Here is a 72,089-nt window from a genome sequence, read left to right on the forward strand (position 1 = left end):
GATGCTCTTGGAGGTGGCCGCGGCACAGTCCGCCCTGGACAAGGAGGAGATCCTGGCCCTGAAAGCCCGAGTCTGTGAACTGGGCGACTCCCTGCTTCAGGAGAAGGTGGCGCATGAGATGACCTGTCAGGAGAAGGAGGAGGTCGATAACTTACTGGATCTCACCTTTGACGAGGCCATCTATATGGCCTGGTGCAAGGATAAGAACATGAACCTCCTTGTCTTCCCTGATCCTGAATCAAAGCGTGTCGAGTATGAGGCCAAGGAGAGGGAGGATGCGGACCTCCGGGCGGATGCGCTGTAGGCCCGAGCCCCGGCCTTGTACTTTTGTTAGTGTTTTTGGCTTGTAATTAAATTTAGAACCTTGCTACTTTCTTTGGTTTTTAAGAAGGCTTCCTTCCATTGTTCAGTAGAAATTTCGATTTGTTGCCGCGACTAACCGATTGCAGGGGTTTAGTTCTGGTTCCAACGGCCGGGACTAGACCCAGCGACTTAATTATCCAAGTCTCTAGCCCTGGCGCTCGGTCCAGGGCTCTCCGGGCTGGGCTCAACTTGGTGTTTTGTCCTCCCTTTCAGTTTTAGGCCCCGACTTTACCCTGGGGCGAACCAGATATTTTTATATCCCCGGACAACGTCCGGGCGGGACCAAGCTTAGGCGTGGCCCCTTTTTATACCCCCGGACGTCGCTCGTCCGGGGTGGGGACCGGCCTTGGGCTCGGTCCTCTTCATAATATCCCCGGACGTCGTTTCGTCCGGGGTGGGGCCGGCCTTGGGCTCGGTCCCTTTTTATATACCCCCAGACATTGTTCGTCCGGGCGAGACCGGCCTTGGGCTCGGTCCTCTTTTTTTTTAATAACCCCGGACGTCATTTGTTCGGGGTGGGACCTGCCTTGGGCTTGGTCCCTTTATTTATACCCCCGGACATCGTTCGTCCGGGTGGGACCGGCCTTGGGCGCGGGCCCTTTTTATATACCCCCGGACATCGTTCGTCCAGGCGGGACCGACCTTGGGCTCGATCCTCTTTTTTAATAACCCCGGACGTCATTTGTTCGGGGTGGGACCTACCTTGGGCTTGGTCCCTTTAGTTATATTCCCGGACATCGTTCGTCCGGGCGGGACCGGCCTTGGGCGCGGTCCTCTTAATAATATCCCTGGACGTCGTTTGTTCGGGGTGGGACCTGCCTTGGGCTTGGTCCCTTTAATTATACCCCCGGACATCGTTCGTCCGGGCGGGACCGGCCTTGGGTGCGGTCCTCTTAATAATATCCCCGGACGTCGTTTCGTCCGGGGCGGGACCGGCCTCGGGCTCGGGCCCTTTTTATATACCCCCGGACATCGTTCGTCCGGGAGGGACCGGCCTTGGGCTCGGTCCTCTTTTTTTAATAACTCCGGACGTCATTTGTTCGGGGTGGGACCCGCCTTGGGCTTGGTCCCTTTAATTATACCCCCGGACATCGTTCGTCCGGGCAGGACCGGCCTTGGGCGCGGTCCTCTTAATAATATCCCCGGACGTCGTTTCGTCCGGGGCGGGACCGGCCTCGGGCTTGGGCCCTTTTTATATACCCCCGGACATCGTTCGTCCGGGCGGGACCGACCTTGGGCTCGGTCCTCTTTTTTTTAATAACCCCGGACGTCATTTGTTTGGGGTGGGACCTGCCTTGGGCTTGGTCCCTTTAATTATACCCCCGGACATCGTTCGTCCAGGCGGGACCGGCCTTGGGCGCGGTCCTCTTAATAATATCCCTGGACGTCGTTTCGTCCGGGGCAGGACCGGCCTTGGGCTCTTTCTATATACCCCCGGACATCGTTCGTCCGGGCGGGACCGGCCTTGGGCTTGGTCCTCTTTTTTAATAACCCCAGACGTCATTTGTTCGGGGTGGGACCTGCCTTGGGCTTGGTCCCTTTAATTATACCCCCGGACATCATTCGTCCGGGCGGGACTGGCCTTGGGCGCGGTCCTCTTAATAATATCCCCGGACGTCGTTTCGTCCGAGGCGGGACCGGCCTCGGGCTCGGGCCCTTTTTATATACCCCCGGACATCGTTCGTCTGGGCGGGACCGACCTTGGGCGCAGTCCGCCGGGTATTTCGTTTGTACCTGGGATGATACCCCCCGCAAGTGAGCGGAGACGGGTCTGGGGTCACTTGAGAAAGAAATCCGAAAGGAATTCGCCCTGAGGCATACATTTCCATGACGTTTTGCACACGTCATTTTCATTGTTAAAAAGGGAATTCGCCCTGAGGCGTACATTGCTTACAACGAAAACATTAAACTGGGACTAGTTCTAGGACTACTGGTAGTATTTACGGAGATGCTCCGCATTCCAGGCTCGCGGAACTTCCGAACCATCGAGCCGCTTCAAGCGGTACGTTCCGGGGCAGACCTCGTGCTGGATCTCATATGGCCCTTCCCAATTAGGGCCCAGAACCCCTATTCCTGGATCCTGAGTGGCAGAGAAGACTCTCCGCAGGACTAGATCGCCGGTTCCAAACTTACGGCTCTTGACTCTGGAGTTGAAATGCCGCGCGATCTTGCCCTGGTACATCTTCAACTGCACTTGCGACTCTTCCCAGATCTCTTCGATGAGATCCAGTGATTCCTGGAGTAAGGCGTGGTTCAAGGTGGGATCATATGTGTCGCGTCGATGGGACGGGATGGCCGTTTCAATTGAGATGACGGCTTCGCATCCATAAACCATCGAGTAGGGGGTGTGCCCGGTTGACGTCCTCTCGGTCGTTCGGTAGGCCCACAGTACGCGGGGGAGTTCCTTGGGCCATTTGCTCTTGCAGGCCTGGAGCTTTTTCTTCAGTGTCCCTTTTAGGATTTTGTTCACGGCTTCTACCTGCCCGTTCGCCTGAGGTCTGGCAACCGCTGAGAAACTCTTTACTATACCGTGTCTTTCGCAAAAATCCGTGAAGTGGAGGCTGTCAAACTGTTTCCCGTTGTCAGATACGATTTTGTAGGGGAGGCCATACCGACACACTATACTGTTGATGACGAAATCCAAGGCCTTTTTGGAAGTGATCGTGTTCATGGGTTCTGCCTCAACCCATTTCGTGTAATAGTCCACAGCCACAATGGCATACTTCACCCCTCCCTTCCTGGTCAGGAGAGATCCCACAAGATCGATCCCCCACACTGCGAAGGGCCAGGGACTGTTCATCAAGGTTATCTCTGTCGGGGGGGCCCGAGGGATCTTCGCGTATCTCTGGCACTGTTCGCACTTGCGGACGTAGTCTGTACAGTCTTTCTTCATGGTGGGCCAGAAGTATCCTTGGCGCAGGATCTTCTTGGACAGACTGGGCCCGGCCGTGTGATCTCCGCAAAAGCCCTCATGGACCTCATGCATGATGGCACTCAGCTCAGTTCCGGACATGCACCTGAGGTAAGGCATAGACAGTCCCCGGCGGTAGAGTTTCCCGTCCATCATGATGTACCGGTGGGCTTGGTATAGGAGCTTCCTGGCCACGGCCCAGTCGTTTGGAACCTCCCCTGTGGATATGAATCGGATCAGCGGTCCCATCCAGGAGGCAGAGTGGTCGACGGTGTGGACGGCGGGTACCCTGATGTTCGGGACGGGGAGATGGTTGACGGGAACCAATCCGGCCAGCTCGGGCTCTGCGTCGGTCGCCAGCTTCGCTAAGGTATCTGCGAAGACATTTTGCTCTCGGGGGATCTGGCGGATGGAATGCGCTGTGAACGCTTGGAGCATTTCCCTCGCTTGAGTCACGTATGCCGCCATTCTCTCTCCCTTGGTCTGATACTCCCCTGAAATTTGCCTGACGACCAGCTGGGAATCGCTGTAAATTTCCAGGCTAGCAGCCCCTACCTCCCGGGCCAGGCATAAGCCGGCGAGGACAGCCTCATGCTCGGCCTCGTTGTTTGACGCTTTGAACCGGAAACGGAGGGCATTTTGCAGTTGGTGCCCCTGTGGTGACACCAGGATGATCCCGGCCCCGGCTCCATTCTCGTTCGAGGCTCCGTCCACGAAGAATTTCCATACGAGCGTCACGGGATTCTTGGGGACATGTTCTTCCGGGGAAATCCCGGAACATTCGACGATGAAGTCGGCCAGGGCCTGTCCCTTGATGGACACTCGGGGCACGTAGGATATATCGAATTGGCTCAGCTCCATTGCCCACTTCAGGAGTCTTCCCGACGATTCGGGTTTCTGCAACACCTGCCGCAGGGGTGGTTGGTGAAGACCTTTATAGCGTGAGCCTGGAAGTAAGGTCGAAGCTTCCGGGACGCAATCAACAGGCAGAAAGTCAGCTTTTCGATCAATGGGTATCGAGACTCGGCGTCTAGTAGCCGCTTGCTCACATAGTATACCGGGAGTTGCGTCTTTTCTTCTTCTCGCACCAGCGCGGCGCTAATCGCTTGCTCGGTCACGGCCAGGTATAGATACAGTGGTTCTCCTTCTACGGGTTTCGCCAGGATTGGGGCTTTGGCCATGTGTTCTTTCAGCTTCCGGAAAGCCTCTTCGCACTCGGGCGACCACTCGAAACGCTGGCCCCCCTGAAGGATGTTGAAAAAAGGGACGCACTTGTCCGTGGCTTTAGAAACGAAACGGCTCAGGGCGGCCACCCGCCCCGTCAGGCTTTGCACATCCTTGTGCTTCCGGGGAGAGGCCATGTCGATTAGTGCCTTGATTTTGTCTGGGTTGGCTTCTATTCCTCAGAAGCTCACAATGAAGCCCAGGAACTTCTCGGAAGCCACACCGAAAGTGCACTTCTTAGGGTTTAGCTTTATCCCGTATTTCCGGATAACTGCGAAAGCCTCCGCCAAGTCGTCCGAATGGTCCCGGGACGTCTTGGACTTGACCAGCCTATCGTCGATGTACACCTCCATGTTTCGCCCTAGCTGGGCCCGGAACATTCGATTGACGAGCCGTTGGTATGTTGCTCCGGCATTCTTGAGTCCGAAAGGCATGACTATGTAGCAGTAGATGCCCTTGTCGGTTTGGAAACTGGTATGCTCCTGATCCGCCACATGCATGGAGATCTGGTTGTAGCCGGAGTAAGCATCCATGAAGCTCAGGATCTCGTAGCTGGACGTGGCATCCACCATCTGGTCGATTCGGGGGAGCGGGAAACAGTCCTTCGGACACGCTTTATTGAGGTCCGTGAAGTCAATGCAAGTCCTCCAGGTCCCGTTAGGTTTCGGCACCAAGACCGGATTGGCCAGCCACACGGGATATACAGCTTCGCGTATGAAGTTGATGGAAGACAACTTCTCCACCTCCAGCCTGAGGGCCTCGGCCCTCTTCGTCCCCAAAGGCCTGCGCTTCTGGCGGACCGGAGTCGCGTTTGGGGTCGATACTTAAGGCGTGGCAGATGATATTGCGGTCGATCCCGGTCATGTCGGAGTGGGACCAGGCCAGGAGGTCCTGGTTTTCCTGTACTTGAACGAGAATGGCGGCCCGAACGTCTGCCGGCAGGCTCTTTCCTACTTGGATGATCCTGGTCGGGTCAGTTTCACTGATGCACACTTCTTCTATTTTGTCCATTGGCTCCAGAACGCGATCGTCTCCTATTCGCGGGTCCAGATCATCCTCTTCTGGGACTACTTGCTCGACAGGAAGGAGAGCCGGCTCGATGGGCTCCTCCCGGACCATGTATATGGGACGGGAAGAGACGTGGTAACACTTTCGGGCGCTCTTTTGGTCTCCCCGGACAGTCCCTACCCCTCCGCTGTCGCATGGGAACTTTATGCAAAAATGGCGGATGGAGGTGATGGCCCCGAATTCGACCAGTGCGGGCCGGCCAAAGATAACGTTGTAAGCGGTGGGGCAATCCACCACAACAAAGGTGCAGAACTTGAACGAGTGCTGAAATTCACCCCTCAACGTCACCGGCAGCTGGATCTTTCCCATGGGGAGAAGCGCATCTCCGTTAAAGCTGTAAATTTGGGTCGGGTAGGACGCCAGATCTGCTTCCGTCAGGCCAATGGCGGAGAAGGCGGGTTTGAACAACAAGTTGACAGAGCTCCCGTCATCCACTAACACGCGGGACACCAATTTGTTGGCGATTTGGGCATCTATGACCAGCAGATCATGGTGCGGAAAATGGACGTTGCGGGCATGACGATCCTCGCGTTGAGACCGTTCCCGACGGTTCTTGTTGACCGAGGCACTTGGGTGCAAAGATCTTTCCCACCCGTTTGGCCCTGGGGCGTGCCGGGGCTGCTCGTTCTGTGGCCGCGCTCCCTGCGGATCGATTGGGCGGCCTCGTCCTGGGACGGGGCGCACCTTCTCTTTCCTAGGCAACGACCATGAACGTGCCCCGGCTTTCTCGACGGGGGCGGTCTTCTCCCGGGTCTTCCATCGCTCCTTGTTCGGGACTCTCAGAGCCGGATCGGGAAAAGGCTCTGGGGGACGGACCGGGCTAGCACCCTCGGGGCCCTCGGCTTGCTCTGGGGGAGCGGGTTGTTGCGTTTCTGGAAGAGGGCCAGCTGTGGGGTCGGCTGCTGGGCCCTGTGCGGCCATTAGCGCCTGTAGGGCTCGTAGAGACTCTTGCACCCGGCGGTGCGCCTCCGCCTGCTCAGCCATCCTGGCTTCCTGATCCAGGATTTGCTGCCTTAGTCTAATCACCTCCGAGTCCTGCTGATCATCGCGGGGGATCTTGGGATCCGCGGCTTCGTCGTGATACTCCCCCTCGTTTTCCTCCTCATAGTAATCTTCTTCATTTTCTACTTCGTACTCTGTCCCACCCTCGTAGTCTTGCGACTCGTCTTGGTGAGACGTCTGAGGAGGCATGTCCTCGGGCGGGTCCTGAGGAATATTCTGAGAAGGCAGCGGGTCCCCGTTGCCCTGCTCTGGATTGGCAGGGTCGAAGGTGGTGTGTCGTGTGTTCACCATCGTAATAGAGGCCTGACGTTGGCGCTAGCTTCCCTCAGCTCTCAATGAAAGCACCAAACTGTTAACCGAGATTTTCGGCAACTCTATTAATGAATAATTTTTGCTGGTAATAATAATGAAAGTAGAAGATCGACACGGGGTTTTTACGTGGTTGGGGCATTAACTAGCCTTAGTCCACGAGTCTATATATTAGAGCTAGAAGAAGCTTTTACAATGGAGTTTTCTATCAATATCTGAACAGAGTTTTTTTTTTGCCTTTTTTCCCTCAGAAGCCCCCTTTACATTGCTCTACAGCTTATATTTATAAGCTGAGGGGAATACTGGGTCTAGGCCGGATCCGATCCGGGCCCATCGAAGAAATGGGTACAAGGGGCCCTTCTAGTGGAGGCCCAATACAAAAAGGTACAAAGTTCGTAAATCCAGAACTAGTTAAGGCCCAACAGGCTGACCTCGGAGTTGTATCTCGCCCGACAAAATGACACTTTTGGCCTGATCGCTTCGAGTCACGAGGCAGATTCAGGAGACAAGACCAGTCAGAGTACTTGGCTGCGCAGTCCTGACACATTGGCGTGCAATCCCGAGATGACCTTTTCTGCAGGTGAAAAGTGGGGGACAACGCCCACGTGGAGTGAGGCGGTGTCAGCATCTTGGACGCCTGGCCCTTCAACCACGGGTGAGACGATCCGGGTCCATCTACCTTCGTCCTGCTTCGTTTACCATCGGCCCGGACCTTGTCAGTTGTCTGGGAAGGGGATCCGTGGGACCCTACGGTTGGAATGCTCTGCTCGCCTCCTGGACGATCCTTGCCGAGTATGGACTCGGAGGGACACCCTGGACACCACCCATGGGCCCAGTCAAGAGTTCCTGGCTCGCGCCCTTCCCCTTGGGCCTTCTCCATATCAAGGTACCTTGGGCCGGGCCCTCGTGCAGAACTGGCCCCCGGAAATGGGCCAAGACGAAGGTCTTGAGCCCATGCAAGAAATGGGGATAACAGGCAGAAATGCCCAAAAGAGATACGTTAACGAGCTAAAAACTGGGGATGGGTCTCCCTATGAACCCGAACCTAGAGCTCCAAAGAGTCAGAGGATTGAATCCCAACCAATAACCTTCACTGAGGAAGACGCGTCCCATGTCCAGTTCCCTCACCATGATCCGCTGGTCATCACTCTCCAGCTGGCAAATAAAAGGGTCCACCGAGTTCTCATAGAAAATGGGAGCTCAGTTAACATTCTCTATAAAGCAACCCTCGAGAAGATGGGACTCTCCCTTCACGACCTGAAAGCGTGTGCAACTACTTTATACGACTTTTTAGGAGAAGGGACCGCCTGTATGGGATCCATCGAGCTCCCCGTAACCTTGGGAGGCTACCCAGTCTCGGCAACCAAGATGATGGAGTTCGTGGTAGTAGATCTACCTTCAGCCTACAATGTGCTGCTCGGGAGACCCGCCCTGGTTGGGCTGGGGGCAGTCTCATCAGTAAGGCATCTGGCCCTTAAGTTCTCGACCCCTAGCGGCGTCAGAACTTTAAAGGGAGATCAATTGGCTGGGAGGGAATGCTACAGCATTTCCCTGAGAGGAAAGAAACAGACGAGCGCACAAGCACTCATCATTATTCGAAGTAAAGACGGGACGGTCTTAGAAATTGATGAAGAGATTGATCCAAGGGTTGAGGAGAAAGCTGACCTCGAACCCTTAGAAGAGCTCGAAGAAATTCAGCTCGAGGAAACCGATCCCTCGAAAAAGGTGAAGGTTGGGAAACACCTCCAAGATGAAACAAGATAGCAACTAATTTGCTTTTCAAAGAAGAACCAGGATGTCTTCGCATGGTCACATTCAGACATGGTGGGAATAAGTCCGAATATAGCGAGCCACGCGCTAAATATAGACAAAACCTTCCCTCCGAAGCAACAAAAGCGAAGACAGCTGGATGATAACAGAAAGAAGGCGCTGAAGGAGGAGGTTGACAGGTTAAAGGCAAACCGATTCATTAGGGATGCCTTTTACCCTGACTGGGTAGCCAATCCGGTGTTGGTCCCAAAACCCAATGGGACGTGGCGAACCTGTATTGACTACTCAGACCTCAACAAGGCTTGCCTGAAAGACTGTTTCCCATTACCAAGGATTGACCAGCTCGTGGATGCCACGGCGGGGCATGGCCTGATGTCGTTCATGGATGCCTATTCTGGATATAACCAGATCCCCATGCATGCCCCCGACCAGGAACATACGAGATTCATAACAGATAAGGGGCTATACTGCTATAATTTCATGCCATTCGGGCTAAAAAATGCTAGGGCCACATACCAGCGGCTCATGAACATGATGTTTTTAGAACAGATAGGCAATAACATGGAAGTTTATGTTGACGACATGCTTGTCAAGTCTCAACTTAACAATAACCATGTTGATAACCTCGAAGAGTGCTTTGGCGTGCTCCGCAAGTATAACATGAAACTGAATCCTCAGAAGTGCACTTTCGGAGTATCTTCAGGAAAATTCTTGGGCTTTATCGTGAACGCTCGTGGAATAGAAGCTAACCCCGACAAGATCCAGGCCCTGATTGACATGCCCTCACCTCGAAGACACAAGGATGTCCAAAGTTTGACCGACAGAATGGCGGCCCTAAGTAGGTTCATTTCAAAATCTACGGACCATTGTCTCCCGTTTTTCAACCTTTTAAGGGGAGGTAAGAAATTCGAATGGACAGAGGAGTGCGAGCTGGCATTCCAAGAGCTTAAAAAGCACCGCGCCGAACCCCCCATCTTATCAAAACCTGAAACGGGAGAAGTACTGTACCTATACCTTTCCACCACCGAACACGCAATAAGCACAGTACTCGTTCGAGAAGAAGAGTAGGTACAGAGACCCGTTTACTACATCAGTAAAAGATTACTGGGGGCAGAGTCAAGATACCCCCTGATGGAGAAGCTGGCGCTTAGTCTAATTCATTCATCTCGTAAACTCCGCCCGTACTTTCAAGCGCATCCCATCCATGTGTTGACTAATCAACCACTCAGGCAAGTCTTGTCTAAACCAGAAGCTTCAGGTCGACTCCTTAAATGGGCGGTTGAGCTCGGACAGTTCGAGATCACCTACCACCCGAGGACGACCATTAGGGCACAGGCATTATCGGACTTTATAGTAGAATGTACTGGCATGACCAACGACGAAGTCATAACCCCGGCCCACGAGCTGTGGAAACTATACGTCGATGGCTTATCCAATGAAAATGGATCGGGGGCATGAATCATTTTGATTACCCCTGCAGGGAGCAGATTTCATTCTGCCTTAAGATTTAACTTCAAAGCGTCGAACAATGAGGCCGAATACGAGGCTTTACTGGCGGGGCTTCGTATGGCCGGGGAGCTCAAAGCTAAAGCAATACATTGCTACAGCGACTCCCAGCTCGTGGTTAATTAAATCCTGGGAGAATACCAGGCTAGTGGCACGAAAATGGCAGCTTATTTGGAGAAGGAAAAATCCGCATCAAATTTTATACAATTGAACAGGTTCCCCGAGAACGGAACTCAAATGCTGATGCCTTGGCTCGGCTAGCCACCTCCTCTGAGAATGATGAGCTGAACGTCATTCCGATAGAACACCTAGCATTAACGAGCCAGAGGAGGAAGATGTGTGTATGATTGAAACAGAGCCAACCTGGATGACCCCAATAGTTGAATATCTCGAGAACGGAGTCCTTCCAAAAGATCGGAACTAGGTTCGAAAGTTAATGTATCAACTTCCTCGTTACACCATTTTGTACGGAAAGCTATACAGAAGGGGATATTCCATGCCATTACTTCGGTGTGTAACTCCACCCGAAGCTAAGAAGATCATTGAAGAAATTCATGAAGGGTTCTGCAGAGATCACACCAGGGGGCATAGCCTATCCAAGAAGATCATACGCCAAGGATATTTCTGGCCTACCATTAAAGCAGATTCTTTCGAGTACATGAAGAAATGCGACAAATGCTAGAGATTCTCCACGATTCCCCGAGCTCCACCATCCGAGCTGACCATGTCGACTTCCCCATGGCCATTCACAGTATGGGGAATCGACCTCATAGGTTCTCTCCCAACTGGCAAGGGCGGGGTAAAATATGCTGTAGTCGATGTGGATTACTTCACGAAGTGGACGGAGGCTGAACCTTTGGCAACAATAACTTCTAAGAAGATCCTTGACTTCGTGGTAAAAAACATCGTATGCCGATATGGGATGTCGAGGAAGATTGTATCCAAAAACAGAACCCAGTTCGATTGCGACTTGCTCACCAACTTTTGTGAGAAGAACGGAATAATAAAGAGTTTCTCATCAGTAGCTCATCCTTAGGCGAATGGCTAGGTCGAGGCTGTAAACAAAACTCTCAAGAGTTCACTAAAGAAAAAGTTGGAGGAGGCAAAGGGACGATGGCCCGAAGAATTTCCCCAAGTCCTATGGGGGTATATGACCATAGCTCGAACATCAACAAGGCATACCCCATTCTCTCTAGCATACGGTTGCGAGGCAATGTTGCCTATCGTGGTCGAAATCCCAACAATCCGAACTCAGATTTACGACCAAAACTCAAACCACACTCAGCTCAAAGAAACCTTAGACTTGATTGAAGAAAAGAGAGACGAGGCTCAGCTGAGGAATGCTGCCTACCAGCAACGAGCTACCAGGTATTTCAACAAGAGGGTTTGAGATCGAAAGTTCGGTATGGGAGATTTGGTGTTGAGATGCGTATTTTTGGCAACACGAGATCCGGCAGCTGGTGTGCTCGGGCCGAATTGGGAAGGACCATACCAGATAGAGTCAGTTATCCGGCCTTGTGTCTACAAGCTAGCAAGATTGGATGGGAGCCTGGTACCGCGAGCATGGAATGGCGAACACCTAAGACCTTACTACCAATAGTATAGGAAAAGTGTTGCCTGTAACCATGATTTTCTATCTGTATTAATTTTCCTGCTTTCGAATTCCATCAAATAAAGATCTATTTCATTCAATATGTTATCTCTTTTTATTTTTGCAATCTCTCTTAATTTAATAACCTATGGTCACACTCATAGGATATTAAGGGGACATCATGGGTATAAATACCATCAGCTTAAAAAATAAAATAACATGCACGAAATACATACAAGTGTTTGGATATAACCAGATACGCGAGCTTAGATAGTTTGGACATAACCGAATTATAAAAAACATACAAGTATTTGGATGTAACCAGATGCGCGAGCTTAGATAGTTTGGACATAACCGAATTATAAAAAACATACAAGTATTTGGATGTAACCAGATGCACGAGCTTAGATAGTTTGGACATAACCGAATTATCAAAAACATACAAGTATTTGGATGTAACCAGATGTGCAAGCTTAGATAGTTTGGACATAACAGAATTATCAAAAACATACAAGTATTTGGATGTAACCAGATGCACGAGCTTAGATAGTTTGGACATAACCGAATTATCAAAAACATGCAAGTATTTGGATGTAACCAGATACGCGAGCTTATATAGTTTGGACATAACCAAATTATCAAAAGATAAAAACGTTTGGATATAACCAAATGTGCGAACTTAATAGGTTTGGAGCAAACCAGCTAAAACTAATCAACGATAAGTGGGAACCTAAACCTACTTCGAGATAAGTCGAGATCGAGGCTGGAATATCTTAGAGGAAAATAGTTTCGAACTCATAACCTCGGAGAAATAACCGAGGACAAGAAAAAGTAACTAAGCAATAAGATATAACTAAACCATTCGCATTACATACCATACAAGTACTTTCGGGTTCATGGTTAAAGTAATATCCAACCTTGAAAAATAACGAGATTGGAAACGGATAATTCGAACAAGCGATGCATGAATGCGTCGAGTCTCAAGCCTAAATCCAAACTATGTTTGTATGAATAAATAAACATAAAAGATTCATTAATATAAAATATATGCAAAATATTTTGAACCAAGAAATGTAAGGCATATGTATTAATATAAAAAGAAATTGTATCAGCCCTACGGGCATAAATTAAAGTAATTACAAAAATAAGGGGATGTAGCCCCGAGATAATTTATGATATGATGGTGGTAATATGTTTACGTTTATGATATTGATGCCAATTTTACGATGATGCTATGATGTATAAAGATGAACGATAGTGTTTGTAAATTGTTGTATCTTACTTGCTTGTTGTTTGTACTTCCTTACTGAGCTTTTAGCTCACCCCCTTACTTTCCCTTCCAGGTAGAAAATAGGTTTCTGTGTGGCACGCGTGGTGACGTGAGGAGTTCTATCTTCGTGGGGTGTATGGCGTGGGGCATCATATGGACGGAAAAGCGATCACTTAAAGACACCATTTTAATAATGTTATGTTTTATGAGACTTTTTAAACTTATCAGTGGGACTTAAATTTTTGGACTATTTTTTTTAACTTTGCATAAAAACTTATATTTTCTTTTTTAAATATTGGGCCCAACTTGCATTATTTTAAGCAAGTCCCCACTGAGACCTTTATAATAAGGGGTTTTCTTTTATGAACCAAAGAATATGTGAATGTTTTATTAAGCACTAGTTTAGGGCATTTTACACGCATCAATGTTGCTCTTAGAGCGTCGCGACCCGCATGAACTCAGAGGACTAAGGGGTTTACTGAACCACCTTAGCGTCGCGGCGCTGGGTGGGTTGCGTTGTGGCGCGTGTCTAGGGAAATGAGGGCTTAGGCTCTCTGACTTGTAGAGGGCCGTGACTCAAATGGAAAATGATGGTCAATTAGGGTTTTAAGCTCGGGAACTCAAACCTAAGGGCTCAGGAAGGATTCTACTACCTAGTTTAGTAGAATTCGAGACCCCAGAGGCTAGTATGTTATTTCAAAGCTTTTAATTGGTTTATGTCTTCATGATTACTGTTATTGCATTGTGACTAGGTTATACCGCTAAGGCTCGGGAATAGGGATCGTGCTCGAGATTGCCATACGTTATCTGCTCGGGTCTCGAGGTAAGAAAACTGCACCCAGGTTGTGATTGGAGCTCAGACCTCTCTTAATAAATATGAGTATGATTATGACTATATGTGAGAATATGGCTATAACTATATCTAAGAATAATCGGTAGGGCATGATTGTATATGCTGGATTTGATTGCGTGTTGTGCAATATATATGTGATTATATCTATTCTGAAAGTCTGGCTTAAGGGAGCCGGGGCCAACATTAAGTGTGTAGAACACAGCCCGACTTAAGTGAGTTGGGGTCAGCCATGAGACCAGAGGACTCGGCCTAAGGGCGACGAGCTTGACATCACTTAAATAAACAGAAGTGTCAATTGCACTTAACTAACTGTATTGAATGTTGAGATTGGGTTATGTGTTTTATTAAGCGGACAATTACTGCTAAGCTTAATGCTTATGTCCTGTTTCTTATTGAATTTATCGATTTAAGTTTGTTTTTTTATATACTATTACTCATTTGTATCTGTTGATTTCAGTTTTCTTGCTGAGCCTTGGCTCATGGGTTCTATGTAGTGCAGGTAAGGGGAAGGGAACGCTGGACCAGCCATGAGTTGGAGAGCTTAAGGGGCGATGTGTACATATGCAACCTACTCAACCGCCATGGTCAGGATAGCTTGGGAGGAACTAGGGTTGAACCCCATTTTGTCACTTAGGATGACTAATTTGTATTTTATTTGTCTCTTATCACTATGTAACCACTTTTTGGGGTCCCATGTATAAACATAATATTTTAATGAAAAATAATTACTTTGTTGACCAAAATTTTTAATACCTAACCTTGATTTAGTCTTTAATTACACATTTAAGTCCAAACGACTCACTTAGCGAGTTAAGCACTATTTTAAACATACAGTGTAAAGATCTTGACTAACCAAGACGTTACAGATTTTCCACCCTCGCAGATGGGATCGCAGCTTGCTAGTCGGGCTGAGCCGGATATGCCTTTTGACCAGGTGAAGCCTGGACTGTTGGATTATCTTATACAGGATCTTTATTTATTTTCATGTATATCTAATATTAATCAAATTAATACGAGATAGCCTAAAACATATTTCTAAAATTGAATTCAAAGAGAAACAAAGAATAGAATACTTACAGTATACGCAGCGGAATTAAAGAGTCATTCCTTCAGTTTCTCTAACTCTTGCATCCTCTCTGTCGCAGAGTATTATCAAGAAACTGAACCGATCTTCTATTTTCTTCACTATCTTCCAATGTATCCTTAGAACCACCTAGACTAGTGTGGGCAATTCTCAACACATGAGATAGATATAGAGAGAAGAAGAGAAAATAACAAAGAGGCTTAGAAAAGGACTTGTGTTTAGAGAGAATCTCAAACTATCAGAAAATCTGACTTGTGACTTATGTTTTGACTTCTCTCTAAGCACCCATTTTATAGACTCAATTAGGCCATTTAATTTGATTAAAAAATCAATAAAATAATAGCCATTTTGAATCCCTAAGTCGAAATTATCATGGGCTATAGGCCCGTGAAATTTCCTATTTGATTATAAGCCCATTGGACTTAAAATCAAGGCTTGTATTATTTTCTATTGATTTAATTAATTAAATAATTTATCAAATTAATTATTTATAATTTGAACCTTGATTTAAATTTATTTATTAATTTAGATACCAATTTATCTTAATTAATAAATCTGCCATAATTTCTCTTTTCTTCTCAAAATTGCACAACTCTGTGAAACTATCCAAAATAAATTAATTGAGACTATCTAGATGATTTTATCCAAGGTACAATGGGGACCATGGGCCTATGAAATCAAGCACAAATAAGTTATCATAAATCTAACAAATAAATTTACTAACTTATTAATTCCTCGTGACTCCACTATAGACTCGGAATTGCATTCTTGAATTCATAGAACGCTCTATAATAAATATAGATACGCTATTAATTATCCATTGTTACAACCACAATTGTCACTCAATCCTCTATAGGCGGTCTACAATGAGATAGGACTAAAATACCGTTTTACCCCTCATTGTATTTTATCCTTAAAACACTATTAGTTCCTTGTAAATGATATTTTAGTAAACTAATTTAATTATTGAAATGAGATCTCTATCATTTAACACCTTGAACCAAACTAAAAGGAAACCATCGTTTCACTTCTTCATCAGAAGCTATAGATGTTCATATCTATGATTAACACTCCCACTCAATTATACTACCAAGTTCACAAGATGTAAGTATGGGCTAGTCCGTAGGGTAAGCTGGTAACGAACAAGTCAAAGAACTCAAATAATACAATCAGTTAGAATACTAACTGTTATCCAAAAAGCAGGTGTGGATGACGTGGCAAACATTTTCAACACGTGACTAACATATGGCGGAGAATCTGTTCGACCATCGACCAGGGAGATTCCCCTGACACAACATTTGGGTTTTATATACGACCAGCTTGGTCATGTACTCCGTATATTTTGAGATAATCTTGTACAATTGTAATCATATCCGAGATTATCTCCTATGATAACTGATTGTCCGATTAATTAGGTAGAAATATCTTTAATTAATTAATGTAACCCACCATGAGCCTATAAATATACACGAAATAGCTCAAGGTGGGATCTTTTTTGGCCAATCTTTGTTTACGCTTTTGAACAGTGAACAAGAGAATTTCAGCTATTATCTCTCATTTGTAGTACTCATCACTCTGAAGCTTGTGAAACTCAAGAACCCTAGTTCTTTGATCACACCTTTGAGAATCAAGATCAATAATAACTTAAGTGGACGTAGGTCATTACCAATTCCTGGGGCCGAACCACTATAAATTTTTGTGTCATTTATTTTTCTTTCCATTAGATCTTATTCAATACTTTCCATCACATCAAGCATTTGACTCTGTGTCAGTTGACCAAAACGAGGGTCAACATTCTGTTGCTTTCATTAAGAGCTTGAGAAGAAATTGTTGAAGATATTAATGGCAAAGACGTCCAAGAAAACTGGATAGGCAGCTGCCGCTCCATCCCAGCCTCCTCCACCAAACATGGCTGAAGACGAACCTCATTTGGAGTTTGATGAGGAGGAAGTAGACTCTGAGGCCCTGAAGACAACACTGGGGGTGTTGCAGGATGAACTGGCCGCTCTGAGGGCCAATCAAGAGAGTGTCGCCGAGATAATGGCGTCATAGCTGAGGGAAATAGAGCGCCAGTGCCAAGAGCTGAGTGAAAGACAGGCGGAGATGGACCGTCGTCAAAAGGATGCCATGGAAGCCCTCCAACTGGCTAGGAATCAGGCTGCGCCTGCCTCGCAGCCTGACCAACCCCCAAATGGGCCACCTCAAAGAGGTCCCAATCCTAGCCCTCCGCTCCAGCAACTAAGCCCTCAAAGGCCGGAGCAGCCACTAATGCCTCAGGATGATGTCCCACCTAGGGACCCTGAGACGCAGCCTCCATCCCAGGCTGGTCGAGGCAATCCCCCACATCCAAGGCAGAATAGGGCAGGGCAGCAGCCCCGCAGCCCTAGACGCCCAGGGGGTGAAGAGCCACACCCACCGAACAGGGGGCAGCGTCCTTCTGGAAACGGAAGGAACTCAGAGACAGGCTTTGCGGTCAGGGGCCCTCCACGGCATGATAATGCACAGGGATCCACTGACCAGCGCAGGCCTCCCCCTAACACTTGGGAAGTTCCAGCCCAAGGAGGCAACCGAGGAAACAGTCGGTCCCACCATAGCCAATCGAGGTTCAGAGATGGCCACGGCTACAATGAGGCCGACTCAGGCAGAGGGAACGCTGGTCGGAGAAACGAGGAGTGAGGTGGTGGCAGAAGCCCCCCACCTAGAGAAAATTGACATGCAGGACATAATGCTGGGGGGCAGCCCAGACAAAACAACATCTTTAGCCGGATCGGAGCCAGTGAGCAGCGGCGAAGAGATGACGATCTAAGGGATGTACTCAACAACCGCCGAGAACGGCACGATGAGTACATTCCCCCGGCACTAGAAGCCCCGGCAATTCCTGAGGACGTTCAGGCCCAAATAGATGCCCTGAACCAAGCAGTGCAACAGCTGGTCGAGGGAAGAACGTCTCATATCGAGTACGACAGGAGAAGGGGCACTCCCTTCATACAAAGGATCGCCATAGCCGAAACCCCCAGTAAGTTTAAAATGCCCACACTTCCAAACTTTGATGGGTATGGTGACTCGGTATCTCATGTCAACAAATTTGAGATACAAATGGATATTCAGGAGGTGTCTGAAGACGCTCAATGCAGGATCTTCCCTACAACACTTTCTGATGCTGCACAGGAGTGGTTCTTTAAGTTCCCTCTTGCAAGAATTGTATCTTGGGAGATGTTCGTAAAGGAGTTTTACAGACAATTCTCCGCGGGTCGTGTGCACCCAACTGAGGAAAACCAGCTGGTCGAGATATGCCAGCAAGAAGGAGAACCATTGAAAGATTATGTCTAGCGTTTCATGCGAGCAGCAGCTGGGGCCAAAACAGTAGGAGACGAAGGCAAAATGATGGCCCTAACTGCAGGAGTTAGGCGTCGAGCGCCCTTTTGGAATAGCCTCAGGAAGCATGGGGTTAAAACTACCCAAGAGTTTTTGGATTGAGCTGATCGATACATCAAGCTCGAGGATGCAATTGCCAGTGAGGGAAAGACCCCAAATAAGGATAAAGGGACTGAAAACCCCGCCAAAACCGCCAATGGGTCAAAGCCCAACGGCAATGGCAAAGGAAATGGAAATGGCAATGTCAAGAATGGGGGGAAGAGGCCCCATAACAAACCCTCTACCTCCGAGAGTAAGCGCTCTAAGGGCAATCTTTATGAGCCAAGGTTCACCAACTACACCGCCCTTGTCGAGTCTCGAGCAGAGGTGTATCAGGCCACAAGCTCCAGTGCGCCTTACAAAAGACCCGCTCCCATTGGAAAGGATATTTCAAAAAGGGATACAACAAAGTTCTGTCGTTTTCACAACGATTACGGACACGATATGAACGAGTGTAACCAGCTGAAGGATGAAATCGAGTTCCTTATTAGACAAGGACACTTGAGGAGATACGTGCGGGTCGTGGGAGATTCCCAACGAGAGGCTCCAAGTGGTAATGAGCAGGCACCTACATGCCAACGCTCGCTACCTTTACAGCCTGATCTCATGGCTGGCACCTTACTCACCATCTGTGGAGGCCCGCACCTCGCGAGAAACAGCAGAAAGGCAAGGGAATGATACGCTCGGACCCTACGTCACGACCAGGACATCGAGATGATGACTGTGGAGGATTGGGCATCAAAGAAGGCTCGAACAGAGGGCAGTGCAATAACTTTCTTTGATTATGATGCCCAGCATGTCCGGTTCCCACATTTCGATCCGCTAGTCGTGGATGTTCAGATTGCCAACATGATGGTGAAAAGAGTACTGGTCGATACAGGAAGTTCAGTTAACATCCTGTATAAATCTTCACTAGAACGAATGAAGTTGTCCACAAAGGACTTGGAGCCTTGCAACCAAACAATTTATGGTTTCTCTAGTGAGGGACTCGCTCCAACAGGGTCAATCAGGCTTCCAGTAACAGCAGGTACTGCACCCGCCACCAGGACATTACTCACTACTTTTATAGTAGTTGATTGTCCTTCGGCCTACAATGCAGTAATTGGAAGGCCAATACTGGTCGACCTTCGAGCCATCACCTCTATATGGCACATAGCATGAAATTCCCAACAGACGCAGGGGTAGGACGCGTATTGGGAAACCAGAGGGAAGCAAGGGAGTGCTAAAATGCCTCAATCACTAAGGCCAAGAAGGGTATGTCGAGGAGTGCTCCTCCAAAAAAGTTGCAGATGGCCATTGAAGTACAAGCCCAATCAGGTGATGAAGTCACCAAATAGGGTGTTGCCCAAAGTGAGGATAGAGACTTAGATCCTCGCTTTGGGGATTTTGAAGAAGATATAGGACCTGTGAGGACCTTGAGGAGGTCCAGCTTGACGAAGAGTTTCCGACCAGAGTTGTAAAGGTCGACAAAAATTTAGAAACAACAACCAAATATGCACTGGTGGAATTTTTGAGGAAGAACCAGAAAGTTTTCGCCTGGTCACATAAAGACATGGTTGGGATAGATCCTGCAGTCATCTGCCATCTCCTGAACGTTGACAAAAGCTTTCCACCCGTGCAACAGAAAAGGAGGCTGCTCGATAAAGATAGATCAGAAGCCTTGAAGGAGGAAGTTGAAAAATTGAAGGAGAATGGGTTCATCAGGGTGGCGTTTTATCCATCATGGGTCTTTAATCCAGTACTGGTTCCCAAGCCGAATGGAAAATGGCGGACCTGTGTGGATTTCACAGACCTTAATGAAGCCTGTCCTAAAGATTGCTTCCCACTCCCAAGGATCGACCAGCTGGTTGATGCAACTGCAGACCATGAAATCCTCTCCTTCATGGATGCATACTCAGGGTACAATCATATTAGTATGCATCCCCATGATGAGGACCATAATAGCTTTTGGACCGATACAGGACTATACTGTTACAAAGAAATGCCCTTCGGATTGAAAAACGCTAGTGCGACTTACCAGCGACTAGTTAACCACATGTTTAAAGAGTTGATTGGGATAAACATGGAGGTGTACGTTGATGACATGCTGGTGAAGTCAAAAAAGGCAGAAGGACATGTGAAGGATTTACAAGAGTGTTTCAATGTTCTGAACAAATATCAGATGAAGTTAAATCCTCTCAAATGTTCCTTCGGAGTAAGATCGGGGAAGTTCTTGGGGTTCATTGTCAATTCAATAGGAATCGAGGCTAATCCCGAAAAGATCAAGGCCCTGATCGATATAAAATCGCAAGTAAAGATCAAAGATGTGCAAAGTTTGACTGGAAGGATTGTCGCGCTCAGTAGATTTATTTCAAAATCAACAGATAAGTGCGTCCCTTTCTTTAATCTACTTAGGGGTAACAAGAAGTTTGAGTGGACTGAAGACTGCGAACAGGCTTTCCAAGCCTTAAAAGCCCACATGGCGCAGCCTCCCGTCTTATCAAATCCTGTAGATGGGGAAACTTTGTTCATGTACCTGGCGATCACTGAGTATGCTGCTAGTGCAGTGCTGGTGAAAGAAGAAGAAGGCGTACAAAAGGCGGTGTATTATGTGAGCAAGAGGTTAATCGGAGCCGAATTTAGATATCCTCCCATAGAAAGATTAGCCTATTGTCTAATTTTGGCCTCGAGGAAGTTACATCCTTACTTCCAAGCCCATCCAATCATAGTCTTGACTGACCAGCCCCTTCGGCAAGTTTTGCAAAAGCCAGAGGCTGCTGGTCATTTGTTGAAATGGGCAGTCGAACTTGGGCAGTTCGATATAACATACTCACCACGAGCAGCAATAAAAGGACAAGTCTTGGCTGACTTCATTGTTGAATTCACTGAACTTCCAGATAATGAGCAGGGTGAAAAGTCTAATGCGCCTGAGCCTCAAGGTGAAGCTCCTTTGTGGAAACTATTCACAGACGGATCATCCAATGAATTCCACGCAGGAGCAGGAGTGATATTGATAACGCCAGAAGGGCATTGATTTCACTGCGCAATTAGGTTTGATTTCACCGCTTCGAACAACGAAGCTGAGTATGAAGCCCTACTTGCTGGATTAAGGTTAGCCAAAGACATGAACATAAAAGTATTGGATATTTACAATGATTCACAGCTGGTAGTGAATCAGGTCTTAGGGGAGTACCACGCATGAGGCCTAAAAATGGTGGCTTATCTGAACAAAACAAAGGATCTGTTAGCACAATTCGAAAAATATACCCTCCAGCAAGTACCTCGAGATCAGAATTCAAATGCAGATGCCTTAGCCAAACTCACGAGTGCAAAAGATGTTTACACTTTAAATATAGTGCCAATTGAGCGGCTACACGCACCAAGCATACGAGCAGACGAAACCAATATGGAGATCCAGTTAGCAGATACATGGATGGCACCATAATTAGAGTATCTCACGAGCGGTATACTACCAGCAGATAGAAACAAAGCCAAGACCCTTCAGAGACAGGCTGCTAGGTATATCCTAGTCGATGGTATTCTATACCGAAGAGGATACTCAATGCCACTGCTCAGGTGTGTTACACCAGAAAAGGCTAAACACCTGATGAAGGAAGTACATGAAGGCTTCTGAGCAGACCACGCTGGGGGGCAAAGCTTATCAAAGAAGATTCTAAGGCAGGGTTATTTCTGGGCGACAATGAACAAAGACTCGATGGAGTTTGCGCGAAAATGTGACAAGTGTCAGAGGTTTTCCAAGATCCCACGGGCAGCTCCTAATGAGTTAAAGCAAATGCAAAGTCCATGGCCCTTCGCAGTATGGGGTATAGATTTAATCAGGTCCTTGCCAACAGGAAAAGGTGGGGTGAAATACGCAGTGGTGGCTGCGACTACTTCACCAAATGGGTCGAGGCTGAGCCACTCGCTACCATAACGACAAAGAAAGTACTTGATTTTGTCATCAAAAACATTTTTTGTCGATATGGATTGCCAAGAAAGATTGTCTCGGACAATGGCACCTAGTTTGATAGTGACGTGTTCACAGACTTCTGCGAAAGACATGGCATCATTAAGAGCTTTTCTTCAGTTGCTCATCCACAAGCAAATGGGCAAGTCAAAGCAGTTAATAAGAAATTGAAAGATACCCTGAAGAAAAGGCTCGAGGAAGCTAAAGGAGCATGGCCAGAGCAGCTGCCTAAAGTCCTCTGGTCGTATAGAACTTCTCACCGAACAGCAACAGGTCATACCCCATTTTCCTTAGCATACGGGTATGAAGCTATGTGGCCTGTTGAGTTAGATCCGCCCTCGCATCGCATAATCACATACGACCAAGACCAAAATGGCCAACTATTGATGGAGTCCCTAGACCTGATCAAGGAGAAACGAGAAAAAGCCCAACTCCGAGTAGCTGCGTACCAACAAAAAATCGCTCAGTATTTTAACTCCAAAGTAAAAGAAAGAAAGTTCAACGTCAGAGACTTAGTACTTCAAAGAGTTTTCTTAAACACCCACGACCAAGTTGCTGGAGTACTCGGACCAAACTGGGAAGGACCTTACCAGATTGAAGAAGTCCTTCATCCAGGAACTTACAAACTTGCACGCTTAAATGGAGATCTTGTTCCACGTTATTGGAATGGAGAACACCTGCACAAGTATTATCAGTAAACAGTCCTTCTTAAAGGACTGGCTTGTATTAATTTTTACTTTTTACAAGTTTTGAAAAAGGGTTGGTCATGTTATATGGCTAATCGCTTATAAGTGTAAGATCTTTTAAAGATCACTCGTAAAGACATGTTTAGTCCATTTAGTTACGAAAATTATAAGGGACTGTGCGCAGCCAGTCATTCTTGCCAAACTTTGTAATTTTTTACAAGTATTTGCTCATCACATGTGTTGTTTTGTTGTATTATAAGTTTTACATTTCATATCAAGCAGTAATGTTCGTACAGGTTGTGGTCAAGGCAAGTGACCAAGGACCTAAAGCTCCTTGATCACTTGGGGGGCATATAAGATACATAGAAAGCAAAGCATACCAAGAGGTATGTAAACACATGAGCAAAATAAGTGAAAGCATGCTACGGTACTTAGAGTATTTTTCAAAATTTATATTTTGTTAAATCAAGCCAAAGTACTATGCTAAGTTTGGTCATGCGAACAGATGTTATAATAAAGCAAAAATATTATAATATCAAAGGAATCCTTTTACACCGCGAGAAGTACTGCTTGGATGTAAATGTTAAGTTAAAAGGAAAAGTTACCCATGCAGCAATAAGAAAATAATATTGTTTTGACATCATGACCTGTGGGTCATGTAAGAAATAGAAAATAAAAAGCAAGAAAAAGGACTAGGCAGCTGGAGGATCTTGGGGAGTGTCCTGATTGACAACCTTTTCTTCGGCTTCCCCTCCTTCAATCCCCGTGGCTAGCGAAATCTCGGGGGAGGCAGGAACTCTGGCCCTTTCTTCGGCAGCCAGTCGAGCAGCGCAGCGAGCCAACTCAGCTTTCCTAGCATCCTCTGGAAGGTAGCCAAAATTGGCACTTTGGTTATGCTTCCAGAAATCATAGAAGCATCGAAGTGTCGCATTCTTGTACCTTTCCAGGTCCTTGGTGTTCGTGAGCTTGAGTTGCTCCACTTGGCTCTTGAGGCTGGCAATGCTCCTGTCCTTCGCAAGATTTTCCTCCTGGAGCCTTTTGACTTCGCGCCAGTGGATTCGGCTGGCCTCCTGGTATTCCTCTCTCTGTTTTCTAGCACTTTCCAGAGAGGCCTGTTTCTCCACCAGATCCGCAGCCAAAGAGTCCTTCTGCTGGGTCACCACCTCCACCTCTCCCGCGTGCCTTGCCTCCGTGGCTCGAAGCTCATCCATTAGCTTCGACTCCCTAGCATGGGACTGCTCGACTCTTGCACCCGCGTGGACGCGGGCAGCCGTCATGGTTAGCATTGCCTGCAATCAAAGAATAAGAGTTAGACTGACTTCAAAAAGGATAATCAAGACCATGAACACAAAAGAGAAGGAGGATTACTTACACTGGCCACTTCATTGAGGGCTCTATTAAGGATTTGGTCGACCCCCATTATTTCTGCTTAAGCCATGGCCTCTTTGCAGCGGTCATGCTTAAGAATGTGAGCAAGGCGATCCTTGGCCGACCTTAGGGCGTGGCCTGATAGTTTAGCCCAAGGGGGAACACCCTCAGCTTGTTGAGTCTGTTCAGTAGGGGCCGGAGGTGAAGGAGTCATGGCAGCATGAGTAGGTGGAGGCAGAATTTCCTGCTCGAGAGGAGCAGGAGGCTGGACAGATGTTTGACCAGAAGGCCCATTCATCGAAGGATCGGTGGATCGGTTCCTCTTAGCCGAAGGCATCTGACTGGGCTCCCCGTCATGTTTCCTGGTCAATTTCTTCTTTCAAACCAAGGGAACTTCTTCTTCCTCCTGAGTGCTGCAGATATCGAAGACGTTTGCAGAAGCCATTTCTGCAAAAGTGGTAAACATGCGGATAGTGAGCCAAAAATAGATGACAAGTTATGTTGCATCAGAAAAGAAATAAAGAAAATTACAAAGTCAAATACCCGAGCTATTACTACTGGTCACTATACTATTGACTCTACTAGTCATACACTCATTCTCTGGCATGAAGAAGTCTGGCCCTAGGTTTGGAGCATATGTAAAATTGCCGTCCCCGTCAAACAAATGATAGGGAATTGGCAAGTTATCTAAGAGTGAAATAACTGTACCGTTTTCGTCAGAGGACTCGTCTAAGTCTATGACAGGCTCGGTTGCCTTTTGTTTTCCCTTTCCTTGGGAGGCAGAAGACCTTTTTGCTGGGGGGTGCCAACGGGTTCCCTGATTGTAACCCCAGTTGGTCTCCATCGAGGAGGAGACGCTGGTGGTTGCTGCTCGGGATTTTCCTCGGCAGTGGCAATTCTTGCCGCAGGTTCCCTCACATCATAGTGAGGGGCCAGAAGACCAACTAGCCTCAAATTGGCCTCAGTGACCAGAGATTTGACGCTTTTCTCAATGTCTGTCATGCTGGCCAACATGGCAGACCTCAACACCATGTCTGCTGTTGGGTCTGGTCGCAACCATGGGCCTGAAAAACACAAGAAGTTTCAGAAAAATACAAGGAAAAATGCTAAGTAAAAATAGCGACCAGTGGGAAAAAACTTTTACCTCCTCGAGTGAAGGCCAGGTTATTCGCGACCATGTCAGGCGTGAGGAAATACTCCTGACTGTATTTCCCCACGTTTGAAATATGGGTTGTGTCACTCAGGAAGGTTCAGTTGGTCTCCTGGTGACAAAAGTGAAAGGACCCCGTACCAGATTGTTGGGGGTTGGACTTAAAGTAAAAAAAGGTAATTGACCTCGTGGGGAGTAGGCTCGGGCCATTTCTTGTGGTTATAAAGGATATAGAGTGCATCAAGCATTCTATATCCATTTGGTGTGATTTGGAAGAGGGCGACTCCGAAATAGTTCGCCACCTCCTGGAAGAATGGATGAAGAGGAAGAGTAGCCCCAGCCTCTATGTGATATCTCGACCAGGCGCTGTAAACGCCTCCAGGCAAATTCGCCCGCTCCTCCGCAGTAGGAATTTTGAGGGTTACCCCAAAATGGCCGTATTTTCTGAAGTAGTTGGCTAACATCCTAGGGGTTACATGGATGAGTGGGGAAAGATACCACTCGACGTCGGGAAGAACTGAATACCGAGGACAAGCCCTAACTTGGATGTGAGGGTCAGGAAAAATATTTTCTCGACCACTGGTCGAGGGAACCCCAACCTGCGAGCCAGGCTGGGCTGGAGGATTTGAAGGGTTTTCAGGATTTTTCTTCTTTTGGGAGGTGGACTTAACACGATCCATTCTAACTGAAGTTGGTTGAGGTCTGGGAGGAGAAATTCTGGAGAAAGGAATCTTGTGGATGCGCTGGGCTAGCTATTTTTCGCCCTCGAGCAGCTGCGCAAGTAGGTCGTTGTCTATCGGCCTCTCACCTCCCCACAAATCTGGCATCAAAAGCTGCGAACAGAAAAAGGGGGAGGTGAGGATGAAGAGCCTAAAAAGTTGGTTAGAATAACGCTGCTCATGTATAAAAGTCTAACTTTTATACAGCAGTATTCTAACGAAAACTAAATTTTTCATACGAACAGTTTGAAAAACAGATCAAAAAATGAAAGTAAAAAGTTTTTTTTGGAAAAGCTTTTTCAACTTCAGTAAGGGCAGGAATAACCTAGTTTTTCAACTAGCCTAAAAATTGAATTTTTACTTCGATTTTACGTCCTAGATTTATGATCTCGACTATCAAACTGATTCATAACCCCTAAAAGGAAAATATACACTACCATATCTAGCATCACTCGACAAATGCCCTATTTTCACGCATCTCTACCCAAGAACACGGAGCTGTATCAGAACCTAAAAAACTAGCTTAAATCGGCATGCACAACAAAGTAAAGGGTGCAAAAGTTCTGAAGCTTACCTATACGAAGATTGTGAAGTCCTGGAGAAATTTCGAGTTTAGGTGTGAGAACAGCAGATTCTTGGAACGACGAAGGATGGTCTTCAAAGAAATTATGGGTTCTTACTTGGGGGTTCTTGGAAGAGTTCTTGACAGAAAGATAGCTTGTAAAAAGTGAAAAGGAAATTCTGGAAGCTATATATATTGTCTAAGATGTGTTAAAAAGAGGAAATCATATGTTCCCCTTTTCCAAAGCGTGGGGAAGAGTGATAGCAATCAAAGGTTTGCTTGGGAACCAAAAAGGACATGATTGGACGTGGGTAGGTCACTTTTTCCAAGGAGGCACGAACTACTCTGACAGATTTGGTGTGGTAATCGAAGGGTCATTTTCCTAAAATTTTATTTATTGCTGGTCGTAATAAATAAACTTGGGGGGAAAATGTTATCCACAAAGCAGGTGTGGATGACGTGGCAAACATTTTCAACACATGACTAACACATGGCGGAGAATCTGTTCGACCATCGACCAAGGAGATTCCCCTGACACAACATTTGGGTTTTATATACGACCAGCTTGGTCATGTACTCCGTATATTTTGAGATAATCTTGTACAATTGTAATCATATCCGAGATTATCTCCCATGATACCTGATTGTCCGATTAATTAGGTAGAAATATCTTTAATTGATTAATGTAACCCACCATGAGCCTATAAATATTAAAAAGAAATAGCTCAAGGTGGGATCTTTTTTGGCCAATCTTTGTTTACGCTTTTGAACAGTGAACAAGAGGATTTAAGCTATTATCTCCCATTTGTAGTACTCATCACTCTGAGGCTTGTGAAACTCAAGAACCCTAGTTCTTTGATCACACCTTTGAGAATCAAGATCAATAATAGCTTAAGTGGACGTAGGTCATTACCAATTCCTGGGGCCGAACCACTATAAATTGTTGTGTCGTTTATTTTTCTTTCCATTAGATCTTATTCAATACTTTCCATCACATCAAGCATTTGACTCCGTGTCAGTTGACCGAAACGAGGGTCAACACTAACTATTCCGAATTGAGATTGAATTGACTTATGGTCAACTATATGATATGACTATAATAGATAATAACGGTATGTTTACTTATCTTATCAATTGTCAATATCGGTCCTGTCTGATGTAACAAATACATCTGATCTTATCTACTTTGCTAATGTTCTGGAAAGAACATAACACTGTAATGTGTAAGTAGATCATATTGTAGATTGACAAGTCAGTGTAAATCCTGTTCACTGACTAATCTTAGGACTAACTTATTTTGAACATATAATCATATTTATATTCCACTGTGATTAAGTCACTATAAATAAGATTAGCTATATGCTTGGGATTTAATAGAAGTTTATATTAAACAAATAATCATGAAAATAAAACATGTGAGCAAAGTGATTGACCAAGTCAAAAAATGATTTCTATTCTTCTATTGATAATAAAATGAGATTACAAAGAATTTGGGTTTTAATTAGGGCATAAAACCCCAACATGGACTTGGTTTCAGTTTCAGACATATTTTCTTAGGTAGCCTCTCAAGATCAATCCTTCGATCTCATATTTTAATTCTATACATTCATTAGTTGTATGACCCACGTCCCTATGAAATCTGAAAAATTTGTTTGAATCCTTTTTGGTTCTCTGGTCTCGCATTGCGTTGGGTAGCCTGAAAGGGACCTGATTCTCATTTGCAACAAATATCTTCTCCCGAGTATCTGTGAGCTCGGTATATACTGTATAAATGAAGAAGTATTTATCTCCTTTATTTTTACCCCCATTAGCCTCAGGGTTGTTCCCTTCATTATTATTTCTCTTAGAAGGGTTATCTCCTGAAGGTTGCACTATGGAGGGTGTAGCCGAGGTAGTGGTTGAGTTAATGTTTGTCGTTGTAGTTATTGAGGGCGAATGAGCTAGTTTAAGTGCTAACCTTGCCTGTTCTACATTGACAAACATCTGGGCCTGAGTGGTGAACTTAGATATTCTCCTCACTGGCTTCCTGTAACGCCCTGCTAATTAGGTTCTGTTACCACACGTGTTTAAATTAGTGAGGGACTCGCTTAACGAGCCATTTGGACTAAAACATGTGATTAAGCCACTAAGGGTTCAGGTATTAAAATTTCTTGGTCAACGAATAAACATTTCCATTAAAAGAAAACTTTAGTCTTTACATAGGATCCCAAAGTACAAGTTTAAAAATTGTTTACAACTCAGGGATTACAAAATAAGCTGACCTAAGCAGCAAAACAAGGTCCAAACCTAGTTCCCCTATGATACCTCGGACGTGGCAGTCGAGCAAACTGCATATGTACACATTGCCCCTAACGCTCTCCAACACATGGTTGGCCAAGCTTCTCCTCACCCTTACCTACACCACAAAGCACCCGTGAGCCAAAAGACTCAGCAAGAAAACATTCTAACAGATTCAGATAGCCAACATAATATAACAGCATGCTCAACAGTAATAACTGAAACCAAGCATACACACTATACCAATAAGAGACAATAGGGTCACACAAGTGTGTGTTGCACTCCTATACATTCATATGGCATTCGAGCCAGTCAAGTGCATGATGCACTCCCAGGGTGGCCTAGCCATAACGGCTTATGCTCAGCGTTCATAATGCCAATCATGACTGATAAGTCGAGCCTTGCAAACCCTCGACTCATAAGTTGAGCCTTGTGACCCTCAACTTACAAGTTGAGCCTTATAATCCCTCGACTTATTAGCCATCCATATAATCCCTCGACTTATAAGTCGAGCCTTGTGAACCCTCAAATCATAAGTCGAGCCTTGTAAACCCTCGACTCATAAGTCAAGCCCTTTTTTTCCCTCGGCTTATAAGTCGAGCCCTTTTTGAATCAAATATACCCTCGACTAGCAGACCAAGCTTTTGGTTAGGTGCAATAAACAGACTCCCGACTTATAAGCTGAGCCTCCCAGTCAGGAATAGACATACATATAATACCTTCATCATACACAGATACAACACATTACAATGCACTTACACAGGTATACACATGCATAATTATAATCATGCTGATTAGCTGGGCCCAAGCCCTAACCATGTTACATTTAACAGGGGCCAAGCCCCAATCATATTGCATTTAACAGTTGGGCCAAGCCTCAATCATATTATATTTAACAGTTGGACCAAGCCCAAATCATATTACATTTAACAGTTGGGCCAAGCCCCAATAATATTACATTTAACAGTTGGGCCAAACCCTAATCATAATACATTTGATAGTTGGGCCGAGCCCTAAACATAATATATTAGATAGTAGGGCCGACCCCTAAACATAATATATTCAACAATGGGGCCAAGCCCTAATCACGTATCTCATGCATCGGATGCAGTTTTCTTACCTTGATCCTCGTGCAAAAAGTGAAATGACTCTGAGTGTCAATTCTGACCCAAGCCTAGAGCAAACCCTGAATTTCTTTGCCCAAATTCAAAGAGCCATGTTGAACCCCTAGCTTAGCAGTTTTTAAGTTCCCTAGCAAGCTCCAATTCTTCCTTCAATTTCTTCTAATGGTCCAACACTTAGCCTAACTTGGAGTGCCTTGTGTACTTCAAGGTGAAGTTCTCCCAAGGCTCAAAGAATGCCTTGTATGTGAATGTGCCTAAGCTCAGCTGCTGGCTTGGTTAATTGACCCATGTGGTCAAATGACCATAATGCCCCTTGCCCCATTTAACCTCAAAGGTTACCCCTAAGGGAAAAATTGTCATTTGGCACAATTCCCGCTAATATTAAATTATCTCATACAATCCCAAATAATCTATCAAACCAATGTTCATCAATTAATTCCCGTTACTCTATAATTCCTGGTAATTTACGAAGTTACCAAAATACCCCTAAGTTCACTCCGAGCTGGGTATTTTACCCCGTTGTGACTTTCTGCTAACTAGCTCCCTAAGAACGCCTCGTGCCGAGTAACTTAAATAAATCAACATAATAATTTGGTCGCAATCATATATCACACATATTTACAATTATACCCTCAACGGGGTAAAAATTACAAAAATGCCTTTCTAATAAGAAACAAGCCCACATGCATATTTAATACACTTAAACATGCATGCATAATCATATCATAATACAATTCACATAATAACATGCTCATAACACATAAACATCTAATTAATTCAATTATTGCCTCCCAACCTCCTAATCTAGGCACTAAGCCATATTAGGGAAATCGGGGTGTTACACTTCCTCTGCATGTTGTCCCAAAGAGGACTTCCTGGCAGTACTCCAGCTCGTACCGCCATTAGATGACCGCTATCATCAACATTGCAAGCTCGGGCTGCCTCTATATTGAACCTCGCCAGGTAGCTCTTTAGTGATTCTCTTGGTTGTTGTCTAACATTTGTTAGGGTGGAAGCCTCAGGCTTGATACTCCTTAAAGCTTGGAACTGCTTTTTGAATTCCTTAGACAACTGATCACAAGACAAGATCAATTATTTTTTAAACTTGTCAAACCAGTTCTTTGCTGGTCTAGTGAGTGTGGTGGGGAAGAGCATACTTCTAAGCTCATATCTAACGTTGTTTGCTCGCATCACAACATTGAACATACTCAGGTGGCTGCCTGGGTCGGTAGTCCCATCTTCGGGCGCTACTTGGGGTGTAACGACCCAAAATTGCTAATAGGGCTTAATGCCTTAGAAAGCATGCTGGGAGGGCATAGTTGGTTTATATGTGTGTTTAATTGGTTAAATGTGTGACTATGTTGCATGCATGATTAATGTGATAATATGAATATATTATATGCATGTTTATGAGTATTAGATATGCATGTTGGCCCTTTATTGCTTATAAGGGCATAATTTTAATTTTAGCCCGTTGAGGGCATAAATGTGATTTTATGTGATATATGGTGGAGACCACATTATTATGTGGATATATTTGTAGTATATGGCTCGAGACAATCCTAGTGAGCAGATTAACAAAATAGTCACAACGGGGTTTAATATCCGGCTCGGGGGAGCATGAGATACTGATAAGGCATGACCCTTGACTGCTATGTGATCATAATTAGCATTACTGTTGCATGTGAATGAATGTTTAAATGCTTGATTGCATCCTAATTGCGTATGGTTGGTTGAGTTTCAATGGTGGATTATGGAAAGATTGTAAACCTGTCATCATTGCCTGACCGTCGAGTCATTGATTGCAGATAAACTTGGACAGCTATGCATCCAAGGTGATCAATACGACTAGCCGACACAGGGTCTGAGGCTAGAGATAATGATCAGGGCCAGAACCCTCCGCTAGTCCCTGAGAACTAGCAGCATATACTTGCTGATATGCAAGTCCGATTATAGAGTCAAGAAGAGCAGATTCACCTTCTAACACAGCAGGCTCCGTCAGGGAGTGCTGCCCCTATTATGCCACCTATTGTGGCACCAGTTGTACAACCACCTGAGGTTGGGAACAGGTGGGAGCCGCTTTATGAGCAGTTCATGAAACAACATCCTCCAACCTTTTTGGGGGACTAGATCCACTGAAGGCTGAATAGTGGATGAGTATGATCACTTCCATCCTAGATTTCATGAGGGTGGAAGGTAATGACAGGGTGGTCTGTGCCACCTATATGCTTAGACAGGATGCCCATATTTGGTGGGAGGTGGCCTCACAGACTAAGGATATTTCTACTTTGAGTTGGAATGGGTTCAGAGATTTGTTCAACCAGAAGTATTACAATGTTGCCATTAGGGTAGCGAAGGTGAATGAATTCACAGGGTTGGTACAAGGCATCATGACAGTTATAGAGTATGCCCTGAAGTTTGATAGGGTAGAAAAGTTTGCATCAGACTTAGTGCCTACAGATGCAGCTAGACAGGATAGGTTCATCCAGGGGCTTAATGCCATGATGCCTAGGATGAGAGGATTACATCAGTACCTGGGTAGACGACTTATGCTCAGGATGTTGAGAAGGCTCTTATTGTAGAAGAGGCAGAAAATAAGATCTGGAGGGAGAACGCTGGGAGAAGGGATGTTCACAGAGAAGTTCCTCCATCCACATGGTTTGGTAAGGGAGGAGGCTCCAGCGAGCTGAAGAGGAAGACCCCTGACACTTCGACCACTGCTGGTCCTGATAGGAGGGGTCAGCGAGTTCAAGGTGGTCGCCCGGGAGGCAGTGAGACAAAGAGAAGTTATCCAGAGTGCATGAGATGCAGGAAGCGCCATTTGGGCGAATGTCGAGTGAAAGCTTGTTACTTGTGCGGAGTGGTGGGACACCTCAAGAAGGACTGCCCAATAGTGAAGAAAGAGGAACCAGGGAAGGTGGACAGCTTGACTTCAGCTCGAGTGTTCACCTTGACAAAGGCAGAAGCCGAGGCTAGTCCCTAGGTGGTGACAGGTCAGCTTTCTAGCGCTGGCTCCTCTTATACTGTATTGATTGACTCTGGTGCTACACATTTGCTTTTTTTTAGTAAGGTAATTGATAGATTGTTTAGACCTAGTGAGTATTATACCGCGGGGTTTGGGACTATACTGCCTACAGGGGAATTGGTAGTTTCTAGGAGATGGTTTGAGCACTGTCGATGATGGTAGATAGTAAGGAACTATCAGTAGACTTGATTGAGTTAAGTATAGTTGACTTTGATATGATCTTGGCGATGGTTTGACTGGTTAGATATGGGGCTACTATAGATTGTAGGAAGAAGATGGTGACCTTTGAGCCTGAAGGTGAGGATCCCTTTGTTTTCGTGGGCACTGTGCATGGACCCCACATACCCATGATATCAGCATTGAGAGCTAGAGACCTATTACAAGGAGGTTGTATAGGTTTTCTAGCTAGTGTGGTGGATACCATTAGAGTTATGCCAGTAGGGCTGGGAGAGACCAGATTGGTACGCGAGTTCTTAGATGTGTTCCCTGAAGATTTACCAGGACTTCCGCCACACAGAGAGATTCAGTTTGTCATCGAGTTAGCACTGGGTACAGAGCCAGTGTCGAGGACACCGTAAAGGATGCCTCCAGCAGAACTAAAAGAATTGAAGATAATATTGCAAGAACTTCCTGATTTGGGGTTTATCAAACCTAGCTTCTTGCCATGGGGTGCTCCAGTTTTGTTTGTGAAGAAGAAGGATGAGACTCTAAGAATGTGTATAGACTACAGGGAGTTGAACAAGTTGACCATCAAGAATAAGTTCCCCTTACCAAGGATCGATGACCTGTTTGATCAGCTGTAGGGAAAGACGGTATTCTCGAAGATTGATCTTTGATCTGGTTATCACCAGTTGAGGATCAAGGATGAGGATATTTCAAAGACTACCTTCTGAACGTGGTATGGGCATTATGAGTTTTTGGTCATGTCGATTGGTCTGACCAATGCCCCAGCAACATTCATGGACCTGATGAACAGGGTGTTCAAGGACTTCTTGAACAATTTGTGATTGTCTTCATCGACGATATCTTGGTTTACTCCAGTTCATAGGCAAAACATGAACAGCATCTCCGACAGGTATTGCAAAGATTGAGAGAGCACCGGTTGTATGCCAAGTTTAAGAAGTGCAAGTTCTGGTTACTAGAAGTGACATTCCCTGGACACATTATTGGTGAAGATAGGATTAAGGTGGATCCAGCTAAGGTAGAGGCAGTGAGAGATTGGCCGAGGCCAAGGAGTGCTTTAGAGGTTAGGAGCTTCCTTGGATTAGCGGGATATTACAGAAGGTTCGGGGAAGGGTTCTCGAAGATTGCTGCACTGATGACAGAATTGACACAGAAAAATCTGAAGTTCACTTGGTTCGACAAGTGTGAGAATAGCTTCTAGGAACTGAAGCAACGACTGATTGCTGCTTCTATGTTGAGTCTTCCTTCGGAAGAAGGGAAGTTTGTGGTATATTGTGACACATCGAGATTGGGATTGGGATGCGTGTTGATGCAGAGTGAGAAGGTTATTGTTTATGTGTCACGACAGCTGAAGGAGTATGAGCAGTGGTACCCTACGTTGGGAATTGTGCCCTGAAAGCATATGTAGTAGACATTGTTTTAAGAAATAAATAAATAAATTGAATTTGCTATGCATATATTTTATGCACTATATTATTATGTGATAATATTATGTAAATATCAAAAAAATTCCTAAGTCCATATATGTAATCTCAAACACATATTGGTACGAGAGGATTGTGTTTGAGAAAAATGAACTTGAATAGTTCGTAGTAAAACAAAGTTATGGAATCTTTAGATTAATTACTGCAAGTACGGTCCCCTAGTATTATGAATACATGTGATCTAGATCCAGATCACTAGTGTAGTGGGACACTTTAGTGGAAGTACTTTATATATTAGAGAATATATAGAATTGGACCAAATATGTTTATTAATACTTAGTTAAATCCTGTTTCGAAGTATTAATTAAATATATCAACTGATGATCATATACAAATAGATCTTAATCCTAAAGTTACTATGAACTCCTATTTATGTTATCTAAGTTCTTTGATTCACTCGTTAGGGTCTGTCAGAATGATCAGGCTAGAAACTTTTGTTTTGGGAACTCATTAATGTAAATGGCTGGGGCCATAGTATACAGATATAGAATCTAAACCTTCTCGTAAGAGATTGAATAATGACTCTCTTAAGGGTTGACTTTTGGGACTGAAAGGTTATTGAGTTCAAATTCATAATTTAGTTATGAATTAACCTTCACTAGTAAAGTCAATGGTACTTAAGGAAACAAGATATAACTAAAAGGGTAAAACGATAATTTTATTCCCAATTGATTATGAACCATTATTAGAGGGTTAATTTGTATGTAATGATTATATCAATGGACACTTTATTTTATAAAGTACTCACTAAATGAAATGTCTATAATTACAAGAGTCCAGTCTCATATTTATAGTGGAATAATCATGAGATTAATAAATTAAGATTATTTATTTAAATAGTTTAATTAATAATCTCATATTTATTGGAGCTTGGAATTATAAGTTCATAGGTCCCCACAGCGGCTCTATCAACACTATTCAAAGAAAGAGTTTATATAAAAGGAAAAAATGTTAAAAGACATATATAAGAAGAAATTTGTTCTTCGGGCCAAATATGCAATTATATGATAATAGTGATTAATTAATTACAAATTAGTTGTAATTAAAAAAATTAATTAATATTTTTTTTTATCAAGAAGAAAATATATTTCATTAATCAACCAGCCAAAACCATACAAAACAGTCTACAATAACAACCCACAAACCCAAAAACAGGGAATAATCCCCTCCAACCCGTACAAACAAAGGCAGCACAGAAGGCCCCTCAGCCAAATTACATTGTAATCTTAGCTATAAATCTCTGTTCCTGTATAGACAATTTCCTATTTTTTATAATGAGAACTCTGTACTGAATCTTAGTCTTAATCTCATAAGCAATACAAGCAGCTGTCCAAGAAAATCTATCAAATATACATCTATTTCGATTCCTCCAAAGACTATAAACAACAGATGTCAAAATCGAGTTAAGGATAGAAAAATAATTCATGGTTTCCTGCTAGAAAGCCAAACCATCCAACCAGTAAACTCAGAAGGCCATGCTTGAAAACCCATCCAGTCAAAGATAATTTCTAAAATCTGCTTGGAAAGATAGCAATTGAAAAACAAATGGGAATGACTCTCAGCAGAGCTACCACAAACAGGACACATAATAGAATCAAGAGCCAAACAAAACCTGAGCATATTATCACAGGTAAGTAGCTGAGAGTTAACAGCTTGCCACAGCAGAAATCTGTGCTTAGGAATAGATAACCTACACCAAACAGCTCGATGATAGTCAGCCTGTTGTTGACAAAGAGAACTGTTAAATAGTTTTGAAGAATGAAACTTTCCTGAAGTACCAGCAGCTCTAACCTCATCATAGTTGAAATGTCTCCTCAGATTACATAACTTCCTCCAATGTCAGCTAGTATCAGGAGGTAGCCTATAAGACCAGAAATATGAGCCTTTCAAGTATATTGAATTGATCCACTTGACCCAAAGCACATCATGCTTCTCAGAAATAGCCCAGATATACTTGGCTAAGATGGCTCGGTTCCAAATTGAACCATTTCTGAACCCAAGGCCACCATAAGCTTTAGGCAGACAGACCTTCGACCAAGAAGCCACATGGATCTTGCTCCTATTACCATTAACTCCCCAAAGAAAACCACGACACAACTTTTCAATCTCCTTAATAATACTTTGAGGAAGAACAAAGATACTCATCTAGTAGTTCCGCAGCCCAAATAGAATAGAATGAATAAGTTGGATTCTACCAGCAAAGGATAAGTGCCTACTAGCCCAAGTATGTAATCGCATTCTGAATTTTTGGATGATAATGTCACAATCTTCATGCTTCCATTTAGTTGGTCTCATAGGAACACCAAGATAATTAAGAGGAAAAGACCCTTCAGAAAGCTGTAACTCAGCAGCCATTCTCTGTCTGTCAGCAGCAGAAACTCCCCCAAAGTATATATGAGATTTGCTAGCACTGATTGAAGCCCAGTAACAGAACTGAAATCCTCTAGAGCACCCTTGAGCACTTGAACAACAGCCAGAGATCCTTTACAAAATAAAAGCAGATCATCTGTAAAACATAAACTAAGCAGTTTCAGACTTTTACACATTGGGTGAAACCTGAAAGCAGAATCTTGAGCTGCCAGTTGAAGACTCCTAGTGAGATATTCCATGAGTAGGACAAACAAAAGAGGCAACATAGGATCCCCTTGATGAAGCCCCTTCTCACCCTTAAATCTACCTTGAACCCTACCATTCATGAGCAAGAAATACGATGTGTTTTTTAAGCATCTCATTATCCAGCCAATAAATCTCACAGGGAAACACAAGGCCTTTAAGAGATCCTCAATAAACCACCAATTTACTGTGTCATAAGCTTTACTTATGTCAATTTTAATAGCACACCTAGGCGAGATAGATGATCTCCCATAATTCTTGATAATATCTTGGAAAATCAAGATATTATGAGCTATTGATCTCCCTTGAACAAAAGCTCCCTGATTTGATTGAACTAAGTCAGGAAGTACCCTAGCCAATCGAGAGCAAAGAAGCTTCGAGATACATTAATTAATATTTAATTATAATATAATTGTCGAAATTATATTAAATAATTAAATTAATTTTGAAATTATATTAAATAATTAATTAATTATAATTTTTTAAAATTAAATGTTTAATTTCAAATTTTATATTGGTTTTAATTACTTAGTATAATTAATTAAATATTTTTCTTTGAGTGGGAGATAATAATCTGATAAGTTCAAATTGGATTTGAATTTAAAAGATTGATATTTATTCAAATAATTAATTATATTTGATAATTAGTTAAAAATGTATTTAATTTAAATTTGAATTAACTATGAGGTTGTTAGATTTTTATCTGAGGTAGTTTGAATAAATAATTAAATAAAAATAGAAAAAATCAAATATTCTTAAAATATAGGGTGGTACATGACCACACAGTCCATGGACTGTGTGTAGCGTGTACTGCATAATTTTCAGGGATAGATTTTTCAATTTTATTTATTTAATTAATTAATTGACGAGAAATTCAAAAATTAGTTTTTGTATATTTTCATTAATAAGATAATTAATTAATTAATTAAAAGATAAATTGTAAGTTGGTTACAAATTTATTTTTTAAAATTTGAATATTTTCTTTTTAAGTAAGACTTATCAGAAAATATACAGATTAATTCAAGACATTCAAGTAATTCGCTCTGTGAAAAAGAACAATACTTTTCTATCTCTCCCTGAAAAGATACAGAACCACTTCCAGGCCTTATTTTCTTGATCTCATGTGTTGAGTACATCAAGTATAATCATAAATTAACCATCATTTATTCTCTAAGTGCCCACACACTTCTTGAGGTGTAGAGAACGTTGTGGAAGATCTTGGTGTGAGTACCTTGGAGCAGCTTGGATAGGAAGTTCGTTCAAATTACGAAAAGATAGCAAGGACACTTGATAGGCATCAAGAGGTATGTTTTCTATTTACTTGCTTATGATTAATGTATGTATATTAATGGATCCGCATATTTAAAGGTAGTTTAAATATGTTACAAAAATTTTGTTGTACACTAGACCAACCCACCACCATTCCGCTGCGTATTAGGAAACTTGTTCCTAACAATTGGTACCAATCCAGTCATTAATCTTTGCATACATTAATTGCTGTGTGGGCACAATATGCATTCTTAGGTTATTGTAATATATGTGAATGGATGGATGTATGTATGATTATAGTTTATTCTTAAGGGTCATTAATTATATGGTGTTTTGGGTTTAGGAATTGTTCTTAAATTTCTAGATGAAAAATGTAAGCTATTTTGGGGCATAGGAATTTTTTGTAAATTAAGTTTTTGCATTAAATTATTTGAAAAAATTTTGTAAGGCCCAAGCCCCAGGTTTTGTGCCTCGAAGCCCAAGCCTATACCTAGCCGTGCCCAGCGCCTGCTGTTGCTGCACGCCCAACGCGCCCCCTGCGCACCTTGTCCACACGCCCTTGTGGATCAGTATACAGAGATGTATGTGAGAGAGATTGTACGTCTCCATGGGGTTCCCAAGTCTATTGTATCATATCGGGATCCCATATTTACCTCTTAGTTTTTGAGTGGTTTACAGAAGGCTATAGAGACTCAGTTGAAGTTCAATACAATCTTTCATCCTTAGATAGATGGACAGCCCAGAGGACCATTCAGGTATTGGAAGACATCCTTAGGACATGTGCATTAGACTTTGAGGGGTCTTGGAGTAAGTATCCACAGTTGATTGAGTTTTCATATAACAACGGTTATCAATCAATGATTAGAGTGACTCCATATGAGATGTTATATGGAAGAAGGTGTAGATCACCCATTCATTGGGATGAGATGGGTGGGAGGAAGTATTTTGGATCGGAGTTGGTTCAGAAGACTAATGAAGCTATTGAGAAGATCCGAGCTCGAATGCTCGGTTTGCAAAGCAGACAGAAAGCTACGCTAATCCTAAGCATAGGGACGTGGAGTTTTAGGTAGGGGACCATGTGTTTCTACGAGTGTCACCACTACGAGGGGTGAAGAGGTTTGGGAAATATGCCAAGCTGAGCCCTAGATTCATAAGACCTTTTGAGATCCTAGAGAGGATCGGGCTAGTGGCCTACAAATTGGCACTACCACCATCGTTATCAAGGGTTCACGACGTATTCCACATTTCTATGCTCCGAAAATACATCTCGGATACAACTCACGTGTTGAGATATGAGGATTTGGAGTTACAGACATATTTATCATACGAGGAGCGACCAGTTCAGGTCCTAGACCAGAAAGATAAGGTTCTACGGAACAAGACGATTCCTCTAGTCAAAGTATTATGGAGTAATAGCAAGGTCGAGGAAGCGACCTGGGACCTTGAGTCAGCTATGCAGGATCAGTATCCCAAGTTATTTAGGTAAATTTCGAGGACGAAATTCTCAGTAGGAGGGGATAGTTGTAACGACCCAAAATTGCTAATAGGGCTTAGTGCCTTGAAAAGCGTGTCAGGAGGGCATAATTGGTTTATATGTGTGTTAATGTGTTAAATGCATGACTATGTGGCATGCATGATTAATATGATTATATGAATATGTTATATGCATGTTTATGAGTATTAGACATGCATGTGGGCATAATTGTAATTTTGGCCCGTTGAGGGCATAAATGTGATTTTGATATATTGTCGAGATTGGCAGTATATGGCTTAAGACAGTCCTAGTGAGTGAATTAGCGAAATAGTCACAGCAGGGTTTAATACCCGGCTTGGTGGGAGCCTGAGATATTTTGGGAATATAAAGAACATTTTGGGGTTTATTGGGTAATGAATAAGTATTTGGTAACTAATTAGATGAAACGGGGTTAATTGATTAATATTAGGAACACTTGAGGAATAAGCGGGAACTGGGGAAAAATGATCATACTACCCTTAGGGGTAATTTAAGGGCAGGATTAATGATAAGGGGCAGTTTGGCCTTTTCTAAATTAAGCTTTTTACTCGATAAAATTCTAAGGAATAACCAGAAAGTGGTGGAAGGCTCTTAACTCTCTCTCACCCCCTCTCACTCACAATTTTCTCTCCCTCTCTCTCTTGTGATGAGACTTTGAGCAAGCTAAAGAGAAACTCAAGACTAAGCTGGGATTTGGGCTGGTTCAAGCTGGGAAAAAATAGGGTGATAGGTTGATCAAGGCTCCTGAGGAAATTAGACTAGCAATTCAGGTAAAATTCACTCTTTGATTACTCATTTTGTTGAGATGATAGTGGGACTTAGGAGCTTGCATGAAACTGATTGTAGGGTCTGATTTCTGGGTGTTTGAAGGGAGTAAGAAGTTGTTGTGGATAGATATCGATGCTTAGGTTATGGGGTAAAGCTTTCTGGGTGTGAGTCTGGGTTTGGTTTTGACTGGGGTGCGTTTTAAAGTTGAATTTTGGAGGTTTTGGCTGGGAAAGATGCTGAGAAAACCCAGAAATCCTGGGTTCGTGGGGGCGTGCCACGACCCAGCTCATGGGCGTCACGGCCCGCATGCCCATAGTGCCCTGGGAGGGATCTTTGTCTTGAAGGCACGCCGCGACCCACCTAGGGAACTTTGGCCTAAGTTGGTTTTTATGATTAGGAAGGCTCGGGGGTTCGATCTTAAGCGCTCGGAATGATTTCTACTACCCGGTTTAGTAGAATTCGAGGTCCTGTAGGCTAGCTATTGTTTTCTAAGTATTTATTTGGATTAGAAATTGATGATCACCCATTGATGCTGTGACTAGGTTTAGCGCCAAGGCTCAAGACTGAGGATCGTGCTCAAGACCATTTTGTATTCTTCGCTCAGGATTCGAGGTAAGAAAACTTCACCCCTGTGTGGCAGTGAACGAGACTGAGGTTCCCAATTATCTATTGCTTGTACTGTGTGTTTGTAAGATTGATGTGATATATGAGAATGAACGGTCTAAGAGAGTCGGGGCTGACGGTAAGCGTACTGAACGCAACTCGGCCTAAGCGAGCCGGGGTCAGCAAGATCAACGGGGGGCTCGACCTAAGTGTGCCAACCCTGAATAATTATGAACTTGAGATTATTTGTTTATCATTGATTAGTTGAATATTCGTACTCTATTTTATGATTGAATTGAATGAGTTAAGGTTGATCGAATACCATTATTGCTACATGTATATGCTATTTTCTTTGGTTTTCTTGCTGGGCTTGGCTCACGGGTGCTACATGGTGCAAGTAAAGGTAAAGGAAAGTTGGACCAACAATGAGTTGGAGAGCTCTGGAGCGAGGTGTACATTGTCAGCTGCTCGTTCGCCATGTTCGAGAGAAAGTGAAGGGATAAAGCCTTAGAATTTTGTATTTTGCCATTAGAGTGGCCGTTGGTTGTATAAAAATTTTGAGTGATGTAAATTGTTTCTTAAACCTTGTTTTTTGGATCCCATGTACCAAACATCTATTTTAATGGAAACTAACCATTTATGATCAAAATCTTTTAACCCTAACCTCATTGTTGACTTTAGAAACACATTATTGTTCAAACGGCTCGATTAACGAGTCTTGCACTATTTTAAAATACACAGTGTAATGGTCTTGGTTACCTAGGGAGTTGCATGGGGTATCTTGAAACCACTGGGAAATGGTGTACTCGAGATATAAAGGGCAAAAGGCTCAAGCTCCTCATAGGAATCGTAAGCCTTTTCCTTATTTTTTCCTTCTTGAAGGACCCTGAATGCTTCCTAAAGTTGGTTGATTCTTTCCTGAACCAAATCCATAGGAGGGGGAGCTTGTACTACTGGGACTTGGTTATTGTTCGTAGGAACTCCATCTCTCTGTCATAGCATAGGGTTGTACTGATTCCATATACTGGTTGTAGGAGCTCCCTTCGAGCATTTAAGTGTGTCCGCAAGTGCGGGTTTGTCTGATCAAATTGCCCTCGATTCTAGTTCAGGTGGTTTCGAAGATCAGGATAATTATTCGAATAGTTCTCGTAATATCTAGGCTCAATGTTATAAACACTCACCGACCTGCTGTAATCTTGATTTCCATCAAGGAAGCTCATAGTCCTATCTGGTTGTTGTTGTTGTGGGGTTTGATTGTGAGATGGGTTATTCATGTGAACCCTAATTTTGGTCTCCTGTGACCTCGACACATAACTCCCAAATGGTTGGGGTTGTCTAACCTGTCTATGCTCCTGACTTTCCCCCAGTGGGATCTCGTGTTCACCCCTACGATCGGGTCGAGCTCGATGGCTTATATCCCGACTTCCACCTCTAGCACTTTGAGAAGGCCTCTAGGGTGCTCTCTCCCCAGCTCAATTTCCCCTGGGAGCCTGCTGGGGTACACCCCGAGCAGGAGAGGGATGCCTGATTGGTGATGGAGGATGCATGATTGGAGACGGTGGCAGTCTCTCATTGTTTAGCCTTGTAGGTTTAGGATTACTATTATTCCTGGCAGGTCCTGGGTTATTAATCTAAGTTTTCGGGGGAGCTCAGTTATTCCCATGGTCTGCGGGAACATCCTCGCTTGGATTGTTCCTTGTATGATTCCGAGATGATCCCCTGGGCTGGTTTTTTCTAGTATTTGCCCTTGGCCTCGGTTGAGCCTATTGGGCCCTTTATTAAGCCATCCTGGCAGCTGTACTCCCTCGAGGTCGCCCGCTGGTCCTTCGTGGGGGTGCCTAGACTTCAATAGCTCATATTTCCATATCTTCATTTAACCATGTAGCTTCGACTAACTGTTCACATAGCCTACGATTTTTGAGCTCAATTGCTAGCACATATCTTTCGGGATTGTAATAATCCTGCTCATTAGCTATAGAACTTTTTATGGGTCATTCTCTAGTAGAAGATGAGGCAATCTCCTCATCGGGACTCATTGGTTGTTTACCAGGCCTCCAAGGATGCTCCTCGGTTTGTGGAGTATGCACTACAAGAAAAATTAGTTTTAGAGGCGACTATATTAGGGGCGACATATCGCCCCTAATATACACAATATTATAGTCGACACATGGAAAGTCGCCTCTAATATTCTGAAAAAGTAATAGGGGAGACGTGTGGCCCCTAATAATTTTATTTACTCCTCTTTCTCTCCGCCCTCTCCCCAAATGCCTCACTCTGTAATAAAAGAGAAAAAATGAAAGCTCCCTCACTCTTCCCTCTCTCTTTGCCCGATCTTTCTCCCTCACTCTTCCTTATCTCTCCCTCTCGACAACTCTGTCTCCCTCTCAACTCCTCCCCTCTCTCTCAGCTCTGTCTCCCTCTCTCCCTCTCTCTCTCGGCTCTGTCTCCTTCTCGATCGGCACTGCCTCAGAGCCGCCTCCACCATCGCCTCACGGAGCCCCCTCCACCACTGCCTCACGGAGCTGCTGCGAGACCACCGCCTCACGGAGCCACCTCCACCATCGCCTCACAGAGCCCCCTCCACCACCTTTGTAAGTATATATATGTATATATATTTTAGTTTTTTTTAGTTATTTATGTATTTATTATATAAATATATATATAATGTGTCTGTGTGTGTATATATATTTATATACATTTATAGTTTATTTATTTATTTATTTTATAAATATATATATATAATGTGTGTGTCATGGTGTGTGTATGTATATTTATGGGATATTTGCGACAATAATGCCTATATAGTTAAGTTTGTTGCACTTAAATGCTTATGTAAATTTTTTTTGCGGCAATAATGCCTACCATTAATGTTTTGGTGCAGTCGTTGGTCCTTGAGCCGTTAGGGGTGTTACACCTAGATTTCGAAATTGGGAATCTTGATCTCAAAATCCAGGTTTGTAAGGTTTTGAGTTCGAAATAAGCAAGGTCATTATGTGATCCCCCAATCAAACACCTCTTGAACTCGAGCAGTATGTATCCTCGAAGGTGCTCCGAGCTTATAAGGTGAACTCGCAACTCACAATAGCAAGGGTTCAACACTTGTATAAGTTTCTTGATGCATCTCTTGCCCTCAAACAAGATGGTTCAAGCTCGAGAAGTGTAAGCTCGAACATGACGGCTTCGTCAATGGTTACTTGTTGGGAGCATAGACGAAGTGGGATGACAAGCTTGTAATAGACAAACGGCCTCGAAGGCACATGGATCTGGTGTCTAAGCTCGTCGGTTGCGTGTAAATGTATTTATTGTTATAAATTCCCTATGTTTAAGGGATATGATGTAATTTGTTAACCAATCCCACGTATTAGGGGATGTTACCGCGTGCGTAGTAAATAATGCATTTATTAACATTATATTATTTGATTTACTGAATATCTTCCCGAAATATGTGGGAAGCAATTCTGAAAACCTCTCTATAAATAGAGATGGATAATTCATTTGTAGGGACCGAAAATTTGATATTTGGAGAGAAAACTTTGGGCAATTATTTTATGAAAGTTTCCAGAAAACTCCAAAGAGCTAATAATATAAACTCGTGGACTAGGTAGATTTTAACTGCTGAACCACGTAAAAAGATCTTGTTTTTCATTCTTTTTAATTCACTTCTTCTGGTATATTATTGTTTAATTGCTCTTCTTTCTTAAGTTGATGAAAAACAGCGTCAACAGTTTGGTCTTTCATTGAGAGCCATTAAACAGTGCGTAAGTCTGTTTAGTCAGAGAGCCTCTCAGATCAGCAATGGGATCGGTAAACTTCCCCAATATACCTGAGGAGAAAATTCCTCATGATGAAGAGTACCACCAACGGCCTGGAAAACAACCTATGGTGGATCCCGATCCCGAGGAAAGGAGTGACTCATACAACCCTCGGGGACCACCTGCTCCCAGGGCTGACGAGGACATGTATTATAATCCCGAGAATATATGTTCCAATTGTGGAACTTGAGAATCGCCAACTGTGCAAACAGTTGGAAGAAGCTACAAAACGTAATGAGGAGCTAGCCACACTAGCTGCTGAAGCACAGGCGCCTCCTCGAGACATCGGGCCCCACCTCGTTGGCCTAGGGGACGCCCTCGTAAGAATACGGCCGCCAGGAGGGCAGAACAAGCACCGCCACCAACGTCCCATCCTGTTCAGCCGAGATCCCGGAGGAGCAACCGGGCTGAGGCTACTGCTAACTCGACTGCAGAAGCACAAACAGGAATGGGGAATAACCGAGCCTCTTCAGTGACTCGGACCCCAAATCCTGGTGCTGCGCAGAACGTCCCAGAACCTGACTGGGAAAATTCGGGACCATCCAGGCCCAACAATGGGAGACCGCCACTGTCTCCCATAAGGCATCTGCCATCACCAATACGGCATCCCTCACCAATCCAGGAAGTTTCGCGACCTGCCCATCAAAATAAGGATCGACAGGCTAGACGCAGACAAAGAAATGAAGGAGAAGCTACCCGAGATCACAGGGCCCCTCAACCAACTAGAAGCAAAATGTCACAATCACAAGCTGCTGGGACAAGGAGGCCAGCAGGGGACTCACCTCACAATCACTGAGCAGCAAGCTATGTAAGTGAAAGTTAAGATTACACTAGGTCCGTGAGCATTTATGACACGGAGCCAAGGAATGTTGGGAATCGAGGAGATTACCCTGACCTACGGGAACTTTTAAACCATAATCGGGGACATGATAATCCCCCGAACCCAGATCTACGAGATCATCTAAATGGTTGCAAACAACCGATTTACAATCCTGCACTGAGCTAGGGAGTTGGAGTTGTTATCAATGATAACCAGCCCCCTCAGGTCCAAGTTAGGCCTCCCACAGATCCTGTCCAAGAAAGGATTAAACAAGTTGGAGAGAGCATTCAGGCTCTTATAGAACGAGCGTAGCCGGGAAAGGGATGAAGAGTTCGATGAGGAGCTCGAGCCATTTTCCCCACATATCTCTAACACCCCGTTTCCTCATTTCCCACCATTCGACAGAAATTCGAATCCATATAGCCATCTGAGCACGTTCAACACTATTATGTGAGCCAGCAATGTGGGCTACGAGCTCATATGTATGTTGTTCCCATCCACACTCATAGGACCAGCAAAAAATTGGTTTGAAAAGTTCAAAATACATTCAATCGCATCCTGGGATCAATTGTCAAGATATTTCAAGAAACAATTTAAAGCTATGGTTGGCATTAGGCCCGAGGCCTCAGCCCTGACCAATGTCCGGCAACAACCTAATGAGTCACTAAAAGGTTACCTCACAAGGTTTAACTTAGAAGTGGCTCGAGCTCAAGATGTTGACAATAGTGGTCACTTAATGGTAGTTTGGGCTGGTGTAATGCCAAGAAGTCCTTTCTAGGAAGATTTACAAAGGAAACCTGCCAGGTCGTTAACCAAGTTCAATCGATGAGCCTAGAGGTTTGTCAATGTAGAAGAGGCGAGGTTAGCATTGAACATGACCTCCCAGATCATAACTACAATGACAAACATGAACTCTGTGTCGACCTCGGCAGACCCGTCAACTTCGAAACCCCCCAGGGACAACCCTTCCAAAAGGAAGAAAAACGAAGGGAATAACCCCGAGGCAGATGGGGGAAAGAAGAATAAAGGGGAAAGATACTTCTTCGTATAAAAAGTGTATACCGAGCTCAATGAGTCTCGGAAGAGCGTCTACCTGGCTAACGAAAACCAGTTACCGTTCAGACGACCTGACCCCATGAGGAACCAAAAAGCAAAAAGAGATTCTAGTAAATACTGTAGATTTCATCGGGATATCGGACATACAACTGATGAATGTCGACAGTTAAAAGATGAGATCGAAGGATTGATCTCGAGGGGTTATTTCAGATAATACATAAGAAACCAAAATCCCAACCAGGCTTCTACAGCGAAAGGGAAGCAGCTGCACCACCTGCCCAAAATAGTAACTCCCGAGCTCGGAAGGATGAGTGACCCCCTCCAATTGATGGTGAAGATGTAGTAACCATCTCGGGGGGACCCCATATCGTAGGATCAGGCAAGAATGCCCAAAAAAAGGTATGTAAATGAGTTCAAAACTGGCGATGGTTCTCCTTACGAACCCGAACCAAAAGCTCCAAAACAACAAAGGGTTGAAACTCAACCAATAACCTTCACTGAAGAGGACGCATCTCATGTCCAGTTTCACCATAACGACCCCTGGTCATAACCCTCCAGCTCGCGAACAAGAGGTTACACCGAGTCTTGATTAATAACGGGAGCTCGGTGAATATCCTCTATAAAGCCACTCTAGAAAAGATGGGACTCGCGCTTCACAACCTAAAAGCATGTGTAACCACGCTGTACGGTTTTTTAGGAGAAGGAATTGCCTGTATGGGATCCATTGAACTCCCTGTGACCTTGGGAGACTATCCAGTCTCTGTAACCAAGATGATGGAGTTCGTCATGGTGGATCTTCCATCTACCTATAATGTACTGCTCGGGAGACCCAACCTAGTTGGACTGGGGGCAGTATCATCTGTTAGGCAGTTGGCCATCAAGTTCTCGACTTCTAGTGGTGTCGGGACTTTGAAAGGGGACCAACATGCGGGAAGGGAATGCTATAGCATATCCATTAGAGGGAAGAAACAAACAAGTGCACAGGCACTTGTCATAATACAGGACAAGAACGAGACGATCTTTGAGATTGATGAAGAGATTGACCCAAGAATAGAGGAAATGACTGATATTGAACCTCTAGAAGAGCTCGAGGAGGTCAAGCTCAAAGAAGTCGATCCCACGAAGACGATGAGGGTGGGTAAGAATCTTTTTGAAAAAAGCAAAATAACAATTAATTCGCTTCTTAAAAGAGAACCAGGATATATTTGCGTGGTTGCATTCAGACATGGTGGGAATAAGTCCAAATGTCATAAGTCATGTACTTAACATCGACAAGAGCTTCCCCCCGAAGCAGCAAAAACGAAGACTCCTGGATGACGATAGAAAGAATGCCCTAAAGGAAGAAGTCGACAAATTAAAGGCAAATTTGTTTATACGAGATGCCTTTTATCTTGATTGGATTGCAAATCCATTATTGGTTCTGAAACCCAATGGAACATGGCAAACCTGCATCGATTACTCCGACCTTAACAAGGCATGCACCAAGGATTGTTTTCCCTTACCACAGATTGATCATCTCGTAGATGCCACAGCAGGTCACGGCCTTATGTCGTTCATGGACGCCTATTCTGGATATAACCAGATCGCCATTCATGCACTTGATCAAGAGCATATGAGCTTTGTAACCAATAAGGGATTATATTGTTACAATGTCATGCCTTTCGGGCTTAAAAATGCTGGAGCAACGTACCAAAGACTTGTGAATAGAATGTTCTTCGAACAGATAGGTCACAACATGGAAGTTTATGTTGACGACATGCTAGCCAAGTCTAAACAAAATGATAACCATGTGGATGACCTCAAAGAATGCTTCGCCGTATTACGAAAATATAACATGAAACTCAACCCGCAAAAATGCTCTTTCGGAGTATCTTCGGGAAAGTTTTTAGGTTTTATAGTGAACACTAGAGGGATAGAGGTTAATCATAACAAGATCAAGTCATTGATTGATATGCCCTCGCCTCGAAAGCATAAATATGTCTAGAGTTTAACTGGACAGATGGCGGCATTAAGTAGGTTTGTTTCAAAATCTACAGACTGTTGTCTTCCTTTGTTTAACCTTTTGAGAGGGGGAAAAAATTTCGAGTGGACAAAGGAATGCGAGCTTGCATTCCATGATTTATAAAATCACCTCGTGGAACCTTTGATCTTGTCAAAGTCTATCACAGGAGAAGTTTTATACTTGTATCTCGCTACTACCGAGCACGCCATCAGTGTTGTGCTCGTCCGAGAAGACAAGAAGGTACAAACCCAGTATATTATGTCAGCAAAAGGTTACTGGGGGCAGAATCAGGATACCCTTTAATGGAAAAACTGGCTCTCAGACTGATCCATTCGTCTCAAAAACTCCGACCTTATTTCCAAGCACATCCTATTCATGTGTTAACTGACCAACCACAGTGGCAAGTTTTATCTAAACCAGAAGCCTAGAGTAGATTGTTAAAGTGGGCGGTAGAACTCGGACAGTTCGAGATCACATATCGCCCGAGAACAACCATAAAAGGACAAGCCTTGGCATATTTCATCGTAGAATGTACTAGAATGTCTGATGAAGAGGTTATAACCCCAGCCCGTGAGCTGTGGAAACTTTATGTAGATGGATCTTCCAAAGAAAATGGATCGGGGGCAGGAATCATACTAATCACTCCAGCAGGAAGCCGTTTCCATTCTGCCTTGAGGTTTAACTTTGAAGCGTCTAATAACAAGGCTGAATACGAAGCATTATTGACAGGAGTTTGAGTAGCCAAGGAACTCAAAGCAAAGGCTATACACTGTTACAGTGATTCACAATTAATGTTCAACCAAATTTTAGGGGAATATCAAGCTCATGGCATAAAAATGGATGTGTATTAAGATAAATCCAAGGCTGCACTCAGACAATTCAAGTTCTATGCTATAGAGTAAGTCCCCCAAGAGCAAAACTCAAATGCAGATGTATTGGCCAGGCTCGCCATGACCAATGAGGCCGACACATTAAACGTGGTCCTGATAGAATTTCTATTGATCCCCAGTATCAGCGAGCCAGACAAGGAAGACATGCGCGTGATTGATTCCCAACCAACCTGGATGACCTCAATAGTCGATTACCTAGAAATCGACATTCTCCCAGCAGAACAGAACGAGGCTTGAAGATTGATGTATCAGATTCTGAGATACACTATTGTGGAAGGAAGGTTGTACCGAAGAGGGTACTCTATGCCACTACTCCGATGTGTAACTCCACCCGAGGCAAAGAAAATACTAGAAGAAATTTATGAAGGATTTTGTGGAGATCACACTGGGGGCATAGTCTATCCAAAAAAGTTATAAGACAAGGATACTTCTGGCCCACTGTCAAGGCAAACGCGTTCGAGTATGTCAAGAGATGTGATAAATGCCAGCATTTTGATTCGATTCCGCGAGCTCCACCTACCGAGCTAACAATGCTGACTTCCCCATGGCCATTTGCGGTTTGGGGAATCGATCTTATAGGCTCATTAATAACTGGCAAAGGTAGAGTAAAGTACGCAATAGTCGCAGTCGATTATTTTGCAAAATGGACCGAGGCCGAACCCCTGGCAACAATTACCTCGAAAAAAGTTTTAGACTTTGTAGTAAAAAACATTATTTTTCAATACGGGATGTCCCGGAAGATAGTATATGACAATGGTACCCAGTTCGACAGTAAGTTATTTACCCATTTCTGTGAAAAGAATGGAATAAAAAAAAGTTTCTCCTCTGTTGCCCATCCCCAGGAAAATGGCCAGGTCGAAGCGGTTAATAAAACCCTTAAGAGCTCCATGAAAAAAAGGTTGGAGGAGGCTAAAGGAAAATGGCCCGAGGAGTTACCCCAAGTTTCATGGGCTTATCGAACCACAACTTGCACTTCCACAGGGCATACCTCCTTCTCCCTGGCATATGGATGCGAGGCCATGTTACCAATTGAGGTTGAAATACCCACAATTCAGAGCCATGCTTATGATCAAGCCTTGAACCAATCCCAGCTCGAAGAAAGTCTGGACCTTATTGAAGAAAGACAAGATTAAGCTCAACTGAAGAATGCGGCATATTAGCAGCAAGCTACCTGATACTTCAACAAAAAGGTTCGAGATAGAAAATTCGGATTGGGAAACTTGTTATTAAGACGTGTATTCCTAGCTACAAGGGATCCGTCTGCTGGGGTACTCAGACCTAACTGGGAAGGGTCTTACCAGATCGAATCCATTATTCAACCTGGAGTATATAAATTGGCCAGATTAAACAGAGAATTAGTATCGCAAGCTTGGAATAGCGAACATCTACGACCTTACTATCAGTAGTGTAGGAATGATGTTTTATTGTAACCAAGTTTGTTCATTTTTCAAAAAAATTATTAATAAAGTATTCAACTTCGATCAAAAGTTATCTTCTTTATTAAATGTTGTATTTTTTGCAAACTCTCTTAATCCAATAACCTATGGTCACACTTATAGGAGATTAAGGCGGCATCGGTGGTATACAATAATACCATAAGTTTGAAAAAATAAATAACACAAAGTAAAAATGTCTGGATGGTTAACCCGGCATGAAAATGTTGTATACACAAAAACTAGCAAAAATTGTCTGGACCATTAACCCGACATATAGGTTATAAGTGTATACACGAGCCAAAGAAATCTGGATATAACTAGATGAGCGAGCTATGATGATATGGATATAACCAGATTATTAACGTTATAAGTATCTGGATAAAACTAGATGTGTGAGCTAAGACAATCTGGACGTAACCAGATTATTAAAAATAAAAGTGTCTGGATATGACTAGATACGTGAGCTAATATGATCTGGACTTAACCAAATTACCAAAATTACAAGTGTATGGATTACAAACCAAACACAACCTAAATAAGTTTGGAACAAACCAGCTAAAACTAATCGACAAAAGTTGGAACATAAATAAACTTACTTCGAGCTAAGTCGAGATCGAGGCTGGAATATTTTACAAAAAGATAGTTTCGACCTCACAACCATAAGGAGCTACTCGAGGAAGAGGAAAAGTGACTAGAAAAAGCAAGATATAACTAAACTACCCATCTTACATGCCATATAAGTACTTTCGAGTCCATGGTAAAAGTAAGGTCCGACCTTGACAAATAACGAGATTGGACATGGATATATCGAGCAAACAGTGCATGAATGCATTGAAACTTGAGCTTAAATCCAATGGACGTTTGTATGGATAAACAAACATAAAGGCAAACATTTAATATAAGATGCTCAAAATATTTCGACCTAGAAATGTGAAGCAAAACTATAAAAGTAAAAGTCGAGCATAAAATTAAAGATATCAAATGTGAAAGTTTGAACAAACAAAAAATAGCTCTTGTACGAGATGTAAATTGTTTTTACCCCGAGGGCATATAAAAAAATATTACAAAAACATTCTTGGGACATAACCCATAGCCTCGCTTCTAAGAAGCAAGAGCATCCCCCCCCCCCCCCCCCACCCCGACGACATCCGACTTCTCCTTAGCCTTTTCAGCCTCCTCCTCAGCATCATCTGCTTCCAATCAAGCTTGCCACCTTGCCAAGAACTCATCCTCGAGAGTATCCAAGAAGCTTGTATCGAGGTTGGCATTGTTGGCCCAGGTTCTATACATGGCCATATCCACTGCGTGATCCTTCTTTTGCTTGAATTCCTCAAGGAGGTGAGCCTTTTCAGCGTCGATTATGTCAAAGGTGGCCTTTTTCTCCTCCTCGATCTTAATGCTTAGCTCCTCAAGCTCCTTGATTCTCAAATTCTTCTCCTCAAGCTCAGCCTCCAACTTTGACTTGGTAACTTTAAGCTCGTCAACGAGCTTGATCTGGAGATTCTTTGACTCCTGAGCTTAAGACATGCTCGAATGGACTTCATTGTTCAGCTTGTAGTTTAGCTGAGCAAATGCAGCAAGGGCCTATGCACAAACAAATTGGGTTAAAGCATATACCAAATAAACTCAAACAGACAACATAACAATGTAAAAAGAGAAAATTACTAAGGAGATGAGCTCACTACACATGTCGTAAAGAGTGTTGGTGTCCCGACAGTTGTTTAGGAACTACCACTGAGGAGCCCCGAGATTGCTGAAGCTTTGGCCCACTCGTGATAGAACATCTGAGCCAAGGGTGGCTCCGTGGGTGCCAGTGGCATTGTTGATAACGTACTCACTAGAGTGAGTCAAAATCGATAGCAGACGCTCACGAGTTGGAACCGACTTCTTTGGAGCTAGCGCAATTTCCTGGGAGGCTTGAATAATAGAAGGCAGAGGGAGAGTGGCTTCGATAGGTACCCGACCTTGGGGTTTGCAGCAGCAGCTTTGCCCGAGCCTTGGGAGTCCAGAGGAGGAGGGGTCGTCTCAGTCCTTTTAGGGACCTTAGAGGGTCGTCCTGCCTTCTATGATGCCCTCGGGTGTTTACTTTCTTTGGGTCCTGAATGAAGATTGAGCAAATTATCGAGGTCAAAGTCCATATTGCCTGCGTAAATGAGCCACATGTTAGTTAACGAGCTTAAAATACTAAAAATAAACAAAGATTTAAGTGACAAGAAACCTATTCGAACTCTCCCCCGAGCTTGTGCTCGGCGACCAAGTAATCCCCCTATCTTCAAAGGAGACTGGGGGAGTCCCTTCCCCATATGTGGAAGTTAGCCTCGAAAGGTCTCTACAGTCATTTGTCCCGTACTGAACGACTACCCAATCCCAAAATTCATTTAACCTATACATAGTTTGGAATCTTCCTAACCAACTATCAAACCTATGAACCCTCCCGTCTACCAAAGACCATACATGGAAATTATCCTTGGAATCTGGGAATAGAATCATGGTGTCAGGTTTATGTTTTAGTAGGAAAGGACACCACAAGGCCAAGTTGAGGATGACTTTACCTCTGTCACTCAAGCTCGAAACCTCGTCGTTTGCTTCATTTCCCGAGCATGGACTCTTGTGGCAACGACCTAGGGAGTGGACCCTCGAGATCATTGACCTCTGTCTTAAAGGAAGCTTATCAGTAGAGAGTGGTATGTGCTCCCACATGGTATATTTGTGGTAAGTGACGTCGTCCGTCGACTGATCCTGCTCCAGGAGGCCGCAGGCTTGAAGCTTATCTTCATGAAGAAGATAAGAGAAAGAATGCCTACCATACGGTAGGTGGAGCAAGGCTGTCTTGTGCTCCCTCATCGTGTCCATAGGAGTGGGACAATGATAGTTGGCTGAAGAAGAGGATACATGTCGATTAGTTCGAGCCTAAACATTAATCGAGCAAGAAAAGAAAGGGGGATATGTACTTACAAATTCACTGGAACGAATAGAATTTTGAAGGAGCTAGGCCATCTGTCCAAAAGAAGGCCAGCATGAAGTTGGGGGGATGGTTAGGCATGTCTTCAAAGATATTCTCCTTGGGATAGCTCGACAAGTAGTAGAAGCCATCTCCTCCCCGAGCTCAGGTAGGGTTGCTTTTCAGGCAAAAGAGATACAGGATCTCTCTGGGCGAAGGTCCTTCCCAATTTAATTCGTGGTATAGTGACCTCAGGGCTGACAAGACCCTGTATGAGTTGGCCTGGAGTTGGAAGGGCACGAGACCAAAAAAATCTAGAAAATCCTTAAAAAAGGATTTCAAGGGTAGTAGAGCCCCTGCCTTCATATGCTCGTGACTCCAAGCTGCGAGCTTAAGTTTATTGTCGGGTCGACCATCACCTGGGGCATAGCAGCTCTGTTCGTTTGAGGTAGGAGCTTGACACCTCAACGAGCCGAATAGTCCTAGGCCGTGGCGAGCAAGGATGTCAGATACTTGTCCCAATGAAGTTACCAAGCTCCAGTAATGCTCAGCCTCGAAGAATTCCTCCCAAGAGGTGGGAATGGCAGCAGGTTGCGAGGTGGATGGACGATTTGATGGATCTTATATCAGTGAGAAAGTAAGATCACCAGGCTTGTAAGCGGCATTTACTTTGAGAGTGGGGTCGAGAGGGATAGGTCTGAGCTCAGGGTCTGGGTCTGGAGGGATTGCGACCCAAAGTTTCCTTCTTTTCCTTTACTCGACTTCATTGATCTGATGTCGGAAGTGAGCTCGAATGTCTTGCTGCTCGCACCTCACCTTGTATTCGCGAATTATCCGCTGATTTCGGGTGAAGGGTGATTCTAGACTTGGAGTTGTTAGAGAATAAGGAATTGTGATCACTAACCCCCACCGTTTCTCAAAATTCTGCGACATCTATCAAGGAAGAAAAAGGTGAGGGCCAGGCATACAAGAAATCAGAGTAAAATTTTAAGTGATTCGAGCTTGAATGCCCGAGATCACGGAATAAGCTCAATTGAGACCGAAATCTCGAAAGAACAGGTAGAATTCGAGGAAAAACCCGGAACCATTATAAGGTTTGGGTTTCAAGCGTGTATTCAACGCGAAGGAAGGAAAGTGTGGATTTATTTTAAGGATCCTATATTTTCAGGGATAAAGTTGACGGTTACTCAAAAAGGTGACAACTTTGGGGAACGTGCGATTTAAAAACCTAATTTACTACCCCTTTTCTTGGTCTACACGACATATCACCCGTAGTCTAAAAGAAAATAAAAAAATATATTAATTTGCATTTTTTGTGTTAAAATCTGAGTTTGAAACCCATGATACCCAAGATTTTTTAATCAAAGTTTATGATGTTTCTGCTAAACAATGTGGCTAAGATTACTAATTGCTATAAATATCCTTACAAAACTAGCGAAAAATTAGTAAATATGCTCACGATGCATCAGAAATATAAAAATGCACAAAAATAAATAAATAAACGTACGAGTTCAAGAACAAGAAACTTACACACTGAAGCTTGTAGTTAAAGAGATATAGTTGACTGTAGAAGTGGGTGCAAAGAAGCTCTCACGGAATCGAAAATGCCAAGAGTATTATATCTCTTCGGTTTAGAGAACATGCAAAAAAAGAAAGAAATTTTTTTGACTCTGGTTTCTTCTTTCTCTCCGAAGCTTGAAATATGGACAGTGAAGAAGTGAAGAAGAGAAGAAGAGAGGTTATATATACGTCCCATAAGGAGGCCAAAGGTCGAGACCATCAGGGCCTTAGACTTGATTTGGTCTTTGATCGAACGGTCAGGGGCAAAAATGACGATGGTGACAAAAAGCTGAAAGGTGAAGGGATATGGGCGTGTTGAAAAAGTACTTGAATGCTCTGATTAACCAACCCGTGACTAACGCGTGTCCACACTTGAGTGGCTCAGTTTTCGAGAGAGGCAGTTCAAAAGTTTCCTTCTCATGGGATTCAAACTGATACTTTTGTGGGGGCAAAATGTTACACCCAGATTTCGAGAATGGGAATCTTGATCTCAAAATCCAGGTTCGTAAGGTTTTGAGTTCGAAATAAGCAAGGTCATTATGTGATCCACCAGTCAAACACCTCGTGAGCTCGAGCAGTATGTAGCCTCGAAGGTGCTCCGAGCTTATAAGGTGAACTCACAACTCACAATAGCAAGGGTTCAACACTTGTATAAGTTTCTTGATGCATCTCTTGCCCTCAGACAAGATGGTTCGAGCTCGAGAAGGGTAAGCTCGAACATGACGGCTTCGTCAATGGTTACTTGTTGGGAACATAGACGAAGTGGGACGACGAGCTTGTAAAAGAAAAACGGCCTCGAAGGCACATGGATCTGGTGTCTAAGCTCGTCGGCTGCGTGTAAATGTATTTGTTGTTATAAATTCCCTATGTTTAAGGGATATGATGTAATTTGTTAACCAATCCCACGTATTAGGGGATGTTACCGCATGCGTAGTATATAATGCATTTATTAGCATTATATTATTTGATTTACTGAATATCTTCCCGAAATATGTGGGAAGCAATTATGAAAACCTCTCTATAAATAGAGATGGATAATTCATTTGTAGGGACTGAAAACTTGATATTTGGAAAGAAAACTCTGGGCAATTATTTTCTGATAGTTTCTAGAAAACTTCAAAGAGCTAATAATATAGACACGTGGACTAGGTAGATTTTAACTGCTGAACCACGTAAAAAGATCTTGTTTTTCATTCTTTTTCATTCACTTATTTTGGTATATTATTGTTTAATTGCTCTTCTTTGTTAAGTTGACGAAAAACGACATCAACAAGGGGTATGCAGGGTACACATGGGACAACTCGATTTGGTTAAATTATTAAATTTTAAAAATATATTAACAAAACCTAAATATTTTTTGTTTAATATCTTAATAACATTTCTATAACTAATCTAAAACAAAAACAATTAATATTATGAGATTAATAACATCTAACCTAAAAAAATGATTTGCAAACCTCACAGCCACAAAACATCCCTAGAAAAGACGATCGAACACCCACACCCAGAGAAGGCTCACCTCGACGCTTTCCCCCTACCTCTCCTCGACGCTCTCCCCCCGACAGTATAACACTTTAACCCACTGGAAGAGAACTTGTAATTCCTTCGAATTGGGGGTTAAGGCATCTTTTACAATAGGTTAATGGAGATTGAAAAAATTTCCATTGTCGACCACCAAGGCCAGTGGTAGAAAGAACGACTTTGACAAAGAAAAATCATGGGCGAAGATTCAGAACATGCAACAAGTATCAGGTAAGATTGGTCTCCATTTGTTTTTGTAATCTGATTCATTGAATAAATGATTATGGGTATTGACTAGAAACTTTGTATGTTTGGGTCAACTCAGATTCATGGTGGGTGTAATTTCTTTGAATGGATAGACCCTCCCATGTGCCAACGAGCAAAGGTGGTCATCCCTAGACTACTAAGAAAAATTGGTGACCTTGAAACTGAAATCACATCCCTAAATATGATAAATGACATTGGAAGTCATCGGCAATGCAATGGTTCTTCAAATGGATTTGAGACACAAGCTCACAACCTTCAAAATGTTGGAAGAGAACGTTGTGAAAGTTATGTTGAAAGTAGGGGTAGAGTAAATGATGGAGGTCGAATGCAGTGTTACTACTTTTTGAATACTTTATATTTTGCTGTAATTCTATTGGTTTTGGTTATTTGGGATACAAAATCAAAGTAGAAGTTGCATTGATTTGTTTTGTTGTAAAATGAAGTCCAGAATCAATGTAATCTAACTTGTTCTATTTTGATGGTCAACTTGATTGCCCAAAATTAAGTATTCAAATTCAGCAAGCTTTTTGAATTCAGTATTCTAGTTTATGCATTTTGTGAAATAAATATGATCAACAACTAGTTACATTCATTACCATAAGAGATATGTACAAAAATATAGGCCTAAAAAGCCAAATGTATCTGATCTGTACAAGACCAATATCATGGCCAGCATGACCCTGTCATGACTCAAAAAAACAGATATGATCAACAAGTCTATTTGATCTGTGCAAAAGGTGATCTGTACATCACTCTAAAATGGTCAACATGACACTTTCATGACTCAAAAAAGAACCATCAACCACAACATCCAAATACCAACTTTGCATAACACATAACAGACACCAAAATACAAGATTCGACCACTAGTTCAAAATAAAATCAAAAGATGAAACTCCTTCTAGTCAGACAGTATCGAGTTGAGCATTCTTTGTGCCACTAGTTCCTCCTTTAGCATGTTGTTTCAGCCTTCTTTCCTTCCTTTTAAGTGTGGCTTTAGTTGGTTTCTACAGTGGTGGATGACCTCGTTTTTTGACCACATGATTCTAAAATAGGTTGGACAAACAAATACTCAGCTCCAAATTCACAAAACAATGATAAAGCAACTAATCCTAAATCATTATTGAATCAATGATAAAAATTATCTAGGAAGAGATGGTGGATGCTCAAAGATGGAGATCTCTAGGGTTGGTTGATGAGATGCGCACTAGTGGTTCACATTACACTTGGACAAATAAGCAAGCTAATGAGGCAAGAATCTATTCTAAATTGGATTGAATATTTTAAAATGAAGCATGGTTGGACTTATTCCCTCAAGCCAAAGCCTATGTAAATTGGGAAATGAGTTCTGACCATTGTTTTTGCATCATTAAACCTGGAGCAGCCCTGAACTTTGGTATTAAACCGTTTAGATTTTTTAATATGTGGACTGACCATGAAGACTTTAGAGAGATAGTGTTGCAGAGCTGGAGTAAACCAATTAAGGTTCATGGCTTAGAGAGAATAATGAGGAAATTGATGAGACTCAAGCATGTCCTTTGCAAGTTTAACAGAAGGACTATAGGTGATGTTGTGCATAACTATACAGTAGCTAAGGAGAACTGCCAAGCTGCCCAAAATCAACTCCAACAAGATCCTCATTCAGTTGTTCTTCAAATAGAGGAAAGATTAGCTTGTGAGAATTACTCTAGCCAATCTAGGTTCTATGATAGCTACCTTCGACAGAAAAGTAAAATTAACTGGCTTCGATATGGTGATGATAATACGGCCTATTTTCACGCTTGTTTAAAACAGAGGAGGGCTACCAATCATATTACTTCTTTTATTAATGAGGCAGGTTAGTTAAATGAGAAGTTTGAGGATGTAGTGGCTCATTTTATGAATCACTTTCATAGCATTATGGGTAGTAAGAGCACAGCTTCGGTTCCTATTCAGAGGACTTGTTTTAGTCATGGTAACATCTTGTCTTTGGATCAGCAGCTAAGTTTGATAAAACCTTTCACCAAGAAGGAAGTGGAAGCTGCTTTGTTCAGTATTAATCCAATTAAAAGCCCGGGTCCTGATGGTTATGGATCGGGTTTTTTCAAAGCTATGTGGAAGGATGTGGGAGAAGAAATTTCTGATGCCATTTTGGATTTTTTTGATCATGGTCTGCTGCCTGATGAGATTAATAGTGCAACAATTTCTCTGATTCCGAATATAGACACCCCCACTAAGGCAGTGGAGTATAGACCCATAGCTTGTTGTAATACTCTCTATAAATGTATTTCAAAAATGCTATGTGGTAGATTGACTAAGGCTCTTCCTATTCTAGTTAATCAAAATCAATGAGCTTTTGTTAAGGATAGACTGTTGGCGCATAATATTCTTATTCTTCAAGATATTATAAAAGGTTACAAGAGGAAAAAAATCTCTCCTAGATGTGTGATGAAGATAGACCTTAGCAAAGCTTATGACACGATAGATTGGCAATTTTTGGAGGATATTCTCACTGCTTTCTGTTTTCCCAACAAATTTATTAGGTGGATGATGATATGTTTGAAGGGTACCTCTTACTCTATTTTGATGAATGGTAGGATTCAAGGGAGCTTTAGAGGTAAAAAAAGGTCTTAGACAAGGGGACCTTATATCTCCTATGTTATTTGTTCTAGTCATGGAGTACTTTACTCGGCTACTCATTCAAGCTTCTCTAAACAAGAAGTTCAGATTTCATCCGAAGTGTAAGAATCTGAAATTAGTTAACCTCTACTTTTCTAATGATCTGGTGATATTTTGTAAGGGAGTTAACAATTCGGTTCAGATTATAAAAGAGTGTTTTACTGCCTTTAGTTTGGCTTCTGGTCTTTCAGCCAACTTGGATAAATCTCAGGTGTATTTTGGGGGTTTGGCTGAGACAGAGACTAAACAGATATTGAATAGGCTCCAATTCATTGAAGGGTCTTTTCCTCTAAAGTATCTTGGTGTTCCTCTTCGGACTACTAAATGGAAGGCTGGAGACTGTGCTACTATTATCAAAAAGATTCACCTGAAGCTTCACACTTGGTCTAGTCGTCATCTTTCATTTGCTGGGCGGGCTCAACTTATTAATTTTGTTCTATTGGGTATTAGATCTTTCTGGATGAGTATATTCCTCCTTCCCAAGAGTATTATTAAGGAGATAGATCATTTATGCAGAATCTTTCTCTGGGGGACGAATGACAGTAGTAGAAATAGAAGTAAAATGCATCTCACTGCTTGGGAGCAAGTATGCCTGCCTAAGAGTCTGGGCGGTATTGGGTTTAAGGAAGGGTCCAAATGGAATAGAGTGTTACTAGCTAAATTTGTTTGGGCTATATCCTCTAAACAAGACATCCTTTGGGTGAAATGGGTGGATTCCATCTATCTTAAAAGGCAAAATTTTGGGGAGTATAAGATCAAGCAGGATGTGAGCTGGTACTGGAGAAAACTTACCAATCTGAGATATGTTTTTTCTTATAAAAGTCTGGAGGAGGCAGCTAAGAATAGTAAGGTTAATCTGAGAAAACTTTATATTCAGTTGCTTAATAAGGATAGAGTGCATTATGCTAATGTGTTCTGGTGTACTATAGCTCTGCCTAAGCATAGATTTATATTGTGGCAAGCTACTCTGGGGCACCTTCTCACCCGAGACAAGCTAGCTCACTGTCAGTTGAGTATGGCTTCCTTACTGTGTCCGATTTATGAAATGCAGCAGGGATCGCATTCCCACCTGTTTTTTATTGTCAATTTTCTCAACAAGTTAGAGCAAATGTGGCTGCTTGGCTGGGAGTGGATATTTGGCCGAGTAGGTATGAGGAGTGGATCTCTTGGATGGTTGGGAAGCCTAAAGGCCTGAAGAAAAAATTGGTAGCTGCTGCACTGGCTGCTTCTGCTTACTTGATTTGGTGGAACCGTAATATGTGTATGTTTAGATCTTGCTCTATGACAGTAGGGAATGTAGATCATTTGATCAAGCTTTATTTGAAAGATAGATTGGTTAGGCTTCCTAAACTGAAAGTAAAGAAAAATGACTTAGCATTTGTTGAGCAGTTTGTCCAGATGTAGCTTCTGTTTGGGTGCTCGGATTGAGCTTGTTTTGTAACTGGTTTGTTGAGTTTCAATAAATTCCTTTTTCATCAAAAAAAAATTATCTAGGAAGAGAAGAAAGCATAAAATTTATACCTCAACCACCTTAGCAGATTTGCATGTTTCTCTACTGTGTCCTGTTTTCAGACAATTGCTGCATGTTTTAACTTGTCCAGTTCTTCGAGCTTTCTTTAAAGCAGCTGAAGGTTCATATGTCTCCCTTCTCCTAGCTTTCTTAAGTCTTCAAGGCAGCTTTGTCTCAGGTGGTGGATCAATTGGGTTGAGTCCTGTCTGAGGCCACATATCTGGACTAGGCATAGGATGCACACTTTATTCATATGCTTTTTGCAACGATTCTTTTTTATAAAATCTGTGGACATAATCAAAGACATTACCTCCCATGAACCAGATAGTAGCTAGTGCATGGCCACAAGGAAGCCCAGATAGTTGAGACCTCCTACATGTACAAGTTCTGAATTCCAAATCGACAACCAAGGCACTACCATTGCTGCATTGAACCTGAAACTCAAACTTGTCAGACCTAGTAACCAGACAATGCTTTGCAACCTCTTTTTGCTTCTCAATTATCGTCAAAATTTTCTTCCCCACAGGTTGAGTCATCTTCTCCAACTTAGCTTTTTTGTTATAAAACTAAGACATCAACCAAAATCTAATTTTATCTAGTAAAGTTATAATTAGCTTGTCGCGAGCATCAAGTATAGCTGCATTGAAACTCTCACACAAATTATTCACCAAAATGTCACATTTTGGGTATTCTGAAATATGTGACTTACTCCATTCAGTGGGGTTCTTCCCTACCAGCCAATTGTAGGCACCATCTGAGACATCCTTGACTTCTTGCATTGCTCAAGCAAACTCAGCTTGTGTTGTAGTATTAGCTACTGCCCACAAAAGTTGCTTAAGTAAAAGCCCAGGATATTCCTTTTTAAAGTTAGCATGAAATGTCTAACACAATACCTCATCTCACACCCACTAAAGATGGCTCCCACTACATTTTGTAATCCTTTCTTACAATCACTCATCATTGTCACCTTGGTAGGACTCAAATTCCCGAGATCATCTTTCAATAGCTCCAAGAACCAGGTCCAAACCTCAATGTTTTTCTTTTCAGCAACACATTAGGCAATGTGAAACATGGAGTTGTTACCTTCAATGCCTACTGCAGCCAATAAAATTCCCCTACAATATCCTTTCAAAAAGTAGCCATCAAGACCAATTAGAGGTCTACAACCCCCCCACCAGTCATCTTTACATGCCTTAAGAAAAATATAAATACGCTGAAATGTCCTTCTCCCATTAACCAAATCAGTTTTCAACTTCACAGTAGAGACAGGATTGGTAGCTAACAACCTTTTACAGTATTCATCAAGAATGGCGTATTGTTCCTTGACAGACCCTTCCAACATCTTCCTTGCTTTTGTCTTGGCTCTATAAAATGTCTAGCTAGACACACGTGGGTACTTGGTCTTTGTAGTTATCTCCCTAAATGCAGTGTATTCCATACTCTGATTTAGCCTAAATTCTTCCAAAAAGTGCTTTGCAAGCCAAGTTGAGGTCAGCTTTTTATTGTCCAAAACAATGCCACAACTATGCTTGTCAACAAGTGTTTTGACCCTCATTGTCTTGCCACCTGTCTTGTTAACTATTGAAGCAAACAACATCCATCCACAATTTGCACCCTTGCACTTAACTCTAACTCTATTTGAATCATTGGCAATAAATACATATTCTCGATCACCTTCAATAAAGTACTCCCTTATTGCATTCCTTAAAATTGTAAGCCTCGCTTTTCGGAGCAACTCCCAGCTCTCCACTATGGTGGAGGAGGTGCCGTGAAGATCTATGAGTGTAAGCAGTACGAGCTGAAAGGCTCCCATACCATTTGGAGGGCAGGGGGCATAGATGCCAAACAAACATGACCCCTATCTATCGTCGTAGAAGATGTTCCTAGGAAAGATTATGGTTCTCAGGTATCCAATCAATTAATCTCCCAAACCAAGGAAGCTTAAGCAGAAATGAAAGAGTAGGGTGAGGGACACTAAATTGAAGGCTTCTCTTGCTCGCTCTAATGCTCTTTTAGTAAACAACGAGTGCAAAAGCCCCTTTAGAGATAAGGGCGAGTACTACATGAGCTCGTTTTGAATTTTGGTTTTCGGGTTGAATTCTTTGGAATCTTTACCAGCATCAAACTCATCATCTGACTTCAATTCGTGTAACTCCTCCTCAGAACATATACCATCTAAGTCTCCATCATCATCATTTTGAGTACAAAAATCTGAAACTGATCGCCATCTCCTCCTGAGGTCAGACTGTGTACCCATCTCTATCTCAGCTTCAACATCTTGCTCAAATTCTTCCTCCTCCAATATGAAATCTTCATCATTCTCTCTTCTACTACAACCAGTTTGCTTTCCTTTCCCTTTTCTATCACGCTAAACTTTGTCTTGGCTCTCCTCAGTTGTATTTTCCCTCACATCAACTTGCTTTCCTTTCCCATTTCTGTCACCCTGAACTAGTTCTTGGTTCTCCTTAATTGTATCTTCCCTCAGATCACCAATATCTTCCTCTGAATCTAAAATCACAACCACCTCTAGTATTTGGTTCTTCATATCACTTTCATAATCCATGTAGTCAAACTTTTCTTCATATTCCTCTTCATCAGGTTCATCAAAGTCAGCACCCTGAAATTCCTCTAAATATTGATTAGCGCCAAACTCTTCTGCTCCCCATCCATGGCTGCATCAATAGGGATACGAACAACATCTACAGGGACATCACAATCATCTGGTAGTTCCTCTCTAATACATCTTTCTAGAGGAGGTAAAGTGGTAGCAGGGACATGTTTAACAACTTCTGAATCTTCCTTCCAATCTAAAGGTCGGACTATTTCAGGAAAAACAAGATATATGTCAATCTTTGTAGCCCGATTCTTCTCAATGTCCTCCACAATTCTTAGGATCTCCTTATCCCCTACCACCATGAAGCCCATATTAAGCACCTTTCCTATTGGTTTGTACAGAAAACCCACTGGAAGTTTATGTCCTAAGTCCAAGGTCATTCCATCCAATTCCATCCTAATGAAGTAATCAGTATCCACCCAATTAACATAATCAACTTTACCTTCTTCATATATTCTATTGCCGAATGGAGTAAACCAGCTTCCCCCATAGTGTATTGCAATAGTGAAGATGTTAGTATGCCCACCTGTTAAATAAAGACAACTCTGGTTTAGAATATTGCCCTAGTCAACAGAAATAAAAATTTCTATGTCAACACTTCACACACACACAAACCGAAACACAATATACTTCACACACTTGAAGAGCAACATAGTCCACCACACGATTAAACCATGGACCACAACAACAAAGATTTCCTCAATAAACAAAACATATATTTCAATGGACCCCACTCTGTCAATTGTATGCACAAGCTTCCCAACAACAATTTGACCCGAATTTAATAATACCTATTGTAAATCAACAAAACTCTCACCCCCAAAAAATTTGAAAACCAATACCCTTCCCCGCCCAAACTGCTCTATACAGAGTATCCTTATCATTCTCCACAAAATATTGTAAAAACAATTTGAGAAGAAATTAAACCCAGTCAACAGGTTCAGTACAAAACAAAAGAACTCACCGTAGTTGGGTGGTTGTTGCTCCAGTTGTCGAATGGTCGGCATTGTGGAGGCGAAGCCGTCATCGTCTCTTCTGTGCTCCTATCGTGAAATGGATGGCTTCCTTGATTGATTTCTCTCAAGCTCCTCCTTTGAACTTTCTAGGTAAAGAATTTTTAGGGATTCATTTGGGTTTCCGATTGTTATATTTTGTGTTATATTCTGAGTAAGGAATTTTTTAGTTTTTTTGTTTTAGATTAGTTTTAGAAATGTTATTAAGATATTAAAAGAAATAGTTTTTGTTAATGGTTAGTTTTTTTTGTTTTAGATTAGAAAATAGAAATATATATTTTTATTTTTTTCAAAATTTAATAATTTAAGAAAATCGGGTTGTGCCACGTGTACCCGGTATACCTCTAACGGCTCAGGGACCAACAGCTGCACCAAAATATTGACGGTGGGCATTATTGCCGCAAATATCCCTATATTTATAATTGATTTATTTATTTATATTATTTTTTATAAATGTGTATATTATGTTTGTGTAGAAATTGAAGGAGTATCTTTTGGAAAATTGGTCATCAAGGTATTTATTTGTTATACCCCGATTTCGAGAATGGGAATTTTGATCTCGAAACTCATGCTCATAAGGTGTAAGCTCGAGACAAGCATAGTCATCATGTGATCAGCAAGTCAGAGACAGTCTCGCTAAGCAGTAAATGTGACAACGTCGGGATTGGGTGAGCTCGGAAACTATGTAGTCTCGGAGGTGTTTCGAGACTATAAGTTAGGCTCAAAACTCACAATGGCAATAGTTCAACACTTGTATAAAATCTCCTGATTCATTTCCTGTCCTCAGACAGAGCGATTCGAGTTCAAGTATTGTGAGCTCGAAGAAGATGGTTTCGTCAACATTACTTGTCGAAAATAGAGGCGAACCGAGGCTACGAGCTCGCGATGGGTGAATGACCACGAAGGCTTATGAGTCAAATGCCTACGCTCGTAAACTGTGTGTGTACATATTTATTGTTGTAAAATCTCTACATTTAAGGGATCCAATGTAATCTGTTATTAATACTAAATATCATGGGATATAACCATGTGCGTAGTAACTAATGCATTTAATAACATTTATTTTAATTGATTTGTATTATATCAACCTGAATTTTGTGGAAAGATATTTGGTAAACCACTCTATAAATAAAGTGAAACCATTCATTTGTAGGGCTAAGAAACAGATATTGGGAAAACTCTGTACAATTGCTTTCAGAAAGCCATCAAAGAATTCCAAGAAACTAATAACACAAACTCGTGGACTAGGCAGATTTTAACTATTGAACCACGTAAAACATCGTGTCTATATTATTTGTTTCCTCTGGTATGTTTAGTTTAATTGCTCTTCGTTTCTAAGTTGACGAAAAATGATGTCAACAGTTTGGTGCTTTTATTGAGAGCTATTAAACAAGACGTGAGCCTGTTTAGTTAGAAAGCCTCTCAAATCATCAATGGCCGTTGCGAGTAACCCTAGTACGGGTGAGAGACCAATGCCCAATATACCTGAGGAGCAGATTCCTTATGCTGAAGATTACCCACAACGGCGTGGAAAGTAGCCCATGGTGGATCCAGATCCTGAACAAAGGAGCGACTCATCCAACTCTCGAGGGCTGTCTACCCCCATTCCTGACGAGGATATGTATTACAATCTTGAAAGATATTATCCAATTGTGGAACTTGAAAATCTTCAACTGCGCAAACAGTTGGCAGAAGCAACAAAACGCAACGAAGAGTTAGCTAGACGGCCTGCGGACGCCCAGGCACCTCCTCGGAGGCATAGGGGACATCCTCGTGGGAGCACGATCGCCAAGAGGGCAGAGCAGGTGCCACCACCAGCATCCTAGCCAGTTCAGCCAAGGACCCGAAGGAGTAATCGGGTTGAGGGTACTGCCAACCCAACTACAGAAGCACAAACAGGAACGGGAAATAACCAAGCCCCCTCAGAGGCTCAGAACCCGAACCCTGATGCTGTGCAAAACAATCAAAAGCCTAACCGTGCAAACTCGGGACCATCTAGGCCAGGCAATGGGAGACAGCCACTGTCACCTATAAGACACCCACCATCACCAATAAGCCACCCCTCGCTAGTCCAGAAGGTTCCATGACCTGCACATCGAGATGGAAATCGACGAGCTAGGCATGGACATGGGAATGAAAGAAAAGCTACCCGAGATCGCAGGGCTCCTTAGCCTTCGGAAAGTCAAATGTCAAGATCAAAAACTGTTGGGACAAGGAGGCCAGCAGGGGACCCACCTCGTAATCACCGAGCGACGAGTTATGTAAGTGAAATCTTGGATTCCACTCGGTCTGTGAGCATTTACAACACGGAATCGAGGCATACGGGGAATCAAGGGAATCACCCTAATCTGCAAGAACACCTAAACCATAATCGAGGTCGAGATAATCCTTCGAACTCGGATCTGTGATGCCATCTGAATGGCCGCAAACAGTCAACGTATAACCCTATACCGAGATAGGGAGCTGGAGTTTTTATTAATGATAACCAAATCCCTCAGGTCCAGACTCGACCTCCAGTGGATTTAGTCCAGGAAATGATTGATCAATTAGAAAGATCATTCAGGCTCCTACATAACGAGCGTAATAGGGACAAAGCGGAAGAGTCTGATGAAGAGCTCAAGCCTTTTGCCCCACATATCTCCAGCACTCTGTTTCCTCAAGGATTCAGGATACCTCATGTCCCGTCATTCGACAGAAACTCAGACCCGAATAGTCATCTGGGTACATTTAACACCATCATGTGAGCGAGCAATATTGGGTACGAGCTCAGATGTATGTTGTTCCCTGCCACACTTAAAGGACTAGAAAAAAACTGGTTTGAGAAGTATAAAAGGCATTCGATCTCGTCTTAGGAATAGTTATCTAAATACTTCAAGAAGAAATTTAAGGCAATGATTGGCATCAGGCCCGAGGCCTCAGCCTTAACAAATTTTCGACAACAACAAAACGAGTCATTGAAGAGTTACCTCACGAGGTTTAACCTAGAAGTGGCCCGAGCTCGAGATGTTGATGATAGCGGTCTCCTGATGACTGTTAGAGCGAGTATACTGCCAGGAAGTCCCCTTTGGGAAGACTTACAAAGGAAACCTATCAGGTCATTAACCGAGTTCAATTAGAGGGCCCAGAGGTTTGTCAATGTAGAAGAGGTGAGGGCAGCACTGAACATGACCTCTCAACCCATAACTACAACAACAAATGTAAACTTTTCCTCCACCTCAGCAGCCCCATCAACTTTGAAACCCTCTGGGGACAACCCTTCCAAAAGGAAGAATAGCGAAGGGAATAACCCCGAGATTGATGGCGGGAAGAAGAAGAAAGGGGACAAATATTTCTCCATATACAAAATATATACCGAGCTCAACGAGTCTCGGGAGAATATTTACCTAGCTAATGAGAACCAGGTCCCATTAAGATGACTTGACCCCATGAGGAACCAAAAGGCAAAAAGGGATCCAAATAAATATTGTAAATTCCATAGAGATATCAGACACAACAAATGAATATCGACAACTGATAGATGAGATCGAAGGCTTGATCTCGAGGGGATATTTCAGACAGTACGTGAGGAACTAAAATACTAATCAAGCCTCGACAAGCCAAAGGGAAACAGCTGCACAACCTGCCCAAAATAATAACTCCCAGGCTCGAGAGGACAAGCAACCCCCTCCGATTGATGGAGAAGATGTAATAACCATCTCGGGGGGACCACATATCGCAGGATCGGGCAGGAACACCCAAAAGAGATACGTGAATGAGCTCAAGACTGGAGGCGGTTCTCCCTACGAACCTGAGTCACAAGCTCCAAAACAATAGAGGGTTGAGACTCAACCCATAATGTTTACTGAAGAGGATGCGTCACACGTCTAGTTTTCCCATAATGACCTCTGGTCTTAACACTCCAACTCGCGAACTGATTGATAAATGGAGCTCGATGAATATCCTCTATAAAGCCACACTAGAAAATATGGGACTCGCGCTCGAGATATAAAAGCATGCGTAACCACACTGTACGGTTTTTTAGGATAAGAGATTGCCTATATGGGATCCATTGAACTCCCCCATGACCTTGGGAGACTATCCAGTCTCGGTAACCAAGATGATGGAGTTTGTCATGGTGGACCTCCCATCGGCCTACAACGTACTGCTCGGGAGACCCGCCCTAGTTGGGCTGGGGGCAGTATCATCTTTTAGGCATTTGGCCATCAAGTTCCCGACTTCTAGTGGCGTCGGGACATTGAAGGGGGACCAGCTTGCGGGAAGAGAATGCTATAGCTTCTCCATTAGGGGAAAGAAGCGAACAAGTGCACAAGCACTTGTCATTATTCAGAACAAGGATGGGACGGTCTTCGGGATAGATGAAGAGATCGACCCCAGGATAGAAGAAAGGGCTGACCTCGAACCTCTAGAAGATCTTGAGGAGTTCAAGCTCGAAGAAAAAGAACCCACGAGGACAGTGAAGGTGGGTAAGAATCTTTCAAAAGAAGCGAAATAACAATTAATATTCTTCTTAAAAGAAAACTAGGATGTGTTCTGTAACAACCCAAAATAACTAATATGGCTTAAGGGCCTTGATTAGTGTGTCGGGAAGGCATAATTGGTTTATGTGTGAATTTATTAACTTAATGCATGATTATATGATAAGCATTCTGGTATGTCTATATAAATGTAAATGTGATTATATGTTATATTTGTGAGAACCACATTATTATGTGGGTAAATCTACAGCATGCGACTTGAGGCGATCCTAGGGAGCTAGCTAGCAGGAAAGTCACAACGAGGCTTAATACTTGACTTGGGACAAGTCAGGGGGTATTTCAAGTATTGAATGGTTGTTTAGGTTACTGGGTTATGGAAATAAATAATTGGAGATATATTTGAGGTTAGGAAGTCTGGGTGGGAATACTGGGGAATTTTACCATTTTGCCCTCGGGGACGTTTCCGGTACCCTGAGCCTCGGGATTAAATTAATTGTCTAAGAATAGACTAAGTAAATCACATAATTCGGTGGAACATTAAGAACCGACCTTCTTCCCTTCTCTCTCTTTCTCTCTCAAAGGAAAACCATTAGAACCTAAGGAAAACTCAGCTGGAAACTCTGTGATTTGAGCTAGAGTTTTGAGGGATTAGTTCAGTTTTAGCAAAGGAATTCAACCAGGACTGAGGTAAGGATTGAATCACACTTTTTGTTGTTTAAATTCTATTGTTTTGATTGAGTTCTAAGAGGTTTTTTTGTTTTTAAATTGAAGACTGAATTGAAGCTAGGAACTTGGGAGTTAGCTCAAAAATTGCTTTGAAAATTGATTCAGCAGTGAAGGTAAGCTCGAATTTATGGTTTAATATTTGAATTCTAATGTTTTCATGGCTGGTTTTAGTGTTCTTGAGCTTTTGGATTTCAAAGATTGAAGTGGGATTTTGATGAGTTTTTAGGCTAGGTTTTCGCTGGATTATGTTGCTGGAATCATGTTAGAAGTCTTGTGATAATTGAGTTATGGAATTAGGATGGTTTTGAGTGAGGTTTGAGAGTTAAAAATGGAGGTTTTTCTGGGTTCGAAGGGGTCAGGCCGCGGCATGGTTCTTGGTGAGCCACGACCCTCTGAAGCGGATGCATGCTGAGGAAGGAGGGCGGGCCGCGGCATGGGGATTGAAGGGCCATGGCCCATGTCTGGCTTTGAGGCGTGGGGGAGCCTCTAGTTGGGGCCATGTCGTGGCATGGGGGGCTTGAGCCGCTGCCCTTAAGGGAATTTGGGATTTTAAGCTTGGGAATTTAACCTAGGGTGCTCGGGATCGAATCTACTACCGTGTTTGGTGGAATTTGATGTTCCTGAGACTAGAACCTTACCTAGAAGCCTTTTTACAATTATTAATGGTATCCCTTATCTTGGTTGTGACTAGGTATAAGCTAGGGGCTCAGGAAACAGATCGTGCTCAAGAGGCATCTCGCGTAACCAGTACATTTGGAAACTAAAGGTAAGAAAACTGCACCCGGTTGTGGATTTATAAAGGGACTAAGGGTTCCCTACTTTTTTGCTTTGTGAAGGATGGTATTATGCCATGTAAAAATTAAACAAATGACCTAAGAGTGCCAAAGTTTACACTAGTGCACAGGACGCGGTGCGGCTCGGCCACTGGTAGTTGAGGACAGCTTATTATGCACTGAGCTTGGTTTAAGCGGGACAGAGTCAGTGGGATAAACAGAGGGTGTGACCTAAGGAGTCGACCCTGATTACCGTGTGATTTTATTGTTATTATTGATTGGTGGATTGTTGTGCTATATAGCTGGGTGTTGATTAGCTAAACCTATGGTTGAACCTTCATGCTTTGTGATTATTGTGGT

General features: G+C 43.2%; 2 protein-coding genes across 2 annotated transcripts; both read right to left on the reverse strand.

The window, feature by feature from the left end:
• Nucleotides 1-36,311: 36,311 nt before the first annotated feature.
• Nucleotides 36,312-37,034, reverse strand: LOC133779285 (uncharacterized). Its single transcript, XM_062219264.1, has 2 exons — nt 36,804-37,034; nt 36,312-36,608 (listed from the first exon to the last, which is right to left on the reverse strand). The coding sequence occupies exons 1-2, from the start codon at nt 37,032-37,034 to the stop codon at nt 36,312-36,314; spliced, it is 528 nt and encodes a 175-aa protein (XP_062075248.1).
• LOC133779293 (uncharacterized) lies at nt 37,035-37,585 on the reverse strand. The gene is made up of 2 exons (XM_062219271.1): nt 37,446-37,585; nt 37,035-37,371 (listed from the first exon to the last, which is right to left on the reverse strand). The coding sequence occupies exons 1-2, from the start codon at nt 37,583-37,585 to the stop codon at nt 37,035-37,037; spliced, it is 477 nt and encodes a 158-aa protein (XP_062075255.1).
• Between the last annotated feature and the right edge of the window lie 34,504 nt (nt 37,586-72,089).

Source organism: Humulus lupulus, chromosome 1 (assembly GCF_963169125.1).
Source record: "Humulus lupulus chromosome 1, drHumLupu1.1, whole genome shotgun sequence".
NCBI classification, from domain to species: Eukaryota; Viridiplantae; Streptophyta; class Magnoliopsida; order Rosales; family Cannabaceae; genus Humulus; species Humulus lupulus.

Coding starts and splice junctions, on each gene's coding strand:
- LOC133779285 (XM_062219264.1), bottom strand. CDS start 37,034: ATGAGTATCTTTGTTCTTCCTCAAAGTATTATTAAGGAGATTGAAAAG. Junction 36,609..36,803: donor AGAAGCATGATGTGCTTTGG/GTCAAGTGGATC, acceptor TGTCAACAACAG/GCTGACTATCATCGAGCTGT.
- LOC133779293 (XM_062219271.1), bottom strand. CDS start 37,585: ATGAATGGTAGGGTTCAAGGTAGATTTAAGGGTGAGAAGGGGCTTCAT. Junction 37,372..37,445: donor GCTCAAGATTCTGCTTTCAG/GTTTCACCCAAT, acceptor TATTTTGTAAAG/GATCTCTGGCTGTTGTTCAA.